Source organism: Lupinus angustifolius, chromosome LG08 (genome assembly GCF_001865875.1).
Source record: "Lupinus angustifolius cultivar Tanjil chromosome LG08, LupAngTanjil_v1.0, whole genome shotgun sequence".
NCBI lineage: Eukaryota > Viridiplantae > Streptophyta > Magnoliopsida > Fabales > Fabaceae > Lupinus > Lupinus angustifolius.
Genome location: NC_032016.1, coordinates 6,078,201 through 6,140,143, shown reverse-complemented (window position 1 = coordinate 6,140,143; position 61,943 = coordinate 6,078,201). Strand labels below are relative to the sequence as shown.

The following is a 61,943-nucleotide window of genomic DNA, read 5'->3' as shown; positions in this document are numbered from 1 at the left end:
TGTAATCTAAGTATGTCTTGGAAGCATGTGCCTTGAAGTGTTGAAGAATGATTGGAAAGATGGGTCACCTTGTAATGAGTTTTTAAGTTTTTTTTAAGAAAAAATATGTGTATAAACCGACCGGTTTAGTAAAATACCACCCGGTTCACTAGTTTTGACCAATTTTGACCGGTTTTGACCAGTTTTGACCGTTTTTAATACTTTTTCGGTTCAACACCTATATCATATCGATTAGGGGCCGATTCACTAATTAGGAGCCCGGTTCACCGGTTTTTCGGTTAAACCGGCCAGTACGATATAGTTTCAATAACTATGCCTAAAAGTGTCATTATTTTTCCTTTCAAAATTATGGTTAGTTTTTTTTAACGTATAACACATACGACATTACAATTTTGAAAAAAAAATATATATATATATATATATATATATATATATATATATATGCATTAACATCGTAAAAGTTTTAATATTGTCTCTGTATCATATATCATTTTTGTTTTATCATTATTAATTATTTAAAAAATAATATAATTAAATGTAGATAATACATTAAATTTGTATAAATCTATAATCTATATCTATACTATATATAAAGCCAAAACATGATGTAACTTCCACCATGATGTAATTCTCACTTCCTATTTTGCTCTTCACATTATTTAATTTAAAAAAACACCATATAATTCTAATTAACCACCAACACATTAATTAACCACATCTCTCACATTAAACTAAATATTATCATAAATACACAAAAATTATAATATAAATTACACCGAATACAAAAAATATATTCTAATTATACTATATATAAAGCCAAAACATTGTGTAACTTTCACCATGGTGTAATTTTCACTTCCATTTTTGCCCTTCACATTATTTAACTTTTAGAAAGAAAAAAAATCATATAATCCTAATTAACACATTAATTAACCACATCTCTTACCTTAAACTAAATATTATTATAAATACACAAAAATTATAGTATAAAATACACCGAAGACAACAAATATATTCTAATTATAAAAAGTAAAATATATAAAAATTAAATACGTAGTACCATACAATATTGACATGCAGACACGAAGTGCTTGTACACACTATCTATACTATATATAAAGCCAAAACTTGAAATAACTTCCCTCATGGTGTAATTTTCATTTCCTATATTACCCTTAATATTATTTAATTTTTACAAAAAAACTATATAATCCTAAGCAACTACCACCAATACATTAATTAACCACAAATCTCAACTTAAATTAAACATTATCATAAACACAAAAAAATATAATATAAAATACACCGAACACAATAAAATACATTTTAATTCACAAAAATGAAATATATAAAAATTGAATATGTAGTATCACACAATATTTGCTGATAGGCACAAAGTGCCTGTACACACTAGTTATATATAAAGGAAAAACACAATATAACTACCATCATGATATAATTTTACTATTTTGCCTTTATCAATTTTTAATTTCTAAAAAATATATAATCATATATAACTATTACCAATATATTAACCACTCTATCACCTTAATTTGATCATTAAAATAAAGAAAAATATATAATATAAAGTGGACCTAATAAAAATTACAATATAAATTATATTCAATTTAAAAATATATTCTAATTTATTAAAATAAAATATATAAAACTTGAATATTTAAAATCATAAAGTAAAAATATAGGTTGGCAGACATGAAGTGTCTATCGTCATACTAGTCTTTATAATCACAATACATAAATATCATAATCTATCTTTCTTTTTTTACCTTCAATCCATTTGGATAGTCAATCTTCATTTGGTTGCACACAAAAAAATAAGAAGAGAGAAATACGTGAGAAAAAAGTAGGGAGAAAGAGAAAGAAGAGAGAAAAAAAGTAGAGTTTTATATTGTTTGGTACGAGAGAAATAAGAAAAAAATTAAGAGAAATAGATGTTTTCTTCTCTCACTCTTTTTGTTTGATTGAATAGAAAGTGAGAAGAGAAAGATGATGTTATGCATCAAATGACAATAGTACCCCTACAAAAGAGATTTTTTGTTTTATTATTAATTAAAAATAAAACTTTAATTTTAAATTATAAATTTTATTAAATATTTTTATTATAATTTCAATTCATATTATTTTATGTCTAAAATAAACTTATGTATGTTAATATAAGGTAAATTCAAAAGTGGAGAAAAAAATTAAGGGCAATTTTAACATTATATATAAAATTCACTATTTTCTCATCAAAGTTGAAGAGAAAGAATATATGGTGAGACCCACACAATTTTAATTATCTCATCACTTTCTCTATTTACAACCAAAGGGGAGAAAACCATTATTTCTCCTCAAACTCTTTCATCCCCTTTTCTCTCTTCTCCAATTCCACTCTACCAAATGAAGGCTTATTATTGTTTTCATTGCCATGTTAGTTTTTGGTAAACCTTTTGTTAACACGATTGATAAACGTGTCATAAACCTCTTTCAAGTAATATCATATCGATAATTGTGTCACTATCACCTATCTATTTTCAATCATAACACATATCAAAGTGAATGTTTTCTTTCCCACATAAATATGGAGAGCACATCTAATGTCCGACTTTTTGTAACACTTCATGTATCATCACCTCTGATTGATTGAAAAAAATTATTTAAGCTATAATTTCAATTATTAAATATATTTTTGACAAATCATATCTTCCTGCACATAGAGTGACACAAAGGAGTGGGATAACAGTTTTGTATCCTTAAATATGACACTCTTACATAAAAGTAGAGATCTTGCTGGTAAGAGTTTGAAGTCAAATCAAAGTTAAGCTTGATAAGAAAGTGTTAGCCTTAAAAAATTTCCTAAGTTCGAAACGAGCTATGTTTCCAATTCAAATTCAGCTCGATTGAAATTTACAAACTCATTCAACTTGTCAGTTCAGATTTATTTGGTTTGTGAAGAGTCTGTGAATTGCATGGTTCAGTTTAATAGTTTGGATAGTTCAGTTCTTCGTATCGAATAATAATTATTTATTTCATATATAAATTAAATAATATATATTTATTTATTTATTAGCTGAAGTGCGACCTTTTTATTTATGAACAAAGTTTATGGGGCTAAATAATAAATTGAATTTTGAATTAATATTGAGTTAATTTGATTTATTGACAGAGATATATAGAAGATACAAGTGACTATTCCAAAAATTTGATAACTAGTTAATGAATTAAAAATAATATTGCCACATCAACCATTATCCTCTCATGATATAAGATTTCTATTATTTACTTAAAATTTTATATTCTTTATTCATTAACAAAAACTTTTAATGAATTTATAAAAAAAGTATATTTTATATGCATATTTTTTAATTAGCACCTATTATAGCTAAGCACCAATTTCAAGTATCTCATATAGGATGACAATGGGGAGGATGGTATGGGTAGTACATTACCCAGATCTATCTCGTTGTTTTATTTTTGGATTCATATTATCCCCCGACCCATGCTAATAGGTACTCAACGAATCAGTGAGTATCACAAATTCATAAATATTAAAAATAATTGTGAGAAATTTACGTAATTGTGTATTTGTTTCCTGAAATCTTTTATGTTATTTAGACAATTAACAAGAGAAAAAATTATAAAATATAATTTCAAGTTTTAAAAAGAATTTAAATTGACTATTAAACATAACTCATTTTGTCAAACAAACGTAAAAAAGTCAGTACTCAATATTATGATGTAAAATTGATTTATTAAGAACTGTTTAACCAACATAACATTAGATTATGCATATGAATTAACAACATAACATCAGATCACACTCCTTAGTAATATAACATTATTGTTTAACAACATAACAATCACATTTATGAATTAATATGATATTAGAATTATGAAATAATAATATAAAACTATAATTATGTTTAACATGATATTACAATTATGTTGTTATATATAGATAAAGGAAGGAATAGCGAGTCCGGATTTTCACAGGTCTAGTATCTCATTACCCGACTCAGACTCATCCAATAATGGGTCTCAAAATCTCGAGTCTCAATTACCCACAAGTCAAAATGAATTGTGAGTATTATTTGTCGGTATCTATTGCGAGTATTATCTGTCGGTAGCCACAGGTCTCGGTATCCATTGTCATCTCTAATCTCATATTTTGAAACACACTGAATGAATTATACACGGAAAAAAGCAAATATTTAAAATTTTCTTAAATGTTAATTTTAAGTAGGTATATAATAAATTTATTACTCATTCAATAGAAGCCTCATAATAGTGTTTGACAACTGGCATGATATTATTTAACATTTTAATAGTCGTGATAAATTTGCACGAGGCCACCTTCACTAAGTACAAATGAATATAATCAAGTTTTTCTCAACTGAACTCCTTAATAATTGGTTCCAACCAAATTTTATAATTTATTATGCATTATTTTTCAGCTTAAATTGGTTAAATTAAATTTTTAAATTTTTTGAGTGAATTTATCATCTCAAATTTACAGCATTTATCAACTCAAATAATAATTATTCATATAATATATACGTATATATGTGTATGCATATAAAGAGAAAACTAGATATTAAAACCAATTTGTATGGGAATACATACATATGCCTAAAAAATATTTATATAAAAATCATACAACTTTTTTTAAAAATATGACTACTAATGTCTTAAAAAGGAATGATTATTAATATGAGAAATAAGAACAATTAATACTAATTATTCAATTTTAGTTTAATGGTTAAGATTAAAAGATAAACACACAAAACTATCATGTGATCATCAATCATGTGTGATTATATGATCCACATTTATATTTTTTTGGTTATTAGATTTATTTTAATAGACAAAAATATGTATACACTGATAGTGCAAAAATCTTATACAATGTTATTACAACTTCCACCAATAATATTTAGTCTGTGTTGATTTTTCAAAAAAAATAATTCAAATAATGATGAATGATCGATATAGTATCTATGTATAAATCTTCGTATAAACAGTGTATAGATTTTATATTCTACATCATATGTAGATTTTTTAAAAGATTATGTCACTTTGTTGTGAGTAATTACTCGCTTAGTCAAAATTTCCTTCAATAAGAATTATTGTTAATGTGAGAAATGAAAACAATTAAATTGATTATCCAATTTTAATTTAATGGTTAAAATTAAAAGATAAACATATACAACTATCTTGTGATCATCAACCATATGTGGCTACATGATCCACATTTATATTTTTTCTATTATTAGATTTATATTTAATGTGTAAATTATTTCTAAAAGATTATGTCTCTTTGTAGTGAGTAATTACTCAGATGATCAAAATTCTCTTCAATAATAAATTTTTCTAATACTAAAATATCAAGAGAAGATAATTTAACTTTTTGTAATATTATTTTATTAAAAAATATTTAAAATCAAGACCATTATTTTTTTCTATATAAGGTGCAAAAATCTATATTTTCAAGTAAAAAATGTATGTATTAATATTATATGAGTTTTGTATACTATCATTATATTATTTATTTTTATTATCATTAATTCTTAAAAAAAGTAAAATAATACAAATAAATAATGAATAATTAATTCTTTATAAATCTTAATAATGACAATTTTTCAACACAAATATTAGGCCGAAAAGAAAGTTAAAATAAATGATAGAGAATTGGAAAAAAGTTACCAAAAATGATATATAAGCAATGTATGTATCAGTTTCCCTTATAGAGTCCAAAACAGCATAACCCCACCAACTCAAACTTCACTCAGACTCTCAATTCTTGTCATGGCCCTCTCCTCTCTCTTCTCACCCAGATTCCTTGCTTTCATATTACTCCTCTCAGCCATACCCGTAGCCATCATCGTGTCCCTAGAGAGAGCCCAACCCGCCACAAACGTGTATCACTATCACAGCAAGGGGTGGCTCAGAGAGTGTTCTAAGTGGGATGCAGATAATAACCGATTCATTGTCTCTTTCATTGAAGGCGGTCTCGGTGTTGTTCCTGTGCCGGAGAAGGAGGATTCAAAGGTTCCGTTGGAGGAGGTGACGGTGGTGAAGGAATTGAACTTGGGTAGAAATTCGTCGTTTGGTTTAACCATTGACCGAACGAGGAACCGGGTTCTGGTGGTTTACGCAGATGTGTTGGGACACCGGTTCGGTGCGGTTGGGGCTTATGATCTGTCTACGTGGAACCGCATCTTTCTTACTCAACTTGCTGGTCCAAGTAAGCTCATCTCTTTTATGTGATAGTGTCATATATTTGTTATATTTAATTATTTTTTATAAAAATATTTATAAAATTAAATAAAATAATACATGTGTTATATCTTTAAGGGCATTCATCAATGAATTATAAATAATAGATATAGAAGATTTATGTTCAATTCCTTTATTATGCACATTTTTTAGTTTAATGGGCATGAATAATTGAATATAGACCAAATTTTAATATTGATTCATTGATTGAGGATCCTATTTTACTATTCATCATATTAATGATAGGTTATCTGAAATTTAAATTTGTTGAGGACGACCCAATTTTTGGAGGGCATCCAAAAATTTGTATTTTTTTTATTATATTAAATAATTCAAGAAAACAACCTAATGAAATGAGATATATGTCCATTTTTTATTAAAAAAAAAATATGATTTTAAACAAGATAGAAATATTTATATACTGTCAGTACAAAAATATATAACAGTAAATACATTATCTAACATTAATTTATATTATAAATAATAATTAAATATAAAGGGGTACATTTGTTTCCTCTTCTAACATATGCAAAACCATGCAAAATGCTCGTTTGGCCAGTTGGTCCCACGAGGGTTGTGTCATGTCTTTATTCATTTGTTTTATTCAACCACGTGATTTTCTTGATGTGCGATATGATATGGGGCACATTATAATACTTCAATTAATATATCAGTCTGTTTGGTCTTCTCAACATACACTATGGCCTTTTATGGTTATACATATTTGAAGTTCTTAAACCTAGATAAAAGATAAAGGATATATTTTAAATAACCCAACATAGTAAATATGGTGTCATAAACATTGTCTTCAATTGATGTTAAAAGGGGGTAGGAAAAGAAATATGAGCATATGGTTGTCATGTGGCCTGGATCAATTATTTTAGAGTCTATTTGTGAATTGTATTTTGGCGGGAAATGAAGGGAAATAGAAGGCCTAAGAGCCATGGAATACACTTGTTAGATGATTATGAACCCTCCTATTTTTTTTATTCCTCTCCAAAATTCAAGTTGCAAATGGACATTTAATAGAATATGAATAACTTTCAAATTATGTTAGCTTCAAGCTGGCATTTGATACAAGTAGGGGGTGCGGTGACATTATGAAATTCATTAAAATTGTTAGTTGAATCTAATATTGAAATGTATTGGCAAATCGCAACACCTCTAATGGTTTGAACTATGAAGCATTTTACACAGCTGTTATTCATAATAACGTCGGTTTTCTCATTTGGTGCAGATGACGAGAAATCTTTTGCAAACGATGTTGCAGTTGATGCAAAAGGCAATGCATACGTTACTGATGTAAAAGCCAGTAAAATATGGAAGGTTGGTGTTGATGGGGAGCTGCTATCAATCATAAGAAACCCATTGTTTATTCCAAAAGAGTGGTACAAGAGCTTCATTGGGCTAAATGGAATTATTTACCACCCAGATGGGTTTCTAATAGTGGTTCAAACTTTAAGTGGCACTTTGTTCAAAATTGATTTAACAAAAGGAGAGGAAGTGAAAGTAATAAAGGTAGCAGGAGGCCCCCTTCTTATGGGAGATGGTTTAGAATTACTGTCCCCAACTAAGCTAGTAGTATCTGGTTTTGTTTCAAGATTAGTGGAGAGCTCAGATGGGTGGAATTCGGCATCTGTTGTTGCCAAATTCTCGGGGATCAGGCATCGCATAGCGACGACAACAACCATCAAGGATGGGAAGGTGTACATAAACCATGCGGCTGGAATGGGATACCCCAGAAAGAAGCATGCTATTGTTGAGGCACCTTTTTAAGTGAAAACCATAGAGTGTGAGGAATGGAGATTTGATAATAATCGAGTTAAGATGACAATGTTTGATTGAATTTTGGTGAACCTTGGTTATTTATGTTGTCTTCAAGGTTTGGTACTTTTGTTTGATGAAAACATTTCATTTCCTCAATAGTTTCTGTTCAGTTTGAACTTTGAACCCTACATTTCTGTTTTATTATTAGGAATGGCCAAGTTGGTTGCTCAGTTGTGGTGAATACCGGGTTTTTCTTTGTTTCTTTGGTGAAATCGCTTTAAAGTCATGAAGAGTCAATTGAGAATATACTCAACAATCTCCCATGAAGTATGAGTATCATATATTTATCTGTCCATTCCACCTTAAGTATACCAAGTCCCAACATATTTTAGAATGAACTTGAGGGAGCAGAAAATTTACTGCAAATGAATGAAGTTCTACATAAGATAGGATGTTATTAAACTTGATATAAAAGGATAAGTAAAAATTCGAATATGCTATAGATAATAAATCTTACTTTTGAAAAATAAAAATCATGACTGAATTACACAAACTTCTGTCACTTAAATTTCTAGTTTTTTTGTGTGGTGGCATAAAATTAAAATGAACATAACTAGTTTGTCAGCATATTTGATGACAAAGATTTTAATTATTTATTTTGCAGAACATTGTAAGGATTTATTTGTAGTTACTTAATTATGGTTTTATGATAAACACAATATAAAGTTCCAAAGCATTCAAGATAAATCAAATAAAGAAGGTAAAGCTTGAATGATGAATTGAAATATCAATTGAAAAATGAAAGGAAATCATCAAACAAGAGCATTTGCTATTGAGCTTAACCAAGCACGTAAAGATCAATCAAGTCATCACTGAAAAGAGAGATAAGTAATTAACATGTCACTTATTTCCCAACATATTATTTTTATTGAAGTCTATTGGACCCTACTAATGTTAATTTTGGCTCATAACTATAAGACATTTTTTAACTCATGATAGAAAAAGTTGACCTATGACCACATACATATGACACGTATTTCCAAACAATTCCTTCATTATTCCCAAATTTTTTTCTTGTTAATTCTGATATATTCTCACACATGCAACTTAGTGCAAGAAGGCGAGCGTTGATTGGCACCATACGAAGAAATCCCAAGTGAAGCATGCATGCGAAGAAGGTGGCACCATACGGTGAGGCAAACTAGGCTACTAAACATTGTTTTGTTTCTATATTGTGATGGCCAAGGAACCAGCAGAGGAAATTTGTTGGCTGCTAAGAGCTTTAACAAGAAATTTTGGGTTTCACATGCAGTAGAAAAAGACTAAAAACATTTGGTGCCATACTCCTGCAAAGAATCACTTTATATGAACAAAGACAAGAAGTTAAACCATGTTGCATTTATACAGATGAGTATCTTGTATAACATGATACACAAATATAAAAGTTTTTTAAATATAGTGACATGGGTATGGCATCAATATTAAATACAGTATGAAAGTTTGCTATTTTGCACAATGATTTTGAGAAGGACAAGTTGCAAGAGTAAGATTATGATTTAAGGGAGGTATTTGGAGAAAGGGGCATAAATTTGTATCTTGGATTTGTTTGAATAATAGAACTTTGAAGAGATGACCATTGATGAATTATGGTTGAAAAATATATATAAAAATTAAAATTTTAATTATCAAATATTTATCTTAGCATAGAATGTATCACTAATTCTAGAATATGTGTGGGTTATATAAGGATAGAGATCACCTTTCCTAAATGGTGTTTCACTGCATGTTCCAAGCAATCAGAGTGTGTTATTCTATTACTTTTTGTTTTTAAAAAATTTCTTTTATCCACATGTCAACATATAATTGGGTTGGAATAAAAAATGAGACAACATTGAGTACAGACCAAACCATGAGTTTTCAATAACTAAAAATTAAGAAGAAACCTCGTTAGGATCAACAGCATCAAGCATCAAGGAGCTGGCTTATCATCATCAACCGCTCCACCACAACGGATTATTCTCTAAGTACCAAATATATTATTAATCGTTGAAATTTTTAACTGAAGCTAAATACTCAGCCTTAAATAAAACGAGCTAAAAATTGCCTACATATTGAAAAAGCTGGCTTATAACACTCTGGAAACGCTCCTGCGCCATGGGAGGTGGCCTTGTCCTTGTGCATAGGCAGGGAAATACGGAGAAGATGGGACAGATAAATCATCTCTTCAAGAACAATTAAAGTAAGTAAATAAATAAGACTTAGTTAAATGCTAAAAAGAATAACAAGATAAAATATACCCTGATGCCAACTCCTTGCATGTAGGCCTCGTAATGAACCGAATCAACTCGGTATTCGTTCGGAACTCGAATCGTTATTTAGTTCGATAAACTTGGCTCATGAACTAGGTAAGTTGAATTTGAGCTGGAAATTGAGTTCGTTAAACAAACGAGATAAGCTTGAGTTAGATAGAGTTCGACTTGTTAGCTTCAAAATGAAACTCGAGCTAAAAAATAGCTCGTATCAAACTCGAGTCGAATTTCGAGCTGAACCAATCCTTATCAAGTTGAACTCTGGCTTGACTTGGTTCAACTCGTTTCCAACCCTACTCGCCGACATCCAAAACTCATCTCCATACACGGCATTCACTGTAGACTTTTGGGTAATTTTTCTATTCTCAAAGGAATTCTTTAATTTCCTGCAAATCACAGCAATGCTTCATCCTCTGAATAGAAATAAATATAGAAAATATTCTAGTCTTCTCTGAAAAGAGAAACTCAAGTAAAACTACACAAATAAAAGGTGCAAAATAAGCCAGTATGAGTAAGCTGGTGGTGTGGGGCTTGGATAGTTTGGTTGAGGTCATAATTCATAAGTTCAAACCTCGTTGCCACTGCCACACCAAATCCAAAAGGGTGAGATTTTTTGTCCCTCTAAATGGCCTATTCACACTCTTCAAGTTGGTGCAACGGAAACGATCGTTGCACAGCGTTAGCCACAAACGATCAAATAAAAACATAGAATAAATATAAGAGAAGAAACGAGAGAATTTATTAACGGGGTTCAACCAATTGTGTCTACGTCCTTGGGAGCGCTGAGCGACTACTAAAAATAAGGATTACAAACCCTCACCTGCCCATAGAGTGTTTATATTAGGTGGTTATATATGGTGCACATTATAACAAGGGACTTGAGTATAATATATAACATTGATATTCTACTCTATTCTAATTCTAGGCCATGTAGGACTTCATATAATAACATATTTCAAACATCTCAACAATCTCCACCTTGATTGAAATAGACGTATATCTCGCTTCTTAAGAAATCTACATGAGAATCTACACCTTAGCGAATATATGACTCCACTTTGTTCAATGTCTAATTCTCTTTAATTGCTCCCCTACAACATAGATCTTACGAGTATCCTTAACGATGTTACTAAGAGACTAACTCTTCAAACTTGTTGTGCAGCTTCCCGTACCGCCACCAAATGGAACACGCCGCCTAGCCACCTATTGCTAGGAAGTCTTTCGATATATTGGAACTTCTACACAAAAGTTCACCAACAATCGTCCTCTTCAATATCAGTCAAACTGAACTTTGGAGCTTCCTTGGAAAGCCTCAACCGCTATCACCATTGTCTACTTCGACAATCATAGTTCAAAAACACTATCATACTCCACCATAAAGAGTATACCCACAGCCACACACCTTGCGTCATTGCTAACTAATGTTTGTGTCACATCCTTGCATCCAAGCCAATGCCCATGTCACACCCCTCTCTACGAATGCTCGTGTTACAACTTGCATCAAAGTCAATGTCCATGTTACACCCTACATCAAAGTCAGTCAACGCCTTTGTGCTATTGTGGATCTGCTAACAATTAATATCTTTCACTATGACGTCTCAGACACGCCATTAGGATATTCCACTTCTCATCTTAAATGAGAACATTCTCTCAACATCTATAGAGATATTGTCAGCACCTGTCTCTGAGTCAAATTCAACACATGAGTCTGTATCTCCACCTTGATCCTAACCCAATACATGAACTTATGGGATTCCGGATCAACACATACATCGCCCAACCATAGTTACGTCATATGTCCTTCTCCTTCAACTCATTTGATTTATCCTCATGCACTTTTACAGACATTGACCAGCCAACACGTTCTTCACCCTCCTTTGCCATAATTTGGCGTCTGGGTCAAGAGCCATCTACCAATTGGCTCTCATACCAATTGTTGGTGCAGCGAAAGTGATCTTTGCACATCGGTTGTCACAAGAATGTGCAATTGTGCCTAGAATAAATAATGTGCATAGAATAAATAGAAGAGAAGAAACAAAAGAATTTATTAACGGGGTTCGGCCAATTGTGCCTACGTCCTCCGAGAGCGCTGAGCGGCTACCAAGATATTATTATCAGAATAAGGATTACAAACTCTAGCGTACCATGGGCCCACCTGCTCATGTGGTGTTTCTATTAGTGGTTATATCATATCTGATGCACATTATAACATTGATATTCTACTCTATTCTAATTTTAGGCAATGTGAGACTTCATATAATAACATATTTCAAACATCCCCAACACTTCATTAACCAATGATAATTTTGTAAAATAAAAACTAAAACAATAATTGGTAGATAGAGAGTCTGAACCCCTGAATTGCATATTGGCACTCTTCATAGAGTCTCAAAGGCAATTTAGAATGTCAAAAAGTATTACCTAAAGGGTGTAAAATTGATGAATGTTGCAACTAGGTGACAAAAATCTGGCTCTACCTGTTTACCTGGTACGATCCAATCATAATCGAGTCTGAATATGATTGGGTGTCATCGATTCTAGGGTTGGGTTCAGGTTCAACTATCAGACCCGGTTAATATTTAGAGTTGGATAGAGACCAAACATGAACTATCACGATTCATCTTATGGTCACTCACTCATGTTTGTACGTATTTATGTTCAAATGTGTACAAAGTAATGTTATTTTTTTGTTGAAAGTATCATTGATTCTATATTTTTCACCATATATACATAATTAATAATATATATACATATATCATGTTATATGTCAAATTATATATTCATAATAATAAATAATATTGAGAAAATTTTATCTAAAATGAGTATGCATTATATTTTTATTTGGGTCTAGGGTCAGTTTCAAGTTTAAAAGTTGACTCGATCGATATTTAGGGTTAGGTCAGCTTTGGGTCTAGGGTCAAGTTTGAGTTTTAAAAAAAATGATACAACTAACATTTAGAGGTCGAGTAAGAACAGTCTTAACTCATCCCAACTCAGCCCATACGACACCAGATATGTCAGAATATAACAAAAGTGAGACAGAGGTCACTTGTCCCCATTCCTATCACAATATCCTGTCCCGATCGGAATAAAGGATCCTTCTTTACAAGAGTGTTGAGATGAAACTTCTTGAATACCAGTGAAAATGGTTTTGGAATTGCCCTTCATCTATTATATATTTGATTTGGTCTTTTTTTATATTTATTTTAAAAAAGATATACAATTCTAGTATTCTGGAAAAATCATTACTCATTCTAAAAAAATATCCAAAAATATCTGAATTGAACAACATTCAAATAAATTCTTGAAGTTATTATCCATTTTTAAGTAAGTCTAAGTTATTTTCTAACTTAAAACTCGTTTTTTAATGATAATAAGGTTGTAAAAAAATAGCCGAATTTTATAGATCTTTTGTTGGGATAAGTTATTGGGGCCAAAGTTGGGATTAAACCCAAAGAGGAAAAAAAGTTCACACACAAGCTTGAAAAATATGTTTTTATGGCTTAGTTTGTGAGTGAATGACACTAGGGTGGTGTTATAATGGCTTACAATAAATATGTTTTTAACTTGAATTTGACTCAATTGAAATTCATAAAATATTTGATTCAACTCATGACTTCGAGTTTGTTTGGTTTGTTAAGAATTTGTGAATTATTTGATTCAATTCATTAGTTCAACTCATTTATACTGATTATTTATTTCATATGAAATTTAATATTTTATACATGTCTATATATATATATATTATAAAATCGAGTTAACCTATGAATCTTGCTAGTTAAATTGTAATTGACTAAACTCTGACTCATTTATTTAATGATTTTAATTTTAGCTCAAATTCGACTCTTTTGGTTTATTAACCAAATTTATCGAACTAAATAATAAGTTGAGTTTCAAATGAATGTCAAGTTTGTTCGACCCATTAACAACCATATAAAAAAAATACAATGACTAATCCAAAAATGGGACAACTAGTTAATGAATTAAATATAAAACTTTCTTTGATCTCTAATCACACATGAGATTTCTATTATTCACTTAAAATTTTAAAATTTTAATTCATTAACAAAAACTTTGAATACAATTATAAAAAAAAGTATATTTTTTATGCCTAGATTTTAATTAGCACCTTATTATAGCTAGGCACTAATTCCAAATATCTCCTATTTTGAAATACAGTAAATGAATTATACACGAAAAATGCAAATATGTAATTTTTCTTAAATGTTAACTTTAAGTAGGTAGATAATAAATTTATTACTTATTCTATAGAAGGCTCCTAATGGTGTATGACAATTGGCATGATATTATCTATTATTTTATATTTAATTAATAATAATTTTGCATTATGAGGCCACCTTCATTGAGTACAAATGAGTTGAATGAAGTCTTTCTCTGCTCGACTAGTTAATAATTGGTTCCAATCAAATTTAAATGTGCACTGATTTTTTCAGTTTAAAATCAGCTAATTAATGTTTATGAACTTTCAAGGAGCTTATAAGTCTAAATTTAAATCTTCACTAGCTCCAATTATAGTTATTGATATACTTATATAAGTATATATGTGTACAAATATAAAGAGAAACTAGACTTTAAAATTAATTTGTATGAAATTCAATATACATGTATGTCTAATGATATATTATATAATAATCATACAATATGTTTTAAAATATGTGTATATACCTATATTTATATGATTATAAAGTGACTTAACTAAGAATAATTGTTAATATGATAATTATTGATATACTTACATAAGCATATATGTGTCCAAATATAAAGAGAAACTATACTTTAAATTTATTTGTATGAAATCAATAGACATACATATGTGTATATATATATATATATAATCAAATATCTATTTTTATATGACTATGAAATATGAAGTTACTTGAGTAAGAACAATACATATGTGTAAATATATATATATATATATATATAATCAAATATCTATTTTTATATGACTATGAAATATGAAGTTATTTGAGTAAGAACAATTGTTAATATAATAATTATTGATATACTTACATAAGCGTATATGTGTAAAGATATACAGAGAAATTAGACTTTAAAATTTATTATATGAAGACCAATATACATACATACGTGTAAAAATATATTTATATAACAATCATACAATATGTTTTAAATATGTGCATATATCTATATTTATACCACTATGAAGTTACTTAAGTAAAAACAATTGTTAATATGATAATTATTAATATACTTATATAAGCATATATGTGTACAAATATAAAGAGAAACTAGATTTTAAAATTAATTTGTATGAAAATCAATATACATAAATATGTGTAAAAATATATTTATATAATAATCATACAACGTGTTTTAAAATATGTGTATATATCTACATTTATATGTATATGTCTATGAAGTGATTTAAATAAGAGCAATTGTTAATATTAGAAACAAGAACAACTAATATTGGTTATTCAATTTTAATTTAATGGTTAATATTAAAATATAAATACACACAACTATTATTTGATATCAATCATGCTTAGTTATATGATCCACACTTATACTTTTTTGTTATTAGATTTATCATTTATATTTAACATGTAAACAAATTTAAAAGGTTACTTTATCTTTTTGGTGAGTAATTACTCACAAAAGGTTGAGACCGTTTTTAATACTAGAATTTCCAATATTAGAATATAGGAGAGAGAAAATTTGAATTTTTTTAATATTATATTGTTAAAAAATACTTAAAATTTTGGAATGTTATTTTTTCATAACACATTTGAAGATTTGTATAATTAGATTTGTATAATTGTATTCTTACTCACAACACTAATATTAGACCGAAAACAAAGTTAAAGGCAAGTTAAAAAAGATGATAGAAAATTGGAATAAATCATGGAACTAAAATGACATATAATCATAGTATGAATTGGGATCATCTCATCTCGTAATAAACTTTAATTAAAAATAATTTAAAATCTGAATCATTATAATTTTTTAAATAATACATGTAATCATCAATTTTATTCAACACTACTCTCTCTTGTATGGAAAAAAATCCTGATAGTATTTATTAATGAGACAGTGATCATCTATCCTAAAAGGCTTCTCAACATGTCTTTATCCAATAGCATTTTCTCAAATAATATAAAATATTAATTTATGTTTTTTATAATTTTCTCTCAATTAAATAACACATTTTCAAATGGATTGATATACCATTATGGACACCAATAAGGAATGAAGATCGTCATCCATATCTATGGATGCGAATTTTCTGTCTTCATTGATGTTCTCATTTGTGTCCAAACCAATCAAAATGTCTTACTTTATTGGGAAAATAAAAATAAAAGCAAAAACATAAATTTATTTTTTTATATTATTTAGTATACTTCATTGGACCGGGACATGAGGACACACTCCTTTTGGGACAAAGGATCCTGTCCCCATATCTATACCCTATATAAAGATTACTTATTCCAAACGGTATCTTACTTCATGTTCCAAGTCAATTAGAATAATTCATTTTATTAATTTTTACTTTTAAAATTTGTATTTTATCCACATGTTAATATATAATTGATCGTGAGGGAGAATAATGCCTATATCCGTATATCCATCCCTCTACCCTACTCAAATCTTGGGTCAGTAGACCCCACCAACTCAAACTTCACTCACTCAACTCTTGTCATGGCACTCTCGTGTCTCTTATCACCCAGATTCCTTGCCTTCATAATACTCCTCTCAGCCATACCCGTAGCCATCATCGTGTCCCTAGAGAGAGCCCAACCCGCCACACACGTGTACCACTACCACAGCACGGGGTGGTTCAGAGAGTGTTCTAAGTGGGATGCAGACAATAACCGATTCATTGTCTCTTTCATTGAAGGCGGTCTCGGTGTTGTTCCTGTGCCGGAGAAGGAGGATTCAAAGGTTCCGTTGGAAGAGGTGACGGTGGTGAAGGAATTGAACTTGGGTAGAAATTCGTCGGCTGGTTTAACCATTGACCGAACGAGGAACCGGGTTCTGGTGGTTTACACAGATGTGTTGAGATACCGGTTCGGTGCGGTTGGGGCTTATGATCTGTCTACATGGAACCGCATCTTTCTTACTCAACTCGCTGGTCCAAGTAAGCTCATCCCTTTTACTGTGATAGTGTCATCATCATAATCCACCAATGCATTTTAATATCACTTTTAAAAAAAATAATAATTTAATGTCGGATACCCCAAGATTCTTTGTACTTTTTGAAATGAGTATATGTAGTGAATATAATAATATTTGAGACAAAAATAAATGCGATTTTAATGGCAATGGTTAAGGAGTAAAAAATAATTTTGTTTTATTATTGATTTTTTTTGTCTACTACAAAAACTTTGTATTAGAGTTGAATTTCAGTTAGCAAAACATAAAAAAAATAAGAGTTTAAACTCTACCTACCATTAATGAAAAGTTGTTTATATAGCATAATATCATCCAAATTGTATTATAGTATTATTTTTGTTTGAGAATCAACCATGATTAACATATGAATAATGTATAATTTATTAATCGTGTAAAATATACTTACACTATCAATATATACATATTAAATTTAATAAATAATATGTATAGTGTTATATATTATATTCCAAACTTAACATTTGCATAATATAAAAAAAATTATGTTGTCTATGGGAGAGTATATCAATGATATTAAAATAAATATTATGTAGATAAAAATAAAAGAGTTGGAATGTGTATTATTTTCAAGGCAAAACTTCCTTTCTTGGAAATCTTCTATAATAATTAAAAAATAATTTTCTTTATTAAACAACCACTTTATTAAAAGAAACATAACCCATTTTCCAATAAAAGTTACTTTCTTTTTCAAACAATATGTCTATTTATTATTGATGACAAAATAAATATTATAAAATAATAGATATAGAATATTTATATTCAACTTCTTTGTTATGCACATTTTAGAGTTTAAATGCATGAATATAGATCAAATTTCAATGTTGATTCATTGGTTGAGGATAGTATTTTACTATTCATCATACCAATGATAGGTTATCTGAAATATAAATTAGTTGAGTACAACCCTATTTTTTTGAGGGCAATGAGGTATAAAAATAAGATTATTGTATTAAATAATTAAAGAAAAGACTACTTCTAATTTTCAAAATATTTTCGACCAATCTTGATATTTCAAGCTAAAAGTTCAACGCATCTTATTGCAATATTTGGATATTAATTCCTCCAATTTTAATGGTGATAAGAGGTTTTGTAAGAGAAAGCTGTCATTTGATTCAATCGGCGAAGTGTTTGAACTTTGAAGCATTGCAATGTTGTTATTCATAATAACGCCGCTTTTCTCATTTGGTGCAGATGACGAGAAATCTATTGCAAACGATGTTGCAGTTGATGCAAAAGGCAATGCATACGTTACTGATACAAAAGCTAGTAAAATATGGAAGGTTAGTGTTGATGGGAAGTTACTATCAATCATAAGAAACCCATTGTTTACTCCAAAAGAGTGGTACAAGAGTTTCATTGGGCTAAATGGAATTATTTACCACCCAGATGGGTTTCTAATAGTGGTCCAAACTTTAAGTGGCACTTTGTTCAAAATTGATTTAACAAAAGGAGAGGAAGTGAAAATAATAAAGGTAGCAGGAGGCCCCCTTCTTATGGGAGATGGTTTAGAATTACTGTCCCCAACTAAGCTAGTAGTATCTGGTTTTGTTTCAAGATTAGTGGAGAGTTCAGATGGGTGGAATACGGCGTCGGTTGTTGCCAAATTCTCGGGGATCAGGCATCGCATACCGACGACAACAACCATAAAGGATGGGAAGGTATACATAAACCATGGGGCTGGAATGGGATACCCCAGAAAGAAGCATGTTATTGTTGAGGCACTTTTTAAGTGAAAACCAGAGAGTGGGAGGAATGGGGATGTGATAATAATCTGAGTTAAGAGTACAATGTTGGATTGAAATTTGGTGAACCTTGGTTATTTATATTGTCTTCAAGGTTTGGTACATTTGTTTCATGATAACATTTCATTTCCTCAATAATTTCTGTTCAGATTGAACTTTGAACCCTACATTTGTGTTTTATTAGGAAGGGTCAGAGTTGGTTGGTCAGTTATGGCAAGTACCTGGTTTTTCTTTGTTTTTTTGGTGAAATCGCTTTGAAGTCATGAAGAGTTAAATCAAGAATATTCTCAACAATCTCCCCTAAGTTTGAGTATCATATATTCATCTATCCATTCCACCTTAAGTATACCAATTCCCAACATATTTTAAAATGAACTTCAGGGGAGCAGAAAATTTACTGCAAATGAATGAAGTTCTACATATAGATAGGATGTTATTAAGCTTGATATAAAAGGAGAAGTAAAAATTTGAATGTGCTATATATAAATCTTAATTTTTATGTGGTGGTATAAAATTAAAATGAACACAACTGGTTTGTCAGAATATTGGATGATGAAGATTGTAATTATTTATTTTGCAGGAACATTATAAGGATTTAGTTGTAGTTACTTAATTATGGTTTTATGATAAACACAATATAAAGTTTCAATGCATTCAAGATAAATCAAATAAAGAAGGTAAAGCTTGAATGTTGAATTGAAATATCAATTGAAAAATGAAAGGAAATCATCAAATAGCATTTGTTGAGTTCTCACTGTTGTTAATATTTGATTTTCAAAATCAATTGAGAATAAAAGGTATCATACTAAGTATTTAAACTAATATTGAGACAAAGAGATAAGTAATAAGAGAATTATTCCCCAATATGTCTCCTATTCATAATATTGTTTAACAAGACCAAAGTTAGTTTTGACTCATGATTAAGTGATATTTTTTGATCAACAACAACTTGAGAAAGTTGGACTACATATATATATATATAGGGAGCGACTCATGTGAGAACATTGTCCTACTGTGATAAATGAGAATAATTAATATGATCACTGGATCGTATTTGAATGGTCAAGATTAAAAAATACACGTATATGATTATGCGACCAATAACTAACTTTTAATTCTAAACCTCCATGATTGGTTGTAAAGTAAGATTTATTATTCTCACAATTTTATACGAAAACTATTCTCACTTGAAGGCGAGAAATGGGAGCTTTCATTGGGAAAGTGGGTTGGCAACCAAAACTTGCGTGGTCCCTTGGAGGGTGCACTGGAACCCGCCTTTGAGTCTAAGAAATCCCATGTAAAGCATGCATGCGAAGAAGGTGGCACCATACAGTTAGGAAAACCTGGCTACTAAACACTATTTCTATAGTGTGGTGCTCAAAGAACTAGTAGAGGAAATTAGTGGAGGGGTCTCTGGGCCACGACGAATTTAGTGCAGGAAAGAACATTGGCCGTGTAAGAAAATCCTAAATGTTTATTAAGTTATTTTTTTTCAACTGAACACAACCTTACATTTAAATCCTAATTTTTTAATATGAATTTGATCATACACCCTAGGTATGACAACATGGCAGAACGGACACGGGTAGTGCTTTCTCGTACCTATACCCATATTATTTATGGGTACCCACACAGGTAGTGGGTATTTACAGATACCTACGAGTTTTTAAGTTTCAATATATATTTATATATTTTATAATAATAAATACATATAAAATAATTATTACATGAATAATAAAATTTATGTACATATTAAATTTATCATATTTTTCAATCACTAAAATTCATTATAAAATAATACAAAAATAGATAATATAAAAGTATAAAATAATAATAAAAATGTAATATATATATATATATATAAATTATTTAATTAAAAAATAAATTTATAAATACGCGGGTACCTACGAGGTGAGTATCATGATATCTATTCTCACCTATAAGCTATTTCTACGGGTACCCTATGTGAATTTTTAATGGGTATCCATAGAGCGGGTATAACTAGCTATTTTATGTTATTTGTCTGCCTTGTTGGAACCTTTCCTTTTGGTTCTGTTTTTGTGAGGAATGAAAGAATGGAATAGTGAATGAAGAATGAAGAATGAAGAAAGGAAGTGGAATCAGAATAAAATGCAGAGTGGAGGAATAAGAACTTTTTGTATTTGTTATTGATTAACTACTTTTCAAATACAATTTATTCCTTTTTATAGCAAGTAAATTAACTACACTATAACCAACTTAAACCACCATTGACTTATAGTTAGTTGGTTATTTTGGAACTTAGTTGAAAGTTATTAGTGAGAATTTTTGTGTGTGAAATCTAAAAAATTCTAAAGTCTCACGTAGAAGAGTTTTGAACAAAACAACTCCCAAGTCCCACATTGGAGAAATGAAGAACTTGAAAAAATCTCATGTTATAAATAGAGGCATTTTCCCTCATTATAATAGGCCCCAAGTTGAATGCGTTTTCATTCAACTTTTTCTTTCTCCCTCATATTTTCCGCCAATACATTTCCGGCAAACTTCTCCCCCTTTATTTCTACGGCACTAAAAATTGGCACGAGCAGTCAAACTGTGAGAATTCTGAGAACTAACACTGCTAGTCAGTATTGAGGGAAAAGAATTGGCACAAATAGTCATATTGTGTGCATTTCAAGTACTAACACATATTGTGAGAATTTCGAGAATTGACACTGATAGTCATATTATGGAAATTTCGAGAATTGGTACTGGTAGCCATATTGTGGTGGGTGTATTCGAGATCAGTTCTTACAGTGTAGTAAGAATTCGATAACAGAGATCTGGGCTGTTTAATCGTAGGGATAGCGTTGTTGATAGTCTGTTTGCACATTTTGAGCAGTGTCACTAAACGTCTTAAAAAGAGCGACTTAATCGTGAATCAGCCATAAAACATTATTTCGTGTCATTTAGAATTGTTGCAAGCTAGGGTACCAACAATTTTAAGACGTTTCTACTGCAATGACATTCGTAGATAATATTACTGTACCGAATAACTTTCACATGAACAAACCATTTCGGTTTGATGAGACAAATTTCAAACGGTGGCAATATAAGATAGAATTTTTCGTTACTATGAGAAAAGTTGTACACATTCTGAAAACAGTTATCCAAGTGTTACCGGAAAAAACAGAAAAAGAAAAAAGTGATAAACTAGCTATTGATATAGCTCTCTCGAATAAAAATGACTACATTTGTAAGAATTTCATTTGAATGGGTTGTGAGATGATCTTTTTTATTATTATAGGCTTATAGCTCTTACAAGTCTGTCAAATTAATTTGGTATGCACTTAAAGGAAATATGATACTTATAAAGTTGTGACTAAAAAATATGTTATTAGTCGCTACCTCAAGTATCATATAATTGATGATAAATCACTAGAGTCTCAGTCCAATGAGATAAAGAGAATTGCTCATGAAATCATTTATGAAGGTATGCCCCTAGAGAACTAAACTCGCAAGTAGGTCATATTAATGTGTATTCATTGGGTATGTTGTAAACAACAATGTGTATAGGTTTTATGACCTTAATGCAAAAATGATCATTGGGTCTAATGATGCTGACTTCAATGAAAAAAAAATCTTTTTTAAATTGAGGAATAGTGAGGGCACAAATATCACATTAAAGATTTTATTTGAAAGACATTAGTGAGAACTTTTGGGTGTGAAATCTAAAAAAATTCTCAAAGTCTCACATAAAAGAGTTTTAAAAAAACAACTCTCAAGTCCCATATTGGAGAGACGAGGAACTTGGAAAAAATCTCATGTTATAAATAGAGGTCTTCTCCCCTCATTATAATTGGCCCCAAGTTGAATGCGCTTTAATTCATTTTTTTCTTTCTCTGTCGTATTTTCCATCAATGCATTTCTAGCAAACTTATCTCATTTCTTTCTGTGATACTAAGAATTGGTATAGGCAGTGGGAAAATAATTGGCACGAGTAGTCATATTGTAAGAATTCCGGGAATTGACACTAGTAGTCATATTGTGAGAATTTTGAGAATTGACACTAGTAGTCACATTATGGTGTGTGTATTCGAGATTGGTTATTATAGTGCAGTAAGAATTCAATAATAGAGATCTGGACTATTTTATCCTAGGGACGGTGGAGTTGATAGTCTGCTTACATATTTTGTGCAGTGCTACGAAACGTCTTAAAGAGACTGTCATTTAAAATTGTTACAAGCTACGGTACCAACAAGCTATATGAATTATATTTCTATAATCAACATGCATCCCCTAACAAGCTTCGCTCACATGATATATATGTATCACTCACCTCATTAAATATAAGGCATTCTCTCTTTTAGATAAAATGTTCTTAATATTAATTACCATTGTTATTGATACATATGAAATGATATATATACAAGAGTTTAAAATCTGTGCACTGACAGTATAAAGTTTTTTACACTGTTAGTATATCATCCATCATTGATTTCTATTATTTTTGTTTGAGAGTCAATAATGGTTAATAAATCAATGGTAGATGATTTACTGACAGTGTAAACAACATTTACACTGTCGGTATATACATATTAAATCCTATATACAAATGTTTTATAAATTATTTATATATGTATATGTGATGAAAGTATTAGAGAATCAATAAAATATGAAATAATTTAATAATAAATCATTTAAACAATAGTCTTCATAATAACTAGCAAAAGTAATTGAATAAATTTAAAAATATGAAATTATATAAGTAGATAGGTTGTTACAAAATGAGCTATTTACTTTGGGCCAAAGAGATTTTACTACATTGTATACAATAGAACATTAAGTACAAACACAAGTTGCAGGTGATCATAAGGCAAATTGGGTTTAGTCATGTTTCTCTTTTATCCATCTCTAAGTATTTATGTGGTTTAATTTCTAAATCTGAATCCAAACCTAGTGAAACTCAATCATATTCTAGTTTAATCTACATTGGGTGAGTGGTTAGAGCCCTACTCACCCCAATAAGGTTTACCTTTCTTGTTTATCAACTACATAATATAATTCATTCTTAGAAATTTGAGTTATATGACAATAGTTCATTTCCATACCAACAATGTGTTGATCTAATGGTATAAAGTTTATTGGATCATCAAATAGATAAAATGTCAAAAATTTAGAGACATTTGTTGGATGGGATGGTTATGAACCCTAAATGAAGTTAATTTATTACTCATAAAGTGACAAAATATCATTAATTTTACAAAAAAGTTGATATCCAACAATTCTCACAAGGCAGCCTTTTGGCAATAAAGTTAACTTGGTACACTCCCTAAAACCCGTTCCTACCATTCTATAGGGTATACATCTGCTGTCACACACTTTGTGCCACTCCATGTACCATGGGTTTATGATTGGTCAGAAAAAATATATTTAAGTTAAAATTTAATTATTAAATATTTTTCTGACCAATCATAAACACATGGTACATGGAGTGGTACAAAGTGTGGGACAGCAGATTTGATCCCCATTCTATACCTTAAAAGTGTTAGAAGTTCATAATTTTAAATTAAAATGTGCATCATATATTTAATATAATTATATTGGTTATTTATTTTAGGTTACAAAATAAGCGATCTAATTATTGGCAACTCATAAGACTTCTAAAACTGATAACGAATATGAATTTAATAAGTGAATACTCAAACAGTTAGTCCATACGGGATAATGAGAACCCTATAAGTTAACACATAAGGAACAACTATGGTTCCCAAAACACCAAATTACAAATAGTTTTCACCTCTCCCCATCAGAGAGAAAACGAAGGTTCAAAAATGAATTAAAGATTTGCTTGAGGAAGACTATCATACCAAAACTCTCTCAAAAGAGTAGATTAGAGAATCATGAGATTCAAGATCTTAGTATTAGTATTTCACCAATCATAATGAATTTCTAACAAAAAATACCCGATATATTTACATTGATAAAACATTATTTAATTTTAATTAAATTTATTTGTAATTTATTAGTTACCTTATTTTCTAATAAGTTTTTGTATATATAATAAATTGTGTTTCCAACAACTTATACTGCCAATCTTTATCGTCATATATGAAAAAGTTCACATTCCTACCTGTCCTCATTCCATATCCCCTCATAATGCATCTTTTATAGGAAAAATATTGTTGGAGTCAGAAATATATAATATAATATAACTAATTCTTCTTCAAATCTTTTTTATATGGAAGACAGAAACCCAAATATATATCAACCAGATGTTGTTTTAATGGTGTAAAGTCATACTAAATTTCAAGATGATAAAAAGGTGAAGCATTTAATCCATGAGCGCAATACTTTTTAGGATTGATAGCCACAAACTCTGAAAGAGATTAGTTCATTATCATAGAAGATGTCATTGGTACGTAGTACAAAACACCCAAATATATATTAAACCTAACATTATGCAATTTCAGGTAATGAGTAATGTTTTCACATTTTAAGTCTTTTTATATATTAAAAGACATTAGAAATTCCTGATAACTACCCAATTACTTAATTTATAAGTGGCTTTTGAATAACGTGACTCTAACATCCTTGTCATAACATTAATTTTTTGTTGTTGATAAAATTATACTGACTTTAATAATGATGTAAAAATTATATCGTATCGGTCGATTCAACCGAAAAATCGGTGAATTGAACTCATAACTAGTACGATACAGATGTTGAACCGGTCAAGTATCAAAACTGGTGAACCGGCCAGTATTAGACTAAATCGGCCGCCTTATACATTTTTTTTATAAAAAAAACTTAAAAACTAAGAAACTCATTAGAAGGTGACCTATCTTTTCAACTCTTTTTCAACACTTCAAGGCACATGCTTCTGAGACATACTTAGATTACACGTTCCCAACATTCGTGTGTAATCTCAGTGACATTTGTGTAATCCTGGAGTACTGTCTAAAGATAGGATTTGGTGCAAAAATATAATATCGATATGAGACAACTTTGATTCTTTGATGTTAAACGTTAAAACTCCAAATTTATTTGTTTTGTAAAGTAAGTTGTGAACTTGTTTCGTTTATTTATATTTTGTGGTTGTTAAGTGATACTTTTGGGTTGATATATGTTTTGTAATTTAGACTTTGAATTTGTTAAAAACTTAAAGTTGTTTGTTTATATCAATTTTGAGTAGATTATGAATATGAATTATAAATTTGTGTATCTACCTATTTGAATTTTTTTTTGTTATAGGTTTATATATATATAAATATAAGCAGATATGTCCGATTAATCGGTATGCAGTTTAATTACTGAACCACTGTACCACTATATTAGTACCCTGATCGGTTTGATAACAGGTACAATTTTAACAACACTGGACTTTATATTTATGTATTATTAATATAAAGTTTTTATACAGTCAATAAATCATCTATATTGATGTATACTATTTTTATTTAAAATTAAATAAAATTAATATATGAATAATAAATATGGTATTAATAATGTAAAAACTCTTGTATTAACACTAAAGAGTTGAGATACTAACGTGGACATGAACCATGTCATTTGCTCTTGTTTTTTCTTTATGAAAATTAAAAAATAAAGTGTCCTACTCCTACAGACAAGATATAAAAAAAATTAAAAGTATCTATTAGAAAATTTTATATGTAATATATTAAAATTTTAAAAGTAGAAATGAATGTACTTATGGCGATAAAAAAAGCAGAAAGAAAATTATGAGCAAGCGGGTAGATGTTAAAGTTGGAATGATGGAGAGTAAAGGAAGAAAATCATTATTATCCTATTGGAATATATAGCAAACACGCTTCAGAATTGACAAAATCAATGAAAAAATTACACTGCTTTGTCTGATAATAACTTCTTTAATATAAATAGTGGATAAAATAACTTATCAACATAAGCCACCTTAAAAGAAGTGATTATCAACATTTTGAGCAATAATGCGTCATGAATAATACAATATTGGATGCAAACTTGTTAAAAATTTGAAAAGGTATCCAACATGAAAAATAAAAACAGGGAAAAAGTTCAATTAGAGAAACAAAATACAATTACATGTAAATGATCAAATTTAAACCTTATCATCATTGTCACTTGATTCCAAGGGTGAAATCCTTGTTGCTCTTCTTCTACATAGAGAAATCATGAAAATCCACACAAGACCTTTAACAACCCTAACCATCCCAATTGTAACAATAAGATAATACAACCACCACCCAACAAAGTCACATATTCCAACATCTATCAATTGCTCCTTTTTAACTTCAGCCATAACCACCAATGTTTCCACCTCCTCCTTCAACTTCCACCACCATAAGGTTCCTAAAGTTGCAGCAATAGCCACCTTTTCAACCCATCTTTCTTTTCTTTCAACACCAAACACTGTATCATTCACCACAGGCCTAACAATCATTCTAGACCAAGCTTGTGTTGTCTCATGCAACCCTAACAAAAATATCATCCTGCTTAATAAACTTCTCTGAACACCAAAACTTGAGTAGTCATTAGATTCATAATCATAAATTCCAGCAGCTATGCTTCCCTCTATGCCTAAACCAACACAAAAGTGGAATATGCATAGGATAACCCATGCTGTGTAGAGACCAGGTTGGATAATAGTGGTGGATGATGGTTCATTCAAAAGGGTGATTTTTCCTGTTAAGCCTTGGATTAAGGTGGCTATGCTTATAATGGATAGAAGAATGTAGAGGATACATGGGTTGATGTTTAAAGCAAAGGTTAAAAGAAAAGAAAAGGGTTGTGGTGAATGGTATAAAGTTAGGGTTTGAAGATAGTATTGAGCACCAGAGAGATTTGCCAATAGTAGAAATGAGAGAGGAATAAGAAGGGTGAGGAGTGTGTGTGTGAGAAGGTAGAAGACCTCTTTAGGAGTTGGAGAAACATGATTGAATAACTCTTTGGTTTTCTTCTTCCAATCCATTTGTTTTGAAGCAATCATGACTAGAACAAAAATGTGCCCTCTTTATTTACAAGCCAATGGAAGTTCAACATATTAAATTCTAAAGATAAAGGTATCTCTATATGAGTATATAGGACTTAACAACTAACTACATTTGGTGGAAGTGAAATTTATAAGTGGTTGTCACGTCCATTACTTGTTTAGTTGACATTTTCATAGGACATAGTTTAGACACTTAGGATAAAGGTATCTCCAATTTTATACAAGAATTTCTACCATATAATCTGGCTAACTTTCTCAACAATTTTTTTCTATACACAAAAACTCCAACTCAGTCCTTTGGGAAAATATATATGTACCATTTGAACCAATCAACTCTTGAAATATATATTTGACACTAATTAAATATACTCATTTACATGAATTATATCCAAGTGTATCTTCTCTTTGTTTATCTTTTGCGTGTTGGTTTGATACAAAGAAGTGAACAACATTGGATTCAACAATAATCATGCCGTTTGAGTGCAAATTTGACGGATGAGTGAATTACTTTGAAATTATTAGGCTTGTGATTCTAATATCTAAGTTTTTTTAGGCTTGTATTCAAAAGTGTTTGATAATGTAAGCCATATATATGTGTAAGTTATCATTGTAATTGACGTGAATTATTTATGATTTGGCGTTAGATATATATTTTACTAACCAACCATACTGATTTATATTTATAATAATTAAAGTTAATTAGGAAATGAACGATAATGATACAAAAATAATGGAGAGTCAAAAAAGAAGGAAATTGTAATCCACATAAAGGTTCGAATATGATCACATAGAAAAACTAATCTACCACGATGATAATGCTATTTGTGAAAGCAATTGGAAAAATATTTTTTAAATGTGAAAGATGGATGTAACAAAAGAAAGTGAAAGGGTAAGTTTGTTTGCTGAAAATATATAGTTTATATTAAAAATATGTTTAAAGTTGTGCCATAAGTATATTTAATAATCTATCTAATTATAAATTCAAATATTTTTATGGAAAAAGCCAAACTTTAAAGTTCTTTTACCATAAATTGTTTGTTTAAAAGTTGACTTATTTTTATGTTGAAATGTCATCTCCCATTTACCGTCAATTTTAAGGTTATTTATGTTGTAATTTACTCTTGTACAAACTTCATATTAGAAATGTTTGTTATCTTGGTTTAAATATTAATATTAATTTTTATACTTTTTTATTTTATTTTTTAGCTAAGGATATTCCTGTGTTAGCAATAAACTAATTACTTTTTGGGTACATAACTGTTTATTTCAACAAGTATCGCTTACATGAAATAAATCTTTAATTGTTTGATTTACCTTATAATCTAGTATGACTTTCTTATATCACTAAACTAATATTTTATTGGTATAATAGAAAAATATAATCCTAAGGTTTTATTAATTTATAACCGTTAGATTTAATTATTTATATGTTTATATATACCCACACCTGCAACCACGGGATCAAGCAGTGCGTTCCCATGACCCTCACACTCTCCATTTTATAAGGAAGAAAAAAGGCCATGATGATCACAACTTAAAACTAATACTGTGAGAATCGAATTATACTAAGTGGTTTGACTACTGACTGGACTTGAAAACGACCATGGTTTATAGTTTTAATCGAATGAGAATTGAACCGCTTTCAACCTGAAAAATTATAGTCTGACCGTGTTAAACCCGGTTAAACCTGAATAACCCGAAATTTAAACTGAGTGAATTACTTAAAATTAAAAAAATGTAACATTATTCTAATATTGTGTTTTACTTCTCCAAAAATATATTAAGAAATATTATTTCAATATAATTATACATAATTATTAATTATATAAAATTTTATACTTATATATAATTATATATTTATTGATACAAATTATTAATTATATATGAAATCACTCACTCTGACTGGATGGTTTAATCATGTAAACATATTGAACCTGATACGTAACCTTTTCCGATTTAACCGCTTGGATTTCACAACATTACTTAAAACTTATAAGTTCCACCTAATGGGGATTTAGAGGAAATAATGTACATGTATTTCTACGTTCGTAGGGAATATGTATTACTACGTTTGTAGGTATGTATTTCCACATTTTTAGGGTATTTATTATTTTCTTCTTTTCTTTTTTCTTAAAAACAACTGCATTCTTCTAGTTTTCTAACCTTGTCTATATAACCACTCACCAGTTTGATAATAAAGCCTAAAATATGATAATGCATATGTCTCAAAACTTCAACTCCAAAACCAAAAAGTTATTAATTTAATGGTATAAGGCATCATTGAGTCATTGGATTCTCAAAGTTGTAAGTTCGATTCCTGGAAGGACATTTATTAGAAGGAATCAACCACAAGCCTCGAACGCTTACCTAAAAAAGTAAGGAAATACCCTTAATACTAAAAAAAATCAACTTCAAAGGATCATATAAATAGCTTTGTCTAGTATGAGAGGGGATATTTTGAGTAATTCTTCTTAATAGGTTAGGAAGGGAAATTAAAAGAAAATTCCACTTGTGTAACATTACGTGGATGCAAATGAAACATGACGATGGAGATTGGAGAGTGAGTATCAGAAGTAGATGATTGTTTTATGTCTTAACTACCCAAGTTTAATTGAAGTTTATAATGTAGAAATAAAGAAACAAAGATGGAAAGTCCTTGTTGCATGGGTTCCCCTGATAGCTGATGGATTTTTTCTACTTTCTTAGTTTATACATACACATACATACATATATACATATATATATATATATATATATATATATATATATATATATATATTCTGTTTTTAATGTAATATTTATGCATTATCAGTATAAATATTTATATACATTGAATATATTATTCATTTGTATTACTTTAATTAAGAGTCATGCTTAAAAAATGAATAATGAATAATACAATTGTATTATAATCTTTTGATTCTTTTCTCTTATACTTTTTTTATGGGAGGGGTCTCCAAACTATTTACACACAAGTTTAAAGAGGGTGTTCAAGGTTGAATAAGTTCAAGTTTCAACATTGTTGTTGTTCGTCGTGGGCTTATATAATTTCCACGAAGTCATATGATTAATAAAAGTATAATTCATTCAAGCCCAAGTATGTGAATTAGAGAATCCTTGGGTTAGACATAGCTTTTCCGTTGGGTGACGAAAGTTGGTAGGTCCAATATTAATGGAATTCCATTCCGGTTCTATGGAAACCCAAAACAAAAAATGTCACTCGTTCTGTGCGATTCAGATGAATGGGTTCCAAGAACAGGGACAGTAATTTGTAATAATGTATTGTGTAAGTTTCCATAAATAAATTTGTAATAATATTTCTATACTATTCATGTAGATTTTATATAATTATTATATTATCTATTATTTATCTGTATTATTTTCTAAAGAGTCAATGATAATTAAAAATAAATTATAGAGGATAAATTGATAATGTATAAAACGTTTACATTATGAATGGATACATTTTTCTTGGTAGTTCAACGTGATTGAATAATCCGTTGATAGCCTCAATTTCATACTTCTAACTTGTAAGCATCCAATTTTGGCACTTACATACATTTATTACGTTTATCCAAATGTAGTTATTTTTGTCCATTTGGTATTGGATTCCCCATTGAAATTAAAAGGCAATGTCAGAAGTAGCTCAATTGGGTTAGACAACTGACACCCATATGATATGCCAGCTTTCTTGGATACACACTACACAGAGTAACATCCATGAATCATTAAGAACTGCTGATGCTAAAATCTGGAAGAAGAAAAAGTAGAATGGATACATGTAATGATGACAGTGATATACTGATATATTCTATGACTGTCAAATAGCGTGGTAAATGGGACCAGAACATCTCCTCCTCAATCACCTACTCATACTTTCTTCTAAACTAATCAAACAAACATATAAAAACTTATAAATATTTAATTTTTTTAACTAATATAATATACTGAGATTAGTTTAATACATATTTGAAGATGCAATTAGAGATCACAGATCCTTCTCATTAATGTGCTACCAAATTTTTATATGGTGAAGTGGATTTTTACTTCAATTATATATATTATTGTTAAAGTATAAGAGTTTTATATATTATTCATTTATTATTCATTTTTAATATAATTATTATTTATTCTACAAATAGATAATTAATTAAATGATAGAAGATGTACTAAATGTGTATAAATATATACATTCATATCTATTACATGGTATGAACACATAATGATATATATATCTATTACATGATATATGAACACATTTAATGATACAAAGTTAAAAGAAAAATCTTACTTTAAAAGTACTACAAGAATATTTTTTATCATCTACAAGAAGCTCCTACTTCTTTAAAAATATAAGCCTTACCATGTTTATAGTATATTTTGATAATTCTTTTTGTATTGTTGTTGAGTTTAATGTTTTCTCTTATTTTTATTTATTATTAAACACAAGGACAAAAATCAAATGAAGAGAAAATGAAAATGAGTATAATATTTATATACTGACAGTATAAAGAATTATATACAATCAATATATCATTATCATTTATTTGTATTACATTTATCTAAGAGTTAAAGATAACTAAAAAATGAATGGTAGATAATTCAGTGACAATGTAAAAACTCTTACACTATCAATAAATAAATATTTTTCTCAAAATAAATTATACAAATAAACAAAATAGTGTTACATATTGTAAATATAGACATATTTTTTAATACATGCTTTTACTTAGTAACTCAGAGAATTAATGATAGGTAAAAGATGATATTTATGCACCATTAAAGGCTGTTTATTATTAATTTATTAGTATATTACAATGTGGGGTTGCAAGAGCTGGTTGAAGTGATATGCTCATAGCTTTAAATTAAATGAGTGAAAAGAAAGAGAGAAACCAACATGGGTGCCTTTACCATCATCTACTTCTTCTTCCTCTATTTCTCTCTCTCTAAACAATAGAAGCATTTATCTTTATTCACTTACCTCTCACAAATTCAACCCCCTTTTGAAGCTCCATTACTATGGATACTAACACCTCTCCTAAACAAGACTCAGAAGTATCTTCAGACCTCAAACCAGAAACTCATGCATCCAAAAAACGGTATGTTAATGTTAAATGCATAATTTTAACTTAAATGATATACATGATACATGTACTTGTGCTGCATGTGTTTCTTTCTAGCATAAATATTGTTTTTTTCAAATTTATGTGATTGATTTGGTTGTTAATTTAGTGAAGAAGGTTTACATGTTGTGCATGCTGCAGGAAAATGGTTCAGAAAACAGTGGTCACGGTGAAGATAGGAGAAAATGTTAGCAAAGTGAAGAATGAAGGGCTACCTAATGATTTTTGGTCTTGGAGAAAATATGGACAAAAACCAATTAAAGGGTCTCCTTATCCAAGGTTTTTACTTTTACATTTTTTCTGTATATTAATCCTCATAGTCCCACATTCACATTCTTCTCTCTTATTATTACAATACATATTCAACAAAAAATCAAATTACTAACAATTAGTCCTCCTTTCATCCATGTTGATTATCATTGACAACATTATAGTCTGATTGAATTAATTGGGTAGATTTTTTTAACAAGTTGGTTCATATTTTGACACACCCAAGACATCTAAAGGAATCAGAGATTAACATTACCACTTACCAGTATCATAATTTGTGTCACACTATAAATTTTTTTGGGGGACTAACATTACTAGTACCACAATTTGTCTCACAATGTAAATTTTATTTTCTGTGCCACACATAGTGGTGATATAAGTGATGTTATTACACCAATTAGTGTCTTCTTAATTTTTATAGCAAATCAAAGATCATTTTTTGGGTCAAAATTATACAGGGGATATTATAGGTGCAGCACATGCAAGGGTTGTTCAGCCAAAAAACAAGTAGAGAGATGCAGGACTGATGCATCAATGCTCATAATAACCTATACCTCTTCACATAACCACCCTTCTTCTGATCATGTCCCATGTTCCAAAAATTTAGTCCAACTACCAAAACAACCTGAAACCCAAACCTCTGAACATGTTCCTAGTAGTCCTACCCCAAAGGAGGAAGACCAAGAAAAGAAACAAGAGAAGGAAAATCATAATGAGTCCACCATGACAAGTGATCACAATAGTACAAATGAAGAGAAGTTTCATTACTTGCAATCTCCAACACCTTGCAATGAAGAGGTTATAGACCAAGATGATATTTTCAAACTCAACAACCAAGAGAAAACCCATGAGGAAATGGACCCCATCTTAGAGATAGAGCCTATGTGTTATTCACAAATCAAGAATTTGCCAGCACCTAAATTAGAAGAACTTGATTTTTTCGATGAGCTTGAGGAGCTACCCATGTCTTCATCATTCCTAGACTATACAAAAATCAGTTTTTCCAATGAAAGGATTCCCATTGTCCCTTCTTAATTCAAGTGTTGCCTAGAACAATGTAACTACGAAATTGTCATTATGTTCATATGTATATGCTATATATCCAATTTAGCTAGTATTTCAATTTACAATCTTTATGTTTTTCTAACTTTGTTCATGTCTTATTCTATGAGTGGTTCGCATACATGTAAAGTGCATCACTTTATCATGAGGTGGGTTAGTGCATTATGCACAATCCTTTATATGGGGGAATGCAATTAAGTGCTCTTGGTAGATGGAAAAAGAACCACACATGGTTGGAATTGAAACTTGAGAGGGGTTATTGTCGTGTACATAGTTTTAATTTAATAATAATGCTTGTGGTCCAAGGGGTAGAATTAAATGTTGAATGTGTATAAAGTAATGTATGATCAAGATATAGTTAGATAATGCAAAATATTTTAAAAAACATTATCTTATATGTGTTAGGTGAGATGTCAAAATCAAAATGTAAATGTGTGAAAAAGTTACAATTGAAGTTACAACACGAGGTACACGAGTTAGTGACTTGGTGAATAGGGGTAGTATATCTTTGGTGCAAGAATAAGTATTTCTCTTTCTTTGGGTGCTTCATTTGTGGAAAGAGAAATTGTTTGTTTTGTCGGTTGTGATATGATGTTTTTTGCTATCATGATTCTTGTTCTTGAGTGGGTCATTTCGTGTAACAGTTGCCAAACCCTTTTGTTGGCAGTACTTATATTTATAAAAGGAATATGGATCATGCTTCCAAAAGTTTGATACTTTAGTAGTTAGATTTTTCAGCAGTTGGGAGATTCCATTGCACAAGCTGACAAACTCATAAGATATTGAAACATTGGCATAACTTCAAAATTTGTGAATTATATTAGTTCATCATAATTTTCACATTAATCTAGCACCCCAGTAGTCCAGTACCCTAAGAAATCAAGACATAATGAAATACTATAGTATTTAATTGGAAAATGATTGATTAAAACTGATATATTTAGTCTTCTAACGCCATCTACCTTATTTAAGTGAACATGAAATGTAAACGAGTATATTTTGATTTTTCCATATTATTTTTCTCATCTCACCCGTCTCTTATAAGAACTTTTATGAAGTTTTCTTAAAAAATGTATATTTAATTTTATTATATTTTCATATTTTTACTCCCTAATCAAAAGCCTAAATATCTATATTAATTTGCTAACCATGATTTGATTATGGTGATCTTCTACTTTGTTTTGATTATGGCTCGCTCTAACATGTGTTTTTATGACACTTCTAAGGAATAAAAAATAGAAATGTCATTAAAAATCACAATTTTAAATTATGTATTGAAAAAATATATTTTCTAATGCAAAAAAAATATTTCGAATTTCTTAATAAATATCTTTTTCTTGTACATTCAACAATAGCATTCCCTTTTGCTATTGTAATTATACCAATGGATCACTCGTCAATTTCACGTTATGTTACTGATAAAGAAAGATGGTAGATTTAGATTGAACTTCAATCAACATAAGAACAACCACATCCATTTGTTTTTATTAATTTTTCTTATCTCTTCAAATTACTTCATAGAAATTTAAAATCATTTAGGTGTTTACTAAAAAAAACCTTTAGAGAAAAAAACAAGTTTGAACATTGAAACCGTATCACTTCCACTTATATTTAAAGAGGGATAGCAACATAGAAATGAATCTATGGTTTAATTATAAAAACACAGTTTTGCCAAAAACACATCATAGATTACCAACAAGATATTGATCTAGTTGTGTAAGACTCTAATAGATCCCTAAGATGACCAAAAAGTCAAGGTTCGATTTATGAGAACGACACTTGTTAAGAAGGACAACCACATGCCCTGGAATGGATTAGTTTTTTACCCAAAGAGTGAAGGATACCATTAGTATAAAAACAACACAACCTGGACTCCATTAGCCATCAAGGGAGGTTCTCTGACTGTAAACTCTTGAGCAAATAGAAAAGTGTCACTTTTATCTCATTTATGGGTACACGGTTGGACTCAGCAACCAAAAACATTGTTTGTGTCTAATCCTATGTTTTTTATAAATTGGAAAATAAAGTGCAACAGTTTCAACTCTCAAGTTCAAACAGTGGCCGGATCTTTACCCTCGGCCGCGGCCGCTAATGGCTGGAGAGCTTTGAGAGGATTCATAATGACACCATCGATGAGACCGTATTCTTTGGCTTCTTTTGCACTCATGAAAAAATCACGGTCTGTATCTTGGTTAATCTTCTCTAAACTTTGGCCAGTGTGATAGGAGAGATATCCATTTAGGTTTGCTTTGTGATGCAACATTTCATTTGCCTGAGGATTATGAATCGTTATTAGCTTCCTCTAACAAGAATTACATAGAATAGAATAATGAATTTATGAATCGTGTTATAGTGAAGCCATGGGTGGAAAGGAAATTTAATGAAGGTGTATTACTAAACTTAGGTGATCAGGGAATCTACTATGATCGGGGTGTTCATCTTGGTTTAAATTAGGTTTCAACTTTCTATGGCAAGTATAAGTTTTTAAATGTAAACTTATTTATGCAATGAAATAGAAAAAAGGAACATGGGGCCTATTGGGATGTACCTGAATATCAATGTCAGTTTGCCCTCCCTGTGCACCACCAAGCGGTTGATGAATCATTATTCTTGAATTTGGCAAGCTGTATCTCTTTCCTTCAGACGTGAGGGGGAAGGAGATATATAGTTAGAATGAAGAATTGTTTTCCTCTTTTCAAGAAGTGGAAATTACATTCTCTAAAAAAGAAGGGTGGATGGGAATTATTACCTTTGGTCCCTGCGCTAAGCAGAAAAGCTCCCATACTGATCATGAAAAGGTGTAAAAAATTAAGTATGAGTGGGAAAAATATCTTCAGGAAATTACAAGCATGGAAGCAACTATCAATCACTTTGAATTTTCAACTCGGTCCTGTTCTACGTGAAATCCTGAAAACAACCTCTTCGCTTGTGAAGGTAAGAATGCATAGGCCCCAAAAGGTGAGAGTTTCATTGACTGGGCCACCTTTTAGTGCCCTTCTTTGGGCATAGCATCACAAAATGTTACACACAACTTATCTCTCAAATTTATATTTAATGGCATCAATTAAAATACAGTAGAAGAACTACAAAAACGGTAGACCCTCAAACACAGAACAACAGAATATGCCGTATATTTGAAACATAATGCATTTAAGCTTCTAACACAAAATGGTACATCTCAAATTACTTCAGCCAAGAAAATTGTTCAAAGGCATAGCACAAAGAAGATCTCGGGTTGAGTTTGAAAGTTATTAGTTAGTATTATTGTCAACACTCCTGCCTGTCCAATTTCTCTCTAAAGGCAAAAGGGAAAACGTAAAGTCACATAATATTCCTCCCCTTTACTTCTGCAATGATGATATGTGAGAGCCAAAAAAAGCTAGTCCACCATATGAAAACTACAGCTACCAGTGGAATAGATTTTAAAAAATGAAATGAGGCAGACTTAAAATGCACCCAGTTCATTAGTCCTCAAGGTTCATACTTGGACATTCCTGAAGTCATTGGATCCCATGTAGCATTATCCATTTACAGATGCAAGGATATTCTCAACCAAGGATTAAATGAGCAGTATGTACCTACTTATTATTACTATTATTATTTAATGGCCTTACCACTAACAGGATAGATCTACTAGTGATAGAAAAAAATACAAAATGGTCAACCACCAGAAATAAATAAACACAAATGAAAGATATAAATCACAAAATGCAAATTTAAAAAAAAAAGATATAAAATGAGGATTGAAGTGTCTTAAGATAATTACTAATTGATCATCAATTCTCATAACTATTAAGCAAAAATAAATAAGTAAATAAATTCTGCCAGCATACATCAAGACAGGATAAAACTTTTAGCCTTTACTGGTGGTATTTGGTCAGAGTTAAGTTAACATTACACAGAGGAAGAATGAAACATTACCTAGCTGCTAATCCAACACAAACAGTGGATACATCAGGTCGGATATGCCTCATAGTATCAAATATCGCCATACCTAAAGAGAAAAATATGAAGCACATTTTTTTTTAAAATACAATGATATATTTTTCAATCCACATGTAGAGTAAAATATAATGGAAATAATGCAAGATAGAGTCACAAAAAATATTTATTACCAGCTGTAACTGATCCTCCTGGAGAATTTACATACATGACAATATCCTGTTCAACATATCACAAAGTTGGCAGCTAAGTAATAGCTTGAACAAGAAATTTTGGGTTTCACATATAGTAGAAAAGACTGAAGACAAACTCAAGCTAATAATAGCATCAAAATGAGAAAATACTAAAATATAAACATTTGGTGCCATACTCCAGCAAAGAATCACTTTATATGAACAAAGATAAGGTAAATCATGTTGCATTTATAAAGATGAGCATCTGGTATAATATGATACACAAATACAAAAGTTTTTTAAATATAATGGGCTAATGGCATGGGTATGGCAATATTATTAAATACGTTATGAAAGTTTGCTATCTTGTGCAATGATTTTGGGAAGGACAAGTTGCAAGAGTAAGATTATGATTTAAGGGAGGTATTTAGATAAAGGGACAATAATTTGTATCTTAGATTTGCTTGAGTATTCAAGAAACAAAAAAAATTGACGCATGCCAAAAATATGAATGTGGGTGTAATGAATGAGTATCAGTATTGGATACAGTACAGATAGAATACATAAAAATGCATCACAATTCTGGAATATCTGTGCATTATAGAGGTAAACCATGAGTTTTCAGTAACTAAAAATTGAGAACAAACCTTGTTAGGATCAACAGCATCAAGGTAAAGGAGCTGAGCAACTATGATGTTTGCCATATCATCATCAACCGCTCCACCACAACGGATTATTCTCTAAATACCAAAATATATTATTAATAGTTGAAAATTTTAACTGAAGCTAAATACTCAACCTTAAATAAAATGAGCTAAAAAGTGCCTACATATTGAAAAAGCTGGCTTATAACACTCTGGAAACGCTCCTGCACCATGGGAGGTGGCCCTTGTCCTTGTGCATAGGCAGGGAAATAAGGAGAAGATGGGACAGACAAATCATCCCTTCAAGAACAATTAAAGTAAGTAAATAAATAAGACTTATTTAAATGCTAAATGGAATAACAAGATAAAATCTACCTAATGGACCAAATACCCTGAGGCGAACTCCTCGCAGGAGTCCAAAATTCATCTCCATACACCGCCTTCACAGTAGACTTTTGGGTAATTTTTCTATTCTCAAATGAATTTTTTAACTTCCTGCAAATCACAGCAATGTTTCATCCTCTGAATAGAAATACAGAGAATATTCTAGTCTTCTCCGAGAAGAGAAATTTAAGTTAAACTACACAAATAAAAGGTGCAAAATAAGCCATTATGAGTAAGCTGTTGGTGTAGGGGCTTGGATAGTTTGGTTGAGGTCATAATTCATAAGTTTAAACCTCATCGCCAATGTCACTGCCACACCAAATCCAAAAGGGTGAGACTTTTTGTCCCTCTAAATTGCCTATTAACACTCCTCATTAACCAACGATAATTTTGTAAAATAAAAACCTAAAACAATAAGTGGTAGATAGAGAGTATGAACCCCCGAATTAATCACTCACACTATTCATTAACCAATGATAATTTTGTAAAATAGAAGCCTAAAACAATAATTGGTATATAGAGAGTGTGAACCGGCAATTTGGAGTGTCAAAAAGTATTGCCTAAAAAAAAGAGAGATGTTGCAAAACTGATGCACGTTGCAACCAATTCCAGCTTTAATTAGAAAAATTCTAAAGCCCCTTTTGCAGCAGACCGTAGATTAATCATTTGTCTTAAGAATAAAGACATTTAGCTGGATATATGACCCAGAAATGTGAGCAAAAAACCATTGTCATATCATACAAAAATTTAGGGATATTTTATGAACCCCGGGACCTAATTTCTCTATAAAAATCCAACACCAAAAAAATGGAAAGCCTAGAACCCAAAGATACTTAATAAAAATGCAAACTTTATACGAAATTACAATTCAGTTAAAGCGACATAGCATATCATGGGGGTATTATAACAAAAATAATAGCAATTAATGGTGTATAGAGATAATAAGGAATGGGAAAAGAAAAAAACCTGGAGGGAGAAGGGAGAGAAGGAAGAGAAAGGTTGTGAGAGTGAGAATAGGAAGAAGTGAAGGTGGTTGAAGAAAGAAGAGGAGAGTTCAATCTAAGAGAAGATATGGCTGTGTGCGCCATTGTTGTCAATTGAGTTAGGTTGAAGAGCTTGTTATCTATCTCAACGGCGCACACATACGACACTAGAAATGCAACAATAGAACAAGAGTGTTGGGATCAAACTTGTTCAATACCAATGAATCTGGTTTCGGACTCGCCCTTTATCTATTAATATTAATTTTATTTTTTATATTTTTCTCTTACTTAAGGAAGTAATTAGTTTCGGATGTTTGGTTATTCTCTAACAAGTGTAGTTCCTGAAATTAAGTTGCAGTGTACGTAGTTATCCTACATTTATTTTGGTCCTCTTAGAACTCTATTCTAGTGGAACCTTGTACCACTAAATTAACTTATTGTTGATTTTTTTGTATTTATTTCAATAAAAGGTATACAATTAGAGTATTTTGGAAATATCATTCCTCCTTCCAAAGAAAATGCAAAAATATCGGAATTGAGCAACATTCCAATAAGTTCTTTAAGTTATTATCCATTTTTAAGTTAGTCATATAAGTTATTTTCTGGTAATTTTTTAACTTAAAACTCATTTTTTTAATGATAAGGTGAATTTTATAGATCTTTTGATGGGATGTTTTTTAAACCCCACAATGTGTTCTTTAAACCCCTTTATTCACTCACTTTATTTGTCAAAATACCCAAAACAGTCTTACTCATCATCACAAACCCTTATTAAAGCCCAAAGCACCTTCTTCACCCTTCTCTCGAATCACGTTCCTTCTAATTTGCTCTATAGTGGATTTGAATTGGATTAGAACAAGCCCATCTAAATTAGTTTACTACCCATGACGTTGTGAAAGATGCTTCAAATATTTAATATTTTTTCTATTTGAAGGATTGTATAGTTATTGATTATCAAAGACAAAAACTATGTAACATTTGTTTTTCAAAGCCTTCGTGCTAAGTGTTAACATTAGACAACACCTTCAACTTCAAGAATCAGATGCAAACACTAGTTCCATATTAGAAATAAAAACGATAAAAGAAAGTATTTTTTTCATTTGGGACTGATAAAAAGCAACATGTCCTGCTAATGCAACAACTAAGCACAAGAGGGTTGCACTCCATAATGCAGATAATGAATTAACACATTTTCTGACACCACCTAAAACAACCGAAGTAATGCTTCAATTACAATATATAAAAAAATCAGAGTAAAGAGAAAGCACTAAACAGTACTGCAAACTATCTAGTACAAACGTATTGAATAGTACAACCCTCAAAATCAAGTAGTTTGTATTATATTTAAAGTTCCTCCGTTGGTGTATAGGCCACACTTTTAGGATTGAAAACCCTATAGCTCACAAACACAGAAACACAAAGTGCTGTTACTGATAGTATAAGAGAAAAGGCACTGGCAATATTCCATGAGCTACTTGATTCTGTGTTCACTGATTTGTCACTGAAAGAACTACCCAAAGAAATATCAATGGGGACCCAATCACAGTTTATAGAGTAGTGTCCTGAACCATGCCATGGTTGACCATCAAGTGGATACCAGAATGCAACAGACATCTTGCTGGATCCACCAATTGTTAATTGTACATCCTGCAAGGTATTATTTTGTATCATTTTACTTGCTTGTTATCTCATAAATGAAATTCGGGAATGTTACTACAAAAAACAACAGTATGTTACTACATTTTCTATCATTTTACTTGTTATCACAAAGGAAATTCAAGAATTTTAGTACACAATAAATGAAGTTCAGGAATATTACTACACAGAGTTAGGACAGCAATATCACAGTCTTTCAAGTTATGTCAAAGCTAAAAACTGAGTCTTAGTATAGGAAGAAATTTAAAGGCAAAACACACAAAAATTACAAGATGTTAAACAAGAACTGCATGAGTCTGAAGATTTCATTCAATCACATACATCAGATTTGAGAAGAACCTCTATTTCATATATTCCCTCTGCCCCAAACCGAAAGAAAAAAACACAAACAAGGCAATGTTCAAAGCTTGTTTGTTTTAGGTTGGACTCAAATATCAATACATGTTTGTCCAAAGCCAAGAAATATTTCCTTATTGTGAGGGTAGGTTTATCGGGAAGAAGGTAAAACAAAGAAGCCACTAAAAAGTTATCCAAAACTAAAGCTGTTTCAACAACAAAACAGCATGGAGCCATAATTAGACTTCAATAACAGCATAGTTTACCACATGACATGTAGCACTTTATGCCGGCTTTAATTAAATTTGATAAATGATGAAGTTCATATACAGTCCATCAATGATGCTTTAGACTAGGGAAGGAATCCAGAGATCAATCAAGAAGCAAGTTGACCCAGAATTTAGCTAATGAAAATATAAAATCTAGACAAAGCAATGTACTCTTAGAGTCTTAGCCAACAATATTTATGAATGCAGCATCTTTATTAGTTTGAGTTCTAACCTGTTGAAGATGATCCATGGTCCTCAAAGGCCTGGAGAATTCAAAATAATATGTCCCTTTTTTTCCATTTTCTGCATATGGACTTTCATCCTCTACAAAACCTGTTATAGAAAAGAATACGAATTTAATAAACGATGGGGTAAATGAGTACAGAGAGATCAAATGAAGGTAGATATTCATACATGAAGTTACAATAGAATCCAAAATATGCTCGAACGTAAGAAAATAATTTATTGTATGGCAAGAAAGAAGCCATAAGAATTAAGAAACAAAGCTGGCTGGCGACCCTTCTTTTATGGATCACGAACTTTTGGGACTTAGTGGGAGATTAATCTACCTAGATGGCACCAATCATATATTACTGAAGTCTGAAGGCAGCTGCCATTTACATGTCTAATTTTTTTTAAAATAGAAAATGTTGACATATCTCACATTCTCACAAGAAAAATCATATATGGCAAACTGTGTGATATGTATGCTTATATATGGGAGTTGAGCTTGCGGAAATGCACTGCAGGGGAAACCTTGGTAATAAGATTAGTCTCACACTCTCACACATTAAGGGTATGAAGATACCCGGCTTTAACCATAAATTTCAGGATTCCGGTCACTACGACCAAAATTTCAGCCAGAAGTCCAGAACTCAGCTTCCAAATATAGTTAGATTCTTTATTTGAAAAAAGATAAGTCACCTGAGTGAACTGTAAAGCTGCTATGCCACCAAGCACCCTTCCAGTCGTTCTGGGCACTAGAATCATTAGCTGGCAACAGGTGAAAGAAAAAAAATCATTTAATATCAACCTTAGAATAAACATTAGATAACTTGAAAGATTAACAACAAATGGTAGAAAAACGTTGGTGGGCAATGTCTTCCTTTTCGGATTTCTAGCTCTTTGAAAAAGAAATATGTCATTACCCTACTTCATAACACATAAAGCTGTGGGGTATTTGTCGTATCTCAAATCATAATCATTAATGAACCAACAAAATGTTCAATAACTCTTTGAACAAAATCTACCAACAACTTCCAACATAAATTCATGATTCTTAGAGATTTAATCAATGAAAAAATGTTTTGTACAAAAAATAAAATGATATTATCTGGTTTAGCATTCCGAGGTTATATTTTATGCAGCACAAGCGGTTTACACAAAAAGACAAAGTATCATCATCTACCGGTGATTGCGAAAACCCAATAGAGACAAAATAAAGGAACTGATTGAGACAGCAGCTACAAATAAATGAGGTACTGCACGGTATTATTGTATTGAAAGCCATCATCTGTGGTGACAATTTTGAGTCATGCCACTTTTAAACTTAATTATCACCTTTACCTGAGTTAGGCACTTCAAAGTAGCCTTAGCATACAAAATACTTAAAGTCTCCATCTTGTCCTCTCCTATACAGTGCCTTAATTATTTTTATGCATCCCTTTCTTCCAATGTGGATAAGCGATCTTAAAAGCAATTTAAGAAATTATAAACATGCTCACAGCCAATCGTTGCTTATTTTGGCATCCAATTTTCTCTTGGTATAAATTTTAAATTGAAATGCACTGGACAGATCATTTCTTTTACAGACACTGATGAGGAAAAAAAGTTAGTATGCAAAGTTAGAATAAATTAATATCAATTAGGAACCTAATTTGTCATGGATAAGCTAAAGAAAAAAATGATGGACCTCCTAGTGCAAGGTTCAAAACAAAATTTCATTTTTTATACGGCTGAAGTGTGTGAATGATATTCATAGTTAAGCAAATGTTGGAAAGGAAAAGGACAAGCAATATGGTAACAGAAAATGTACAAAGAAGAATAAGACATTTTTCACATGACATAAGAAATTGAGTTTCGGTACAAATCACATATCAAGGAAGATGTGGTTCGTGAACAAGAGTGAAGTCATGCAAGCAATGGTCAAGAAAATTTCTATATACTGTTGTGTCATTCATGTAACTACAGAGCAGTAGTTTCAAGACTGCAGCAAGTTCTACAGCATGAAGTGAACTACTATTAATGCAAGCAATGGTCAAGATAATTTCTATATACTTCCTCATGGTATTTTAATCCTATTCATTCAGCATTTTTTATCATATAAAGATATGATTCCTATTAAGGGCATTGCATTTCCACATACCTGAACCTGAAGGACCAGTTCCATCAAAGTATCTACAGTGTGGATTCCAAGCATAAATATCATCCAAGTGGCCAAACCTGTACCACCAAATGTATAGGAAACCGAACGAACACATATAGTGAAACTAGAGCCCCATTATAATCAAACTTGTCTGAAAGCGTCAACCGATGTGGTGAGTAAAAATCAAGGATTTTTTTCTGCTTATTACCTGTCCCCTCCATTTTCATCCCTATTGTCTAGGGGACTCCCACCATAAAGTCGTCCTGGAATAGCATTCCCAATGGAAAAGTGCATAATGTCAACTTCATGGCCTTTGCAGGTCTTGCTTGTGCATGAGGCTGGATGTTCCTCACAACCACCCATCTTGTAACAAATCATAAAACTTATATCATTTTGTGATTCATAATGATCTTCTGCTAAGGTTAGGATTATGTACAAAGCAACAGAGTGCAAATCTTCATGAAAATTTTAATAACAAAGAGCACGACTCAGTGCAGCAACCAACTTACATTATGATAAGTGGCACTGTCCCCAATTTGAAACATGAGAGCAATAGACGGGCATTTGTTGCTTTCACTGCATAGCCAAAAATACACCAACTAAACAAAAGATTGTCATAAACTAATATGAAAAGGATGTCTTTCTTATTTAATTTTTCTTCCCTTTTAAATCATCGTGGACCCCGATATAATAAGCATTCTATAAAATAACAACCAAATCTTCACTTTTCACTAGGTAGAATTGGCTACAGAGGTCATATGACTATAATTTTCTATCGTAAATCATGTCTATAGATAAACCATTTACATCTAACTTGTTAATGGTTTCGCCTAAAGTTTTTCTTGGTTTCCATCTACCTCTAACTATGGGGCTATCCTCCATGTGTTCCACTTGTGATCAAACCACCTCAGGTAAGATTCTATCATCTTGTCTAACGTGTTACGTGTCTACTTACTCAATGCAATATTTTTATCTCTACTACATTGAGTTTATTTTCTTGTTGAATTTTCATCACCCAACATTCAGTCGCATATAATAACATCACAGATCTTGCAATTGTGTCATAAATTTTTCACTGAAGCATGAGTGGTACTTCCTTATCATAAATAAACTTAAAGTACCCCTTCATTTCACCCATCTCGGTTGAATCCAAAGGTTTATATTTCTATTTCCTTATCATATTGTATAACCGACCCATACATCGCATGTCTTAATTCTACTTAAATAAAAGTCATCTGCTGCAGAAGCTTGTTTCCATATCTCTAATTTTCCATTTATTTCCTCCATCTACTCTCCAACTAGGACTATTTTGTTAGATCACATGTTAAAACCAACTGACATTAAGTGCACTATCCCCCAACAGATGTAAAACCCACACTTGAGAAATTGTGGCAGCCAATGTGAGACTTCCATCACAAGGATAGGAGCTTCGGAACCAAAAGATACATAATGGAAACAATGTAGATGAACTAAATGGGTTTTGATATCATATTAGATTTCATCTTAAAACCAATAGGCATTAAATACTGTAGTATAATAGGTATATAAACCACGCTCCAGGAACCGAGGCGGACGAAGCACATCCAAGATCAAAGTAAACAGATAAGAGGTCAAAGTTGACCACTATAAAGTGTTACTCTTATCTTAAATCTTATATAGTGAATAGAAATTAGTTGATTAATATAAAAAGAAACCAAAGTGATGGAACAGATAGTGCTTAGTGTAGTTGACATGACTTCTTAACTTACCCTTTAGAGTATGCATAATCACCATCCACTTGTAGAAGAAAGAAAACATCGTGGCCATCATGCACACTCTGAAACAAATCAATAATCAAATTAAAACACCAACAAAGTTCAATAAGGTCAATAACACAAGGAAACGTACCTTAAGAATCAATTTTCCACCTTTGAATTCATTTTCAGAATCTGGGTCAAGTGCAGGGAGAAGAGAGAAGTGGGACCCATCAATTTCCTTCCAATCATCAGCGTGGCCATCAAGTGTAATGACTCCGGGTTTGAAACCCGATTCAACTCGGATCTCTGACTCGGACTCGCACCTCCACTCACCTGATTCTTCGTGAGAATCCAACCCTCCCAAAATGGAAGCCAACAATAACAACGATAATACAAATAAGTCACGAAACATTATTATTATTATTATTATGATTATGGGTTTCAATATATTGTTTTGGAGATAAAAATAACTAAATAAGTGAAGCTAAAAAATGATTGGGTGATTGTTCTGAATGTTTTGGTTTGAGGTTTTATTTGACCCGAAACCGCAACCTAGCTTGGTTGGTAGTAAGTAGTATAAGGTAGTTGGAGAAAGTGGAAGGATCCAGTTTCAGGTGTGCTTGACTTATCTTGTTTGCTTTATCCTCATAATAACTTATACTTAATTAAGTCAGATGTTTCATGGTTAACTTGATGTACTTCTTTGGTTGTGTACTGTGTCATCTCCTCGATTCTAAAACAACATTTTTTTTTAGTAATACTAACTGGTTTTTTTACTCTCTTTTTTTGTTAACGAAGTAATCTCGAAGGGGCTGGGATCCTCTCCAGTACTGGAGGGTCCAGTACTGGAATGTGAGGCCCAGATTTAATTTCATCATTTATAATATTTTTTGTTAAAAAATACTTTGAAATCTACACCATTTAAATTTTTTTAAAACCACATATCATAATCCTATGTGGTACTGGACCCTCCAATAATGGAGAGGATCCATTTTCATCTCGAAGAGGGCGTTTGTCTCTCCCAATAAATATGTCATACAACAACCAAATATTTGATGTTTTAGTAATTGTAAGATTTAATGTCATTAGACATAGTTTGTTGTTTTCCAAAAACAACATTTAAGACATACTATATGAAAGTTCTTTTATGAGCAAATGTAGCATGATTCTATTTTCAATTTAACACATCTGATTACCTTACGATCACCCTAAATAATGTGAAAGTTGAATACTATAACTTAATTAAAATATCTTGACATGTTGGAAACTAAACTAAAAAAATGTGAAAAAATGCGTCAAAAAAGGAATAATAAGTAACAATATATGGAAAAACAAATTATAAATATGTATTTGATTTTTAAAATAGTAAAAGGTTTTGAATTGCATATTAAACGGAGATAATATCTTTTAGTTTTATGATCTAAGGGGTGAATTTGATTATTAAAGGAAGGAATATATTTTAATTTTATGGTCTGAATGGTGAATTTAGTATGTTTGATAAATAAGTGAAATGTATAATAAAAGTGAAAGTGATAGATAAAGATAAAGATTAGTTGTAAGGTAAGCGGAACAAACTAGACATTCGCGTTGGAAACTTTGCTTGTTGATTGGTTAGATAGATTTGGTTCATAATGTGAATGAATTGAATTTGAGCTTGTTCAATAAATAAATTGTGTTTGAGCCAAATATTGTTCATTTTGTTTAGTTGATGAGCTAGTTTAATTTATATATGTATATACACAATGGTGATTCAAGTGAGAACAATCCTTCTTAAAATTACAATAATGGTTATACAGATATACTTATTAAGATTAGAAAATAATTAATGATCACATGTTCACTTAAAAAATATTATGTGCACTTATATTTTAATTTTGACAATTCAAATAACATTGAATTGTTATAATTTCTCATATTAAAATTAATTCTTACGTGAATCACTTTCTATATCCTATGTGAATAGAGAGACTAATATGGTGGTAGACTTCATGACTAAATTGGATTCTCACTCAATGGATGAGATGAAGATTTGCGATTCAACCCCAATAGATTGTCAATCTCTACTACACTTAATATTTCATTGTATTCGTATTTTGTTTCTTTTTTTTATTTACTAAAAAACGTATACATGTTACGATCTTTAATATATAAATTTTAATTGGTAATTATATTTGTTATAAATATTCACAAGTTTTCTATACATTTAGTAGACCTTTTAAATTTATGTTCATGGATTTGACTTCATGTTAAATAATAGTTCGACACTAACTTGAATCAAAACTACACCAAGTCAATTTCAACTCTACTCATTCCACTCACCTAAATAACACACTTTACATTCTACCCACTGTGAAATTTACACTTTTTATCAAATAAAGTAGGAAAACTCTGCCACCATCACATTGAGATTCCTCACGTGGAACTCTCCTCTGTCCCAAAAAATTATGTTTTCATGTTCCTATCCAATGAAGTAACACCAAATAATATAAAAAATAAATTTTTATTTTTCTAATAAAATAAGATATTTTAATTGGCTTGGGACACAAATAATAACATAAAATCTCCATCCCACAAATAAAGTACAAAGTGCAATCACATGTATATAACCTAGACTCCACTTTGCTCCTTCAAACCTACATAAAGGTGTTAAACACTTTCTGAATAAATAAAGAAGTTAATAAAAATGTTAAACACTTACAACTAATGTTGGATTTTTCATATGAATTTTAGTATTTCCACCCATTTCCTTTTATAAAATTTATTTTAAAAAGTATTTTTTTTGTCTTATTTATATTGTTTTAGAAAATCAATAATTTATTTTTTTAATTTTGTTATTCTTGGTACAGATAAATGGAAAATAAAATTAGTAGGCACAATAATATTTTAAGCGATTTAAGCTAAAGTAATTCAATCAACTAAAAATATGTTTATAGTTTGATACTTTAGTTAAAAACTGAAAAAAGTAGAAAGATTATTCTTTATTCTTTACATAGTAAATTACACAAAAGACAAATTATTTATAGATACAGGTTATATTAATCCTAATTCATTTTAAACTCTAGCATGACTGGTTCTTATAATTTTAAGCAGTGAAATGTTAAGTGGTTGTTATGTAAAACTGTAACCATTACATTTGTTTACACAACAATATGGAGAGGTTATTAGTGCCTCAAATTACCAAGGGGCTGGTTGGGATCCTAAGCTGCATATCATAAGGGGTATCCCTCAGTGTTACATGTCATTATCTGGTTCAGTGCATGTAATTGAGGTTAAATAGGACCAAAAGAAGGAAACAACCGATATAGGTGAGGTAGACGAGTACATGGTCCATCTCAGTCTCAACCAATCCAAGTTACCATCGAACTTCTCAGCTTCGTTTGTTATCTCTCATTGCCTTGAGCTCCCCAGTGTAAGTATATCTAAGAAAGGTGGTCAAAGAAGTGTCAATCGTGTCAAACTCTGATTTTGTTGTTCTCATTGTGTTGAACTTTGAGCATTATCGGTTGATGATTCTTGTTAATTTAGTGATTGGATGATATTAAAAGTTACTTCGTTACTTGAGTTTTTATTTTGTTTTCCCTTCGGTTATGTAAGTGGTGTTATCCACCGATTTTTTTTTGGTTATGTTGTGCAATTTTACTTGATTTTCAAATGCAAGTTGTTGGAGAGTGCATCTTTTAACTGGAAAAAATGCCAATTTTCGAAGCCCAAAATCATTCACAAATATTCCATTTTCAATATGTATATATTATGCAGGTAATTACAAGTCATGTCCCAAATCATATCTCGTACCAATAACAATGAAACAAAAATGAGAAAAAAATCAATGTTTTAATTTATATGACATGTTTTCATTAGTACTGGAAATGATTTGAAATTTAGGACAAGAAATCATTCATCATAGACATCATCCTCATCGTCCCTTAAAGTTATACTATCAGTTCTGGAATTTGACAGCAAAAAATCGGATGACACATAACAGTATCTCTTCCAGTTCTGATTCAAATTTGATTCAGCTGCAATTTAAAAGCAATTAAGCAAGGACATACACAAATAAATAATTAAGTAATGTATGTAGCATATCATCGTTCCATAAACATGGAGTACAAAATAAATATAGCCAAGCAATATGCATATGTGCAGTATAAAGATTTAAAAAGAAATGTTACTTCTACTAATCAAACACAGATTGAAAGACTGTCCAAAACATTTCATTTTGACAAATATTATACTAAGAAGAATTATGATTATGAAACTAAAGTAGCATAGTAAGGTTACATATAAAAGGAACAGATACTGATATATTAGTAAATGTGTAAGAGGTAAATTTACTTCCTGCAAAGTTGCAAACAAAAAGAGTTTTCACTGTTCAGGCTTATTAGAAAGAGAGATAATCATCTCCATTGCAGCCATTATGAGTAAAAGAAATTCTCCTTAGTTTTTCTCTTTAAGATTGAATTACTAATATATGAGTTTCAGACTTCATTCACTTTTTTATTCTTCTAAGAAATGTAATGTCTTGGTATGGCAACGGATTGCAGGGACACATCACACACGGATAGTACTTAACCATATCCACACCTGCACCATTTGCAAGTAGTCAGACAAGAAGTTTTCAATTTCAATTATATTTTTAATAATTAATATAAAAAATAATTATTACATGAATAACAAGATAAGTTTATAATGATCCAATCAATAAAATTTATTAAAAATTAATATATAAATATGCGGCTGAAGTGAGTATCAAAAAACTCCTTATTGTGATTACTTGTTATGGGTATCTGCTGGTCAGTATTTTTAGATAATCCAAATCTTGCTTAAACACAAAATTGAGATGGTTAAAAGAAATAGGGAAGTGCTATAGGCATCAAAGAAAGGTTAGATACAATTTCCAAGTCTGGGTTCTGTTTGCACTGCTTGGACCGGAACTAACAACCTTTTATTAGATATCTAAAAGTTCACACAGCCACCACGAAAACAACAGCAATTTAAAACATTTACACACCAATAATGTTACATCCAAAATACAGCATGGGCTACGCTTATGTATTATTCAGATCTGATGAAATAAAATATAAATAAAATAATCAACAAAATTTGGGGTTGAAGATGGAAGATAAATAAAATATAACCAGAAGCTGCGGTGTCATCTCTATGGGGTTGGGTTGCTCCAATTCGACGGCAAAGAGAGAAATCTGAATCAGAAAAATGGAACACGAACGCAACTAAAAGTAAAGGAAAATGACAAGTTTGTGCGTGAATCTAATACGGAGATGGAATAGAAAAGAAAATGAAAGTCCTCCAAAATCTCTTTCATGAATTAGATTCACGCACAAACCTGCAATTTGCCTCTCCTCCTTCTCCTCTTCTTCGACTCATGTAACCTTCGATCTGATACACAAACGCAGCCCTAGTATTTAAATGAAAAAAGGGATAATGTTAGGTATGGGTGAACATGCTTCGGATGACACTTGTTATTAACCGATTCTAAATATTAGTCGAATCATTTTTTTTAATTTAACGTATAAAATGATATATATTATGAATATGTAATTTGACATATAAAATAATATATATATATTTTTAATCATATATAAATATATAATGAAAAATTAGAAAATCAATAATACTTTCAACAACAAAATATAATTGCTCTCTACATGTTTGAATATAAACACATACAAATATGATTAGTGAGTAACATGTTTGTTCAATACACAGTCCTAAATATTGATCGCGTCTAATTTTTAAACTTAAACTCGACCCTAAAGTCAACCATATTTGGTCCCGATTATAATAGGTTGTATCTGATGAGCGGGTATGGTCAGATCATCTTCACCCTAATGTTAGGTGTTCAAGTTATTAGAAGGTTTTAACTAAAAGTGTAATATCTATGGGTGGATATTTGATGTCCCAAAATAGTGTATCACTCCATGTGATTGGTCACACAAATAATTAACTATTAAAATTTTAATTTTAATATATTTTTCAAATAGTCACAAACAGTGACACATAAAGTGACATACTTTATAGTACAGCAGATGTCTCCTAATATTTATCACTATAACAATTTACATATCATGTACATCATGAACTATTAGTTTCTATTGTTTTTTTAAGATTAAAACTCATACCATTGTTACCTAACTTTTTTTCTTAATAAAGTGTAGATGCAGATTTGATTTATAAATATAAACTATATATCACACATTGGTATTATTTTTAAATAGTCAACAACAATTAAATATAAAATGATGAATGACATAATTATAGTATACAAAATTCTTATCAAAATATGTTAGTCTAGTGGTAAAAGGTATTGTTGAATTTCAAAAATTGAGGGTTCGATTCTTATGAGCAAAAATTGGTAAGATGGATAGCCATGATTCCTAAAAAATACTAGTTTCTAATTAATGAGGAAATATTATTGATAGCACAAAAAAAACTCCTATATATACTTTTTCTTTAATTAAATAACATTAGGAAATAATGGGGTAAATGTTAGGTGTGAATTGACTAAAAGGTTTTTAATTAAATAAACATTAGGAAACAATTGGGTAAATGTTAGGTGGGAAAGTTAATAGGAATGTTTTAAATTACGTTAAAGAAAAACTTTAATATATATGGATTAAAGTATAAATATTTATATACCATTATTATTTTATTTATAATCAATAATAATTAAATATTAAGAGTAAATAACTATGCATATATCTTTTTCAGCCAGAAAAGCATTAACTTTATTTTTGCTCTACTTTTAAAAAGTTTCCTTGATTTTAACGAATAATTACTTTTCTTTTCAATTAAATCTACTTGAATAATTTGATTATTTTTTAAACCGGTTTTCCCCTAAGTTTATTGTTTCAAGACTACTAGCTATAGGATTTTTAATTAAATTAGGATAAAATGTAATGTTGCAATGTTTTTCCAAAAATCAAAAAGACAAACTAATTTTATTAAAAATATCTTATAATAAGAATTAAATGTGGTATCTAATTAGTTAACTGCTTCTAAATTTAAATGAGTGTAATATCTACACACTGATAGTATAAAAATTTATATAAAATCAATGTATCATCTATCATTCATTTGTATTACTTTTATTGAAGAATCAATGGTGATTGAAAATTAATAATAGACATTGTTATTAGTCCATACATTTTTTTCTCAATCTAAATGACAATTTTTCAGGTAAAAAATTTATTCCCTTTCGCTTAGTATATAACATATATCATTTAAAAAATAGTATTTTATTAATTATTTTATATAATGTTTATTATTTTTATTTCTGATTTGTTAATTAATTAAAAGCAGTAAATGTGTTAACATTTTAAGAATATACAGGAGGATGGAATTATAAAATTATATTAATCTAAAACAACAATAATTCAGCTTTATAAAATTAACTATAGACTATATCAATGCACATCTATTGAGATATTTTATTGATGGTGTTAATGATAATGTATAACAATGTTTTGACTAAAATGTTTTTAAATTGTCAATATTACTTATTATATTTTATTTATATCTATACTATATATGAAAGCTAAAACATTTTATAACTAAAATGTTTTTAATTTTCTTTTATCTATTTTGTCATTCTAATAACTATCATTTCAATGTTTTTCCACACCTTAAAATAAATATTAAGGAAAGGTAGAGGAAGTTACAATTTTTAATGTAAGCTTTAATAAAGATCACAATTTATTTTCATACTTTTCTATTAGATAAATTATAATATTGTGTACACTCAATCCAAAAAAATTGAGATATAATTAAACATATAAAGAATGTTATAAAGGTAAAACTTAGCCAAAAGCTCTTTAATTAAGCTTTGCTAAACAAAATGTAACGTCAAGCACGACTTTTTTCCAAGTTATTATTGCGCCGATTACTTTTAATATCAAGAATGTTATTATTATATTATGTTGGAAATGAGTGGCCAAATGAGAATTGGATATGAGGTGCAAAAGAAGTTTAATACAAAATTGTGCAAATCATTCAATTTATTGATTACTTTAAATATTAAAATTATTATTCCAAATGAGTTAAGTTGATTCAAAATGTTTCATGCATTAATTCATTCTTATTTCTATACTAAAACAAGAAGATGTGTATAGGGATGGCAATAGGCACAGACGGGTATGGACAGATACGGGTAGTAGCTATCTGTTACCTGTTTCAAAATAAGAGAGCATTATCCACACCTGCCCGTACCCGTACGGGTATTCGCGGGTATTTTTGGGTACTCGTGAGTACAACGGGTACCCACGGGTTTCCTATATTATAAATGAAATTTTAATTTTTACTTCTGTTATGTTTCAAATGAGATGAAACTTAATTATTTTTGTACTTTTTCATTGAATATTTGACAAAAATGCTAAATTTACTAGTGTTTTCTGTTTGTATGATTTTTTGTTCTCATTTCTTTAACAAAAATTACATATTTTCTTTGTAAAACATGTGTATTTCTACACATGTAGTAATATTTGTAGGGTGTTTCACCACCAAACTCAATAAAATATATAAACAAAGTAAAATAAAAAATATACATAGTGTAATGAATGTTAGAATAATATAGTTTTTATTTTAATTAAATATAATATATTAATCATATAAATAACAAGTACCTAGAGGCACGAGTACCATAATACCCATACCCGCCTGTATGTACTATAAATATTTTTAAAAACCCGTTTATAATACCTGCGGATACAATTTTTTTTGCAATCCCTAGATGTGTCAAGTCATAACCAAATAAAAATTTATTTTTTATTATTTATTTAAAGATATTCGAAGGGGAATTAAAATAGTAAAGAAAAACAAACAACTACAGAAAAAAAAATAGAGATAACTTAAAAAAGAGAAGAAAAAGTAAATGTAATGTAATATTTGAGTTTTATACATTATTTATGTATCATTTATTATTGGTATTTAATTATCATCGTCTTTTGAAAAATAATCTAAATGAATAATAGATGCAATTGTGATTCCTCACAGTACATAAATATTATACTCTAAAACATTTGAAATGAAAAAAACAAATATAAATAACAAATATAGTAATTTTACTTTTGGCAACTACAATTTCAGAAAGTGGATTGTGTCACTTGCCAAAACTCAAGATTCTAGAAAGCATTGAAAGGACAAGTGTTATGATCATCGACTAAGTAACATTTGGGCGTGATATGTTTCTGGGAGCATCAAGTCAAGTTTAGTGGGCCTCGTACAAGAATCCATAGTAAGCTGAATTTACTGCTCTGGGCAATTTACAAAGCCTTGTTTTGTTCAGGATTTTTCTTTTTTGGGTTCAAGTCTTAACTCTTAATCCAAAAACATGTTCGACCCAATCATTCCTAAAGGATGATGCGCAGCTCTTGTATTCTCCCCTGTTGGGCCTTTTAAATCTTCATCCAGAAAAAGATTGTTGCATGTTAATCCACGACAGAATTAAGAAATGGTGTTTGAGCAAAAGAAAAGTAATATACAGCAGCTATGAGCTACATCATAACCTGCATTCTTGAATTGTGACTGATCGATACTATACTATCATGTAAGTCATGGTTTGGATTCTCAAAGCATCATTTCTTGTGAGAATTGTCAGGTAAGTGCTACATTTAAAAAGTAGTGTTGTTAAACTCGGGATACAAATACTTTAGTTAGGATACTCGATCAATGGGTTAATGAATCATTGTTTAGTTGGTTAATAGTAGAATCGATTGACTCAGTTTATATTAAGAATTTATATTCTAAAATTAAAAACCATATTATACGTAATTAAACAACTTATCATTATCACAAAAATTTACAAATAAATTGAAAACATTATCGAGTAACATAGTTTTTAAATTTTAATTGCAATAAAAGTGCACAAATAAGTTTAAAATTTAATTTAGCAATTAATTTTTTGCTGAAACATGTGCTAACAAATGACAAACATAATTATAAATAAGTTGAAAGTACTCAATTCTTTTCATCTCAAAATGTCGTTGTTTAGGTTGTTTTTTAATTTAATTGACTATGTTGATCTGATCATTAGAGTCATCACTTTTAATCGTAAACTAGTCAAGTTGAGCTATATCATCCCAATTTTGATGCAAAACCGATTCAATAAAAAACTTAGACTATATAGAGATTAATTCGTGGTTGAACTCGTTGAATCAAACCCATTTTTATAAAAGTGTCTAATAGTCTTCTTCCTAAAAAGGAAATTAAAAATTAAAAAACAATAAAAGGACTGTTGGCTGGTGAGGTGAATGAAACTAAATGTGGGCTTAACTAATTTAGGTGGTGACAAGATCATACATAGCTATTTCTCATGATCGGTGTTTGTTTTGTCTAATCATTATCACTAAAAGCCATGGATTTGGAACATTTGCAACGCCATATTGCATTTCAAGTGGGACTAAAATAAGCATTATCATTATGATACCTTTAATGCCCAATAGTAGGTCAACAATCAAATAGCTACCCCATTTCATCACTATGGTGAAAAGGTAAAGTACTCCTATCAAACATTGTCCAATTCATAACTATATTATTGTTATTCCCCATTTGTCCTTTTTTACCACACAAAATATCAAAAAATCATTTCATATAATTATTGGATTTAATAATTATGTATCCATAATGTACAGTTTTTTAAATTATATATTAACTATTATTAACTTTTAGATAAGAAAATACAAATGGAAAAGTGATGATATATTAATGGTGTAAAAAAATTTACATTAAAAATATGTAAATATTAAACTCATATTTATTTGTAAAATCACGGAAAGATGAAATGATGTGTCCGTAATTGCTAGATCTATCAATGATTTATATTGATGATGAAATGATGATGGAGTGATGCAATGTACATTAATTTTAAAAAAATATTATTCCTTGAGAAAAAGATTTATGTATTATTAATATAAGAGTATGTTATAATTGCATTATTCATCATTCATATTTAATTATCATTGAATCTATATATAAGTGAACAACATAGAGAGTTTCTATTCACATAGTGTGAGATTTGTATTCCTAGTGAGATACTAGAGTCTATATTTTCATTCTTTGTAAGTGAAATTAAGTGTTATCCTCTAAGAGATAGTCAAAGATTGTAATCCTGAGATATTTTTTGGACTAAGTCTTATGGTTGTTTCATTCTCACACTGAAGAGGTTTTTCCAGTTAAAAATTATTGATGTTACTCTTCTATGTATTATTGATGTTACTCTTCTATGTTTTCTTTATCTACTTATCACTTCTGCAAGTGTTCATTTTTGCATCATACAGAGGAGAGAAATTGATACTGAATTTTCCAACAATATATAAATCAATTTATAATACATAGATAGAGTCATACAACTAAATAATATAGACAAATTATATTCATTCATAATTACACTCTATATTACCAATCCTTACATATTCCAATAAGTCTTTTACTACCCCATAAATAAATGGAGTAATAATTTTAAAATGATAGTATACTTTGTAATAAATTTAAAAATTACAATGTTTTATTTATTTATAATATGTGTGAATTAATTATAATGATTGAATGGTGGGAATATTTAGTAGATTATTGACTTGATTAATTCTGTCAATTATCGCAACCCAAATCCAAGTGTCAGTGTGACATATTTTATGCACACACGAAACATAATAAAATAGTTTTTAAATGTTTCCCCTTGCATCTAGCTTGGTCCAAGAATTGGTAGATGAAATATGAGGATGATAGGCACCACTCACCATCCACCTTAGACAGATGTCAACAACGCACCCATGCAAAAAATACGTACATAAAATTACCAAAAACAAATTAACAATAGAGAAAAAAAATGTCTGGAACTTACCGGTATGAATTTATACATTGTAATTTCATTATTGACCAAGATACTCATTTCCCCGATATTATATCCTATAGTACCAGAGTACGAAAGCTTAAAATATTCGATTAAATTTATGAAAAAGGCACAACCAAAATTATTCCAACATAATCATGCCACATTTTTTTCCATTTCGCAAAATTTGTACCTCACCTAGCGAATAGAAGACAAGGAATGGTGGAGAGCTAGATGTTGATTAGATTCGAGATAAAATGAATAAAGGAGATTATTACAGACATAGTATATATTTAAGTACAAAATAAAAATTGTAGATCTTGCCCTTTTCCTATTTCAATCCCACCAAGGAGTCACTCTTGACAAATAAAATATAGATATTATCATATCTTCGTGTCTAAGGCATGTGTGTGGTTGAATTCGAATACACAATGAAAAATTTGTTTGGCTTGCCTCCATGTGCACAAGTACCCTTATTTCATCTTTATTTTTTCCTGCTATCAACAATATTTCTTTAATTAATCTTTTTTGGGTTTCACGAATATCCATTGCAATAAATGTCACTCTCTTAACATTTTAGTTATCCTAAAAATTTAGGAAGATCTTGTACCACTAAACTAATATATTATTCCATCTATATGTTTGGCTTTAAAAATTCATTCAAAAGGCAATTTGATTCAAAATGATGATATAGTGTTATTATTTAATAAAAAACCAAAGCATAGAAGTTTCTGCACAATAACGAGTTGGATTTAACTAAAAGTAATTATATATCATTCCGTAATAACAAAAATTTATACATCATAAGAAGAGTCAATTATAAGCAAAACATTAATAAACAAATAAAGCATCACACATTTTCCTTTATATTATAGTAAGATTTAGAGGAGAATATATTATTTTTGATTAACTAGTTGACGAGCTTTGCCTTAAATTATGTTAATCTTCTAGAAGGACATCCCACAAATTGATTGAGAGAGACACGTCGAGAGAGAAAATATCTTAAAGATTTGTTTAATTGTTTTTTGATTTGTCATGAAAAGGATAAGTTCACCAATCCAAGTGGGTCATTTGCAATCAAATGTAACGGTTAGGTGGGGTAAGAAATTTTGCCCATGATCATGAATCATGAGGCATTGAGCAATCACTGATTCCACCAATTAGCAATTTATTTTTTCCAGCTTATAATCCGGCAATAATGGAGGTGTTGTTGCTGATAACTCATACCCAAAGAGGCAACTTCATTTACTAAACTATTCCTTTGCTTCTTTTCTTTACGTTTGTATTTAGAAAAGGGTATATAATATTTATACATTGTTGATGTAAAAATTTGTACACTTACTTAGTGTATACAATTTTCTCTTACTAGAGATCAAAAAATAAAAATGAGAAAGATAAATAATTAAGTTATATATCTTTTTTTATAATAAGATGGTATGCAACTCAATTAAGTTATAGCTGTCTTATTGCGAATCCTTCTTTTTAATAGATAAATAAAGAGGGGTATTAAGTGGAATAAAATAAAATAAATTGACTGAGCATATAGAGAGGCATAAATATCGGATAAATAGCGTGGACTCGTGACCGTGATCAATTTCTGGGTTCTGGATCCAATGTTGATTGGGCTTGTAAGAGAAGACTTTGACTTTTCACAACTTAACTTATATTTTCTCTGTATTTTATCCCTTTATTGAGCTCCTAAATCGTATTAGAGAACTATCTCCCTTCAAACACGTCATAAATTAATACTGTTGTTTATTTTATTATAATAAGAGTGTAATATTTATATATTGTTAGTGTAAATTTTTATATACAGTCACTATATCATTCATATTCATTTGAACTATTTTGAAGAGTCAATAGTAATTAAATATAAATGGTAAAAATGTAATGATAATGTATAAAAATCATACATTGTCCATACATATTTTTCTTCTTATAACAAAATCAATAATTTAATATATGTCGAATTTTTAATTGATTTTTATGGTGCTTGCCCTAAGGCAGAATCCATTAAAATCAAGATTTTATTAGGAAAGTATGTAGTTATAAAATAAGATATTTAGTTTTATTATATACTTAATATGATTTTACTTTCAACCAATGTCATAAATCAGAATCATTTTTAAGTTTGGTCAGTGATCAAACCAGTCGAACGGTTCAATTCTCAAGTTATTACTTTCAGCATACATTTTAATTTGCCCAGTTTTTATACAAAATGTTTTTAAAAGGATTAAAACAAATCAAAATCAATTTAGAATAAATGGTTTAATGGAAAAGAATTCTCGCCACTATTATTGTTACATGGATATCCATAATCCACTAGGTACAAAAATTGATTAAAATTTAATTTTAAATTGAATCCGATAAATATAGATGGTTACATGTAATTGGAGTGCCTTGATGAAACATGTCTTAAAATGGAGCACATATTTTATCTAAGTTCCCCCTGTGTGATTTATTCTGATTGGTAAAAGAAATTAATTATTAAATTTTAAAATATGTTTTTCAAGCTATCAAATAAACTCAAGAATAACATATGAGACAACATGCTACCTTATTTAAAACACTTATATAAGAAGAAGTGTACATTAAAAGTGTCAAAATGGGTTACCCGAATGGGTTCGGGCTAACCCACATCAGGTCGGGCTAAAAAGTCCGGATACAATTTATGTATATCAAAGTGTTGCAAAAACCCGTCTTAAGCGGGTTGCGGTTGTGGCGGGCCGACCCGTATAAACTAAAAATACTTTTAATTTTTTTAACATATTTAATCTATCTAAAAAATATGAATCATTTAATATTAACATATTACTTTTTTAACACATTTTTATGCCAAATGCAACCAAATTTATAGATTTAATGCCTTGCGTTTGAGTTAAGACGTGATATTAAGTGTATGTGTATGATTTTCAACATAATTATTTCTTAAATCTGTCATTTA

General features: G+C 30.0%; 6 protein-coding genes across 8 annotated transcripts; 3 read left to right on the top strand and 3 right to left on the bottom strand.

Moving 5' to 3' along the window:
* Positions 5,743-19,509, top strand: LOC109354350. The gene is made up of 4 exons (XM_019596792.1): positions 5,743-6,244; positions 7,514-8,054; positions 13,307-13,313; positions 19,271-19,509. Exons 1-2 carry the CDS (start codon positions 5,806-5,808, stop codon positions 8,050-8,052), a joined length of 978 nt encoding a protein of 325 aa, XP_019452337.1. The 5' UTR covers positions 5,743-5,805; the 3' UTR covers positions 8,053-8,054; positions 13,307-13,313; positions 19,271-19,509.
* LOC109354349 lies at positions 17,001-19,509 on the top strand. Its single transcript, XM_019596791.1, has 2 exons — positions 17,001-17,475; positions 18,720-19,509. The coding sequence occupies exons 1-2, from the start codon at positions 17,037-17,039 to the stop codon at positions 19,259-19,261; spliced, it is 981 nt and encodes a 326-aa protein (XP_019452336.1). The 5' UTR covers positions 17,001-17,036; the 3' UTR covers positions 19,262-19,509.
* On the bottom strand, positions 27,126-28,259 carry LOC109354352. Its single transcript, XM_019596794.1, has 2 exons — positions 27,298-28,259; positions 27,126-27,228 (listed from the first exon to the last, which is right to left on the bottom strand). Exon 1 carries the CDS (start codon positions 28,212-28,214, stop codon positions 27,327-27,329), a length of 888 nt encoding a protein of 295 aa, XP_019452339.1. The 5' UTR covers positions 28,215-28,259; the 3' UTR covers positions 27,126-27,228; positions 27,298-27,326.
* On the top strand, positions 33,084-34,706 carry LOC109354353 (probable WRKY transcription factor 35). Of its 3 annotated transcripts, none has more exons than XM_019596796.1 (4): positions 33,084-33,257; positions 33,288-33,316; positions 33,482-33,619; positions 34,069-34,706. In XM_019596796.1, exons 1-4 carry the CDS (start codon positions 33,237-33,239, stop codon positions 34,643-34,645), a joined length of 765 nt encoding a protein of 254 aa, XP_019452341.1. In that variant the 5' UTR covers positions 33,084-33,236; the 3' UTR covers positions 34,646-34,706. The 3 variants fall into 3 exon arrangements, with proteins under 3 accessions (XP_019452341.1, XP_019452342.1, XP_019452340.1); XM_019596797.1 differs by having other exon boundaries at positions 33,085-33,316; positions 34,069-34,322; positions 34,359-34,706; XM_019596795.1 differs by having other exon boundaries at positions 33,085-33,316.
* Positions 36,548-41,024, bottom strand: LOC109354351 (ATP-dependent Clp protease proteolytic subunit 5, chloroplastic-like). The gene is made up of 9 exons (XM_019596793.1): positions 40,782-41,024; positions 39,807-39,926; positions 39,617-39,731; positions 39,435-39,527; positions 38,788-38,833; positions 38,594-38,666; positions 37,422-37,456; positions 37,221-37,309; positions 36,548-36,944 (listed from the first exon to the last, which is right to left on the bottom strand). Exons 1-9 carry the CDS (start codon positions 40,901-40,903, stop codon positions 36,723-36,725), a joined length of 915 nt encoding a protein of 304 aa, XP_019452338.1. The 5' UTR covers positions 40,904-41,024; the 3' UTR covers positions 36,548-36,722.
* On the bottom strand, positions 41,941-47,818 carry LOC109354832. The gene is made up of 9 exons (XM_019597584.1): positions 47,624-47,818; positions 47,312-47,580; positions 47,173-47,240; positions 45,934-46,000; positions 45,633-45,787; positions 45,425-45,501; positions 43,984-44,052; positions 43,292-43,392; positions 41,941-42,445 (listed from the first exon to the last, which is right to left on the bottom strand). The coding sequence occupies exons 2-9, from the start codon at positions 47,570-47,572 to the stop codon at positions 42,143-42,145; spliced, it is 1,101 nt and encodes a 366-aa protein (XP_019453129.1). The 5' UTR covers positions 47,573-47,580; positions 47,624-47,818; the 3' UTR covers positions 41,941-42,142.

What these genes read in the sequence shown, in the direction of transcription:
- LOC109354350 (XM_019596792.1), top strand. Translation starts at nt 5,806, where the DNA reads ATGGCCCTCTCCTCTCTCTTCTCACCCAGATTCCTTGCTTTCATATTA. An exon ending in TACTCAACTTGCTGGTCCAA is followed by an intron (nt 6,245 to 7,513) that starts GTAAGCTCATCT and finishes CATTTGGTGCAG; the next exon opens with ATGACGAGAAATCTTTTGCA.
- LOC109354349 (XM_019596791.1), top strand. Translation starts at nt 17,037, where the DNA reads ATGGCACTCTCGTGTCTCTTATCACCCAGATTCCTTGCCTTCATAATA. An exon ending in TACTCAACTCGCTGGTCCAA is followed by an intron (nt 17,476 to 18,719) that starts GTAAGCTCATCC and finishes CATTTGGTGCAG; the next exon opens with ATGACGAGAAATCTATTGCA.
- LOC109354352 (XM_019596794.1), bottom strand. Translation starts at nt 28,214, where the DNA reads ATGATTGCTTCAAAACAAATGGATTGGAAGAAGAAAACCAAAGAGTTA.
- LOC109354353 (XM_019596795.1), top strand. Translation starts at nt 33,237, where the DNA reads ATGGATACTAACACCTCTCCTAAACAAGACTCAGAAGTATCTTCAGAC. An exon ending in ACTCATGCATCCAAAAAACG is followed by an intron (nt 33,317 to 33,481) that starts GTATGTTAATGT and finishes TGCATGCTGCAG; the next exon opens with GAAAATGGTTCAGAAAACAG. An exon ending in AAAGGGTCTCCTTATCCAAG is followed by an intron (nt 33,620 to 34,068) that starts GTTTTTACTTTT and finishes AAAATTATACAG; the next exon opens with GGGATATTATAGGTGCAGCA.
- LOC109354351 (XM_019596793.1), bottom strand. Translation starts at nt 40,903, where the DNA reads ATGGCGCACACAGCCATATCTTCTCTTAGATTGAACTCTCCTCTTCTT. An exon ending in TCTCTCCCTTCTCCCTCCAG is followed by an intron (nt 39,927 to 40,781) that starts GTTTTTTTCTTT and finishes TGTGATTTGCAG; the next exon opens with GAAGTTAAAAAATTCATTTG. An exon ending in GCTTAGCGCAGGGACCAAAG is followed by an intron (nt 37,310 to 37,421) that starts GTAATAATTCCC and finishes TCACGTCTGAAG; the next exon opens with GAAAGAGATACAGCTTGCCA.
- LOC109354832 (XM_019597584.1), bottom strand. Translation starts at nt 47,572, where the DNA reads ATGTTTCGTGACTTATTTGTATTATCGTTGTTATTGTTGGCTTCCATT. An exon ending in AACTGGTCCTTCAGGTTCAG is followed by an intron (nt 44,053 to 45,424) that starts GTATGTGGAAAT and finishes ACCTGTTGCCAG; the next exon opens with CTAATGATTCTAGTGCCCAG. An exon ending in CCATGGATCATCTTCAACAG is followed by an intron (nt 42,446 to 43,291) that starts GTTAGAACTCAA and finishes AATACCTTGCAG; the next exon opens with GATGTACAATTAACAATTGG.